Source organism: Camelus bactrianus, chromosome 17 (assembly GCF_048773025.1).
Source record: "Camelus bactrianus isolate YW-2024 breed Bactrian camel chromosome 17, ASM4877302v1, whole genome shotgun sequence".
Lineage (NCBI taxonomy): Eukaryota > Metazoa > Chordata > Mammalia > Artiodactyla > Camelidae > Camelus > Camelus bactrianus.
Window position 1 is genome coordinate 16,454,279 of NC_133555.1, and position 71,576 is coordinate 16,525,854.

At 45.4% G+C, this 71,576-nt stretch overlaps 1 protein-coding gene across 1 annotated transcript; it reads left to right on the forward strand.

Annotated features, from left to right (window-relative positions):
- Positions 1–12,478: 12,478 nt before the first annotated feature.
- On the forward strand, positions 12,479–49,916 carry EIF4E3 (eukaryotic translation initiation factor 4E family member 3). Its single transcript, XM_074344468.1, has 7 exons — positions 12,479–12,692; positions 26,522–26,594; positions 35,252–35,346; positions 36,892–36,952; positions 39,509–39,575; positions 43,372–43,527; positions 47,901–49,916. Exons 1-7 carry the CDS (start codon positions 12,508–12,510, stop codon positions 47,945–47,947), a joined length of 684 nt encoding a protein of 227 aa, XP_074200569.1. The 5' UTR covers positions 12,479–12,507; the 3' UTR covers positions 47,948–49,916.
- Positions 49,917–71,576: the final 21,660 nt, after the last annotated feature.

The window sequence follows — 71,576 nt, forward strand, 5'->3', positions numbered from 1 at the left end:
CAAAGCGCCCCTCTTGGCCCTGCTGGCGTGGGTGGAGGTGGGGTCACAGTCTTTCCCGTGGTGTTTGGCTGCTGTAGAGTAGTTATTGTCTAAAAAGTTTTGTCTTGCTAGGCTGCTCCTTGTCTTGTCCTTTTGGTGGGAGAAAGGCTTTCATTGGGGTTTTTCTTGTCTGTGCCCATTGGCATTTTCAGGTTGCCAGCTTTTCTAGCACCAAATGTGGGATACATGTGGCAAAAAGAAAAGCCAGGGAGCTTACCACCATGTCATTCCTTGGTTCCCAAGGTCACTAGCTGGTGTGCCACCTTATTGCCACCTTATGTTTATTTCATATATAGCGTTCAGGGTTTGTCATGTACTTGTGAGAAAAATTGAGAAAAGCATGTCTACTCGATCTTTCAGGAAGTACATTTCTTTTCCATTGTCTCTGAAAAGATGTATCACTGGATATAGAATTCTAGGTTGACCCTTTTTTTTTTCTTTCAGTGCTTTATAGAGATTGCTCCATTGTCTTCTTGCTTGTATTATTTCCTGTGAAAAATCTTTTCTAATTCTTATTTTTCTCTGTTCATAACATATCTTTTTCCTGGTATTGAGCCATTTGATCATGCTGTGCCTTGGTGTGATTTTCTTTATGTTTTTTGTGTTTGGAGTTCATTGAGATTCTTGGATCTACAGTTGTATCTCTTAAAAATCCCTCTCCAAAAGCAGATGGTTCAACTAAACTTATGGCAAACGCTAAATGGCTGTTAATTTGTAGTTGCACTCTGATGTTTCCTAGCCCCTTATTTATTTACTAGGTGTACATATGCTTTGTACACTTTTCCCATGGTGTTCTGATTTTAGCATTTTGGAGCATGATTCGAATACTTCCTTGAGTCAAAAGCCTTCCTCACTTTTCAAATGACAGAGCTGTCTTCAGAGAGGTGAAACTTGTCCTTGAGAGGATAATTTGCTGATGTTAGGAGCACAGACTTGGAACCAGGCTGACTTGGGTTTGAACTTTGTACCTCTTGCTATGTGACCGTAAGAAGGTTATTTAACCATTTTGAGCCTCCAGTGTATAAAATGGGGATGATAATTCTGTCTGATATGTGGGATAGAAAAGATAAGTGAATGTGGCACATAGGTAAGCATTCATGAAATGGTAGCTATTAGCGCTGTTGCTGTTTTTTTTTTTTTAAATAGTCTTTATTTTTTAGTGCAGTTTTAGGTTCACAGCAAAATTGAGCAGAAGGTATAGAGATTTCACTTCTCCCCACTACCCTATATATGCACTGCCTCCGCTACTATCAAAATCCCACACCAGAGTGGTGTGTTTGTTACAGTCAGTGAACCTACGTTAACACATCATTATCGCCCAAAGTCCATGGTTTACATTAGGGTTCACTCTTGATGTTGTACATTCTATGGGTTTTGACATGTGTATAATAATATATATCCACCATTGCAGTCTCATATGGAATAGTTTCACTGCTCTAGAAATCCTCTTTTCTTGGTCTGTTCATCCCTCCCTCCCTGCTAACTTCTGGTAAACACTGATCCTTTAACTGTCTCCATAGTTTTGTCTTTTCCGGAGAATCATACAGTTGGAATCGTATGATATGCAGTCTTTTCACATTGATTTCTTTCACTTATAATATGCACTTAAGCTTCCTCATGTCTTTTCATGGGTTGATAATTCATTTCTTTTTATCCATGAATGATATTCCAGTTAGTGGATGTACCACAGTTTGTTTATCCATTCACCTACTGAAGGACATCTTGGGTGCTTCCAAGTTTTGGCAATTATGAATAAAGTTCCTATAAACATTTATGTGCAGATTTTTGTGTGAACGTGTTTTCACCTACTTCGGCTAAATAGCAAGTAGTATGTTTGCTGGATTATATGGTAAGAGTATGTTTAGTTTTGTAAGAAATTGCCACTGTCTTCCAACATGGCTTTACCATTCCCATCAGGAGTGAGAGTTCCCATCACTCCACATCTTCATCAGCGTTTGGTGTTGTCAGTATTTTAGATATTGGCCATTCTAATCAGTGTGCAGTGATATCTTGTTGTTTTAATTTGCAGTTCCCTAATGACGTGACGTTGAGCATCTTTTCGGAGGTTAATTTGCCATTTGTACATTTTCTTTGACGGGATGTCTGTTCAGGTCCTTGCCCATTTTTAAATCAGGTCTTTCATTTTCTTATTGTTGCATTTTAAGAATTCTTTGTATATTTTGGAATTGTTGCATTTTGAATTATCATTGTCTTAAGTCTTTGGACAAGGGCTTTGTTGAGACTTCAGCATTCTAGGCTGCAAAACATGGAAAATCTTTTTTCTCATGTTTTTGGAGGGAGGTAGAGAAATTATCATCACCTGAAAAAAATTAAAAGATGTTTTCATGGGATTACTTTGATCCAAAAAGAATTTCAGGCCACCTCTTAGATAACACTGTGAATTCATGGGCCTTCCATGCTTTAAGTCTCTCCCCACAGAATTAGCCTCTAGCATGTGTTTCTTAATATTTGCCTTACTTAGTAGTGGGAGAAGTCTTCTCATCCCAGCATTGCCTTTCTTCTGTGTCTGTCTTGGATGTGTGTGAATTAACAAGGGCCTGTGCTGTAATCAGCAGTGGTGACAGTACACCTGCTCACGAGTCCCCTCACCTTCTAGGGGACTGTTCTGGCCTAGATCGTTCTGTAAAAAACAGTTACTAATGCTACCGAAGAAAAATACGTCCCATTATAAGTGAAGGTGGTATTACATTATCTGATTTCCATTCTTCGCCCCTTCACTGTGCGTCAGTAGGTTTACATCACGGGATTCATTTTCATCTTATGCCTTTTATTTACGCACCAGTTCTTTTGCAAGTAATTTTAATCCCCCCTTTTAGAAGAGTGAAGCTCCGTGTCTGTGTATTTCTGTAGAAAATAAAGGAAGTGATTGTTTTTAATGCAGGTTTGAAAGAAATAGAACAGATTTCAGCTACAATAATTTCTCCCCATTTAGAGGAGATGAGCACCTAGTTGGATGAAGAACGTCATTCCTAGTATAATTTGAATACATCCTGTTTCCATGACAACTTCTTCTTACCGGCTCGCCTGGTAAAAGAAGTGTTTGAGTTCTTTCTTTGATAAAAGATTTGACCAAATGCTGGGGTTCCAGTTTTTTTTTAAATTCTAGTCATTTCATTCCAGTTTGGGGCTATTTCTCTTTTTAACGTGGGCTGCTGCTTTTGAGAGAAAGAAGCCCAGGGACCATTTGGGAGGCAACTTTACCTTCAGAATAAAAGGAGAGGATTCACAGGCCAAATGCTAATGAGCATGGGAAAGGAAGATATTTTTGCAGGTCGTAATCATTTTCTCATATCTTCCAGTTAAATTAAATCAACAGAGATGATGCAACAACTTATTAAGATGCTATTTGATTTGACAGAGGATGATTCAGTTATTCATTTCCATCTGGGCATTATAATCATTAGGCTTGTTTCCTCACTGCTAATTTATGTCTTGCCTTTATGGGTGGTTTGTGTCCTCTTACTGCCGAATTTTGATTCTTGCGAGGAGTATGGTTTTATTAATGGTTTTCCCTCAGAATGAAAGATAGGAAATTATTTGCATCATTAACTGTGCTTTTGCAAAATATGAAAAAGATAGTACTCTATTATTGACAAGATCATGTTTCATACAGTATAAAACATTTTAGTCTATAAGACCAAAAAACATGACCCTTGGGCATTTTAGGAATGATAGAGAAACAGCTCAAAGTTAGGATAATTCAGAGTTTAATTCTGAGGGATCTGGAAGGTTTTGAAAGGGCAAAAATGATTCTTAATTATCTCCAAGATCATTGTCAATGGTAGTAAATATTTATTACACAAAACACACATGCAGGGTGACCCGTGGGGTACCAACTTCATCATAACTTCCGTTAGAGACCACATTTTGTATCAGACTTTGTACTGTATTCTTCACTTCCCCGAGAAAGACACCGTCTTACCATAAAAACTAAGAAATATTTAAAGAACTCTCATAGCCTGCAATTTAACATTATGTACATAATATGTAACAAATGAAAATCAATAGGAAAGAAGTAAAAAAAAATGATAGTGTCTTTCTGTATTGGGAATATGCCATTTCTACTGATGGTAAGAGATTTGTTAACTGCGAGGTTTTGTGGCCTAAAATGCTGTTTGAAAGCATCTTCATGATTCCTAATGTAACACTTTGTGTGGTAGTTATAGTTCTAGAACTTATATGCAGTTGCAGTTTTTTTAAGAAAACAAATAATGTGGTTTCATTTCAATAATGGCTTTATTTTCCTTTTCTAATTGCCCATCAACTGATAGTAGCGTCTCAGATTTTAGACTACTCAGCTCTTAAGTAAATGACTTATAAAGTATTTCGGTAAACACTTTAATGAATATTTTGATCATATAGGGATTCCTTACCCCAGTATTTGCGGAGTATCCACTACATGGGCAGTCTGTTCTGTGACGGCGCACTTGAGCTTCCCGCCCTCAAGGAACTTCGGCTCATCTAGAAAATAAGGCACCAGTCGTCACTTTGTAACGTGAGTCATCACCTCCTAATGTTCTGTAGCGTAAGTTGATCTTTTCAATGTCAGGATTTCTCAGGTCATAATACGATGTGATTATTGGAGCTTAAGCATAAAGCTTTAGAGAGCCCAGTGCCCGTCCTCAGAGTACTGGCTTGCAGAATACTCCTCGTAGTGCTATCTGGCCTGTAACTGAAAGCTCAGACAAAACCTTCCCCGTAAAGCAGTTAGCCTCTTCGAAGAAGGGACGAGCGTGCTGCTGACTTAGTCCACTAGACCCGCAGTCCTCAGCGTCCTCCATGGCGGGTGCAGAAAATCACGTGCAGCAGGCGTGCTCTGTGGCCGAGCTCCTGGCATGACCAGCTGTCCCAGTTTGCCCAGGACCAAGGAGGGGTTTTCCAGGACTTTCGGCGTCCAGTCTCCGACAGTCTCAGGCAAACCAGGATGGTTGGTTGCTCTACACACTCTTCTCTCAGTCTCCAGAGTGCAAAGGAGAACACCCATGTTCAAACAGCAGAGAAGCTGCGGGGCTCTCCCCACCAGGAACGGCCAGAAGGAGGCAGCACCCAGCTCGGTATGGCTTGTGCAGAGCCTCAGCTTGCGCAGCACTGCGAAGCAGGTCCTGGGGGGCACTCATGTTCCAGGTGAGAAGGAAGGAGCTGCAAAGAGGTTGACTGATTGGCCCCAGATGACACAGCTGTTAAGTGTGGACTCAGAGACACACTCTGGGATCTTCGTCAGATCCCATTGTCTCTCCCCTGTCCCTCTTTTCTTCTCCCTTAAAAACTTCCGAAGACCAAGCAGAGACTTGCTGGTCTTCCTCTGCAGGTCCGGTTTCTGATCTGAGCCATCCTCACCTCTCTGACTGATTAATCAGGCTTGCGGGGCAGGGGGATTAATAACTAGTCTCTGATAAGAAGCCAGTGATTTGTAGTGTTTTAACTGCAAGGGGGCACACAGTGGGCATGAATCTTGGTAACAAACTAAATGCCCAACAGTAGGAGTTGCTTTTATGTATCATTGTTCCTCCAATCAGTGAAATACTGTGTGGCCAGAACAAAAGTCCTTAATCTGAATTCTTAGGCTGGCCACAGAACCAATGTTTCTCAAGTCACTGGGACTTTTTTTTTCCTAACCAAGGAAAAGCGTGGTTACTTTCCAGTGTTCCCGCTGCCAGAAGTTTCCTTAGGAAAGTAGTTTGGGCACTTGCTTAGCCACGGCTCCGGGACCCTGGATCTCCTGCCCCTTTCTGGAGTGTGTCTGGTGACTGATCTCCTGCAGTGGAACTTGCTCTGGCCCCTGAAGGATGGTTAGAGGGTTTGGATGAGCAAGGAAGAGAGGAAAGATCTCAGGCAAAAGTGCCGGGATATGAGTGCAAACAGTGTGTTTACCAAGTGGGGAGGAGATGGATCATCGATTCAGTAAGGTTGAATCTCCCATATGCTGGATGCTGCACTGGGAACTGGAGAAGGGGAATGGGGTGGGGGGGTCATCAGCCTGCCCCGGGAGCTCATGTAAGGCAGAGCTGAGGGTTCACCAAGGGGAAGAGGGCATGTCCAAGTATGTGTATTTCCAAACACATTTCCTACATATTTCTGTATTTCCAAGTGGATGTAAATGTAGATACATATGCATAATTATAGCCAAATCTTTTGAGAGCTATACTTGCACATGCATTTGGAAAGGTGGATTGGACTGGGAGGATCTCAAATGCTAGACTGGAGGTCTCAGACCTCAGCCCATGAGAGACAGACAGCCATTGCACCATTTGCTTGGGCTTTTGAGCAAAGAACTAACAGGGAAGAGTGCTTTTCAGGAAGGCTGATATGTCATCCACACAAAGGATGCACTGACAGGGGGAAAGTCTAGAAACTGGGAGGTGAATTCACAGACTGTTCCCTTCAATCAGTAGCTGTTGTATACCCACTTCATTTACTTAACAGATCTTGGTGGTGTAACATCCCTGTGGCTGGCCCTGGGCTGGTCCCAGGGGGACAGCGGTGAAGAAGAGGGGCCTGGCCCTCTGGGACTGGATATTCTGTGTGGGCGGCAGTAGATCAGTGAGGCCATGACGCGTGCTGGGAAGGAAGTAATCAGGGACGGAGAGGACCTGCCCTGAAGCGGGAGGGCAAGAATGATACTGCCCAGGAGGCCTGAGTGGGAGAAGGGGCCATCCATGAGGAGCAGAGGGACTGGAGGTTTAGGAGAGGAACCAGCATGGACAGATGCCTCGAGGCTGCAGAGAAGCTCTGAGGAAGTGAGAGTGCACAGACATGTGGTCGGAAAAGCAGGAAGGGTCCAGGAGCTGCTGAGCCCTGGCGGCCACCAGGAAGAGTCTGAGCTGTCTCCTGAGAGCTGTAGGAAGCCAGGGGAGCGCTTTAGGCATGCCCAAATGGGTGTTTGGGGACAGTTGCTCAGACTGCTGTCCCGGAGGGCTTTGGAGGGGCAGGTGCTAGAAGCGGGGAGCCTGGTGTGCTTGGCTGGACCTCAGGAGGTGAGGACTGGGAGTGGGTGCCACCACTGGGAACAAAGAAGGAGGACCCGTCCAAGGGGCAGGAAGAACAGAACAAGGACTGGCTGGGGCTGACAGGTGGATAGGGAAGTGGAGGGTGGGGCCACCGAAACTCGATGCCACAATTTCCAGGCCCAGTGACTGGGAGGACCTCAGTCTCCTGATTGCAAAGCTTGGACAAGTACTCTTTCCCTCACCGCTCTCCCCTCCATTTGCAACCCTGACCCAAACCTTCAGGGGTCTCTTAGATCCTAGATCAGTAACACCGCTTGAGCTTTTTCGATGTGCAGCTCACAAGGTGCCTTAGACGTGTTTTGTCATGTGTGCCTCAGAGCATCCCCAGAGGGAGCTCTTGTTACTATCTCTGTACTCCACATGAAGCATCTGGAGCTCAGCAAGGTGAATAAAACTTCTCCAGGTCACACAGCTTCCCTAGGGCAGGGTCTTGGTTAAGGCAGGATTCAATCTTTCTAAAGCAATCTCTCTTCCACCATACTTCAGCCTCCCCTGACACCATCCCCTCCCAACAGGGTCCCAGAGGCCTTTCCAGTCGCCCCCACCCCTCCTAGCCTCTCCTTCAGACTAACCACTTGCCTTTGTTGGAAGCATCCGTTAGGGCCTTAGCCCCTGGCCTGTGGCTCCTGGTGCCCTGTATCTGGGGAGACTGAGGTCTGCCATCTAGTGGCCACTGCCTTCCTTTTTCTTCAGAGCTTTTAAAAGAAAGGAAAAGGGGAGTCTCCACCTACAAGACAGGCCTGCATATTTACAGCATCACATTCTGTAAACAGGAAACTTCTCAGCCTTAGAGAAGGAGCCCAGTAACATAAACACAACATATTGCCAATGAGTTCCTCCACCCATTCAACAAACACTTAAATGTGTGTATATATGTACACACACATGCACATATATAATAATATATTCATTCCACTGGAAAGTATGCTTCCTGAGATAAGGATTTCTTTTGTCTGTATTGCTTGTTAATGAATCTCAAGAGTCTAGAACAGTGGCATTTGCATAGTCGACATGCGACAGGTGTTTATTGAAAGTCGAATAAATGAATACTTCGCACTTACTACATCTTTACTATACCAGGCACTTGACATGCGCGTTTCCTCATTTAATTCTAGTGACAATTTTGGACCTAGGGGCTGTCAGGACGCCCATTTCTCCGACGTGGAGACAGAGGCACAGAGAGATAAGGACCCGGGTTTGAGGAGAGCTGGCTTTTGACTCAGGTTTTCTGACTTTAGAGACCCTGTGTTTAGTCCTGTGCGGAGTGCTTCTTGTGTACATCTGTGTGCCAGGCCTCACTACAGTGTTGTCACCATTCGCACCCCCTGGAGATCACTGGCTATTCCACTACCATGCAGTGACTCTATTGAATGAAGTTTCCCTTCCCACAGTGCCGTGACAGAGGCAGTTTATTGAGGGAATTCAGGAAAGGCTGGTTGACCAACAGTGACCAACAGTGAGTTCCTGTCACTAGCTAGCTCTCTGGCTGTATCACCTTGTACAGCATCCCCAGACCTCAGGTCCCACATTGGTCAAAGGAAGAGGCTGAGTTAGGATCCCTGCCTTCCCTTCCAGCTCCAACATTTTTCCTGTTCCTGTGACTCCCAGGGAGCCGGATGTGAGTGGAAGAGAGAGGACCACTTGTTACTAGGCAACCAGTACCCACCTCACCCATGTTGCCATGGTGATGATGAAAGTTGGGCTGATGGGATTACCAGCTCCTGCTAATTGCATATGAGAGCTTAAGGTCTCTGTCTCTTTCTTGCTTGCTCTCTCCATCTTACTTTCTTATTCTTCTAGAAACTGTGGAGACATCTCTTCTCCTCCATCTGCAGTGTCCTTGAGAGAGCCACAGTGCAATGGAAAACAACTGGAAATGGAGCCTGGTTGTGCCTCTGAGTAGCTGTGTGACCTTGGGCAGGTTACCTGGCTTCTCTGGGCCTCCATTTGCCCATTTAGAAAATGAAGGTGTTGAAATAGTGATCCCTGTCTAAGGCGCTTCCCGGCTCTCAAATCCTTTGATGCCTAGGGAGCATGTCAGGGGAGCAGACCACACTGTTACTAGGCAACCAGCAGGCACCCTGCCCAAGTTGCCTTGGTGACTGGATGCTGGAAGGGAAGGGAATAGCTGCTGCAGCTAATTGCTTAATTATTTATGAGTGCCTCAAGTCTTTTTTGTTGTTTTCGTTGCTAGGGGCTGTGGGGTCACCTTCTTTTCCTCTCTCCTGCCACCCCAAGTCGTCTGAGTTGCGTGTTATACAGTGGGAGAGCACGTTGGCCTGGATCTCAAGCTGCCCACGTTCTAGTCCTGCCTCTGTCATTTCCTAGATCTGTGGCCTCGGGTAAGTCACCTCACCTCTCTGGGCCTCAGTTTCCTCATTTGTAAAATGATGGGTGTGCTTAGTTAGATAATCTCCAAGTTCCCTTTCTACCCTGAAATTCTAATTCTTGCTGTCCATTTGCAAACTGGGAAAGATGAGGGGAATTTTCCTAATTTGTTATCTTCTAAAGATGATTCTGAAGAGCAATAATAATTAAATCTCTTACACATTTCAAATAGGAAGGGAATGAAAGTAATGACCATTGTTCGCATCTTGCTTCTTAACTTAGTCATGTTGCCTGATCTCTTTTATTAATCTTAAGGTCATTTAAATTTTATATTTTTGTATATCGCCTCCTTCCAAAATAGATTTTTCACAATATAAGATGCATATATGCAATTGGATCATTAAAATAAAAATAGGAATATATCAATATAAAATAGTGATGCTTTTTCATTGGCGAATATTGATGTTGTAACTGAACATCAAATTAATTTTGAGCATCCTGGAAGCCAAAGCAAAAAGAGAGAGAGGTACGTAACTGTTATTCCATAAAGAAAAATTGTCAGACTGTTCCTAGTTCTAAATTCTGAAAGTAATTTATCATGAGGGGCACACTCTCTTTTAGAAACTGCAGATAAAACTTTTAAAATAACCCATTCTTGCTGAGAGTATTGTTACAAGACATAAGGGAGAAGCTAATCTTGACAGTTTGAGTAGTTCTAATCAGGAGAAAGCAAAAACTCCCTTTCTACCAATGCCTTAGAATTTTATAAAGATTAAAGATGTCCCTAAGTAAATATAAAATTTAAGAATCAGCCATTTTTTTAATAAATCAGTTATGTGTAAATGTCTGTAACCATTTTGCACAGTAAGTTAGCAATGTGTATCAAAATTTTAGACACAGGCAAAAATTCTACTTCTCTAAACTTGTTGTGAAATAAACTTGTGCAATGAGGAATGATATTAAGTATAAAAATGCTTATGGTAGCATTATTTACCAAAGAAAATGACTGCAAACCAAGTAAATCTTGAGGGTTAGTGAATTAAATTATATTACTTCTTTAGAATGGATTACTTTGCAGTCCTAAAAATGAAGTAGATTTTTATGTTTTGATATGAAAAAAAATCTTGAAATATGTAATGTTAATTAAGATAAGGAGGTGCAGCAATGATATAAAATGCTTCTATTTCTTTATAAAGATATTGGTAGGTGTACAATTTATATATCTAGATATATGCTTTTATATGCATGCTTACATTTTTCCGGAAGTAAACTGTTAACAGTGGTTTCCTCTGGGCAAGAAGACTGATAGCAGCCTTGGAAGGGAGGGAGACTTACTATTCATTTTCTTATTTTTAACTTTGGGGACCTGTTCGTTTTTCTGTTAGAGAGGCAGTCAAGACCAGCAATTGGAAGCATAGACTCTGAAGTCTGAATACCTGTGTTCAATTCCTGGCTTTATCACTTACTAGCTATATGACCTTGGGGTTAATTTAACTTCTTCATTTTTTATTCATTAAATGTGCTAATGATCTTCCTCACTAGATTTTGTGAGGATTAAATGAGTTAATAACTATAAAGTGCTCAGAGTACCCTAAACAATGCTATATATGCATTTTCTTGAAAAAAAGAGAAAGAAACAGAGAAATTAAACAAAAATGCATCTAACCAAAAGAGCCCCATGTATCAGAGATGGAAGGACTTTTAAATATGTTACTACTTCCAGCATCAAATGTTGTATAAAAATTATGTTTGAAACAGGGGTACCAAGGCAGCGGTCTTGTTTTCATTGTTGGTTGTCATTTTATCTGAACTTGAATACGTTTTAGGGAAGGCATCTACCCTAGGATTCATAATAGGTGTTTACCATGCCTGTGAAGCCCCTGAACCCATCTGGTCTTGCAGCTTCTGTTCTAGTCCATCCTGGAGAATGCTTAAGCTAAGAGCAGAGTGTGTGCTAGGTCTGGTAGAAAATCTTTGAGGGGATGGAACTGTACATCTACAGCTGGTAAAGGCCAGAGACGGACTATCCAGACATTCAAGCTTAAAGAGGGTGTCCATGCCCAGTTATGACACATGGGCTCACATACCCTCCTGCCTCTCCTTTCTTTTGAAAGAGGGAATGATGGACACCTGGCAAGGGGCTGTGCTGGGAGGATCCCTCTTTGGGCTCAAGAATCTTATGGCCATAGGGACTTCCTCTGTATTCAGAGGTGTAGAAGTGGAGGGCTGTGTTCAAGACTGCCAGGTTTCCTCCTCCTCCCTTGTGGGTACTTTGGGGCAAGTGTGGGGAACTTGGGATGACTTTGGGAACCATCATTTAAAGCTGGTCACAATCTGGGCACATCACATGATGGTCCCTTCAAATCAGCTGAGTTAGGAAACGTGCAAAGCTGACCCGTAACCACTTCATGCCCCAGTCCAGTCAATGGTCCTGGTTTGTCTGTGTGACCCATTCTTTCTGCCTTCTTGGGCATTCCAGTCTCTATTCATTTGACCAGCGGTTCCCCTGGCATCTATCTGACACAGCCAACTGTGCTTCCATCTGCCCTTCCATCCCTCCATCCCTCCTCCAGCCATCTGCCAGCTTTCCCACCCTTCCTTCAGACTGCCGGTATGTCTGTCCACCTCCCCTTCCCTCCCACCTTGTGGGTCTGAGACTCCATCCACTGGACCCTCCCTCCCTCCCTCTGCCTGTAGCCCACCCATCCATGTGGCCCACCTTCCTTCTGGCGGCAGAACCTACAGGTTGACCCTTCCTCTGTTCCCCCCCACCCCCGTAGCCTGGAATCCTCCCCGCCGCTGCTCTGTCCTCCCTCCCTCCCTCCCGCGCGCCCGTCGCTCCCAGGTCGCGGGGTCGGTGCCTGTGCGGAACCGAGCCCCGACTCGCGCGGGCCGTGCTTTTGTTCGGCGGCCGGGCCCGGGCCGGGCCCCAGCGGCCTCGCGGCGCAGCTCCCCGGCGGGCGGGCGGGCGTAGGGCCGGGCCGGGGCGGGGCGGGGCGCGCGCGGGGCGGGGCGGGGCGGCCGCGGCGGGGCGGGCGGGGGCCGGGGTGACTCAGCCGCCGCTCGCCCCGAGGTCCGCCCGTCCGCCGGCCGCGCAGGCGGGGCGGAGAAAATGGCGATGCCCCCGGCCGCCGCGCCCCCCGCCGGGGCCCGGGAGCCGCCGGGGCCCCGCGCCGCCGCCGCCGCCGCCACCGCCGCCACCGCCGCGCCGCCGCTCGGCCTGCAGCAGCTGTCGGGACTGCGGCCCGAGCCGGGCGGGGTCCCGCTGCACTCGCCCTGGACCTTCTGGCTCGACAGGTGAGGGGGCGCGGGGCCCGCCGCGTCCGGCCGCCGCCGCCGCCGTGCGCCCGCCGGGCCTGCGCCGCCGCTTTGTCTCGGCGCCCGCCTCCCCCCGCACTGCGCCGGGTGCGCTCCGGCGGCCCAGGCCCCCGCGCCCGCCCCGGCCCCCGGCCCCGCCGCGCGGGCTCGCGTAGAGCCGGCTCGCAAGCGCAGGTTCGGGCCGGCCCGAGCGGCTGTCGGGAGGCCTCGCCTCCGGGCCGAGAGAAAAGCACGCAGTCCCAAAAGTTTCGGCAGCACTTTCCCTCTGCATTCCCTTCCCAAGAAGAGATGCCGGCAGGCGGGCGTCCTTGTTGGGCGGTGGGAGATGCTGGGCCTGGAGGGGTGGTAGGTCCTCGCTGTAAAGTGGGGAGCGTGATGCTGTCCTGGTTGCCCCCACGGGAACTCAGGACACGACCTTCGCCGTGACAGCGCCCGCGAAAGTTGACCGGCCCCTGGGAAGTGTGCGGCGGCGGTATTACCGTGGCACAGCGGGCGCCTCCACCCTGTGCCCACCGGTGCTGCCTGGGACGCCCCTGTGAATTCTTTCTTGTCCTCTGGGCAGGTATTTCTTGAGCACTTACTGTGGACACACGCCTGCTAGGCACTGAGGATTCAGTGGTGAGCAGTGCCCTTCACCTTGTTAGTAAAGTGTAGACAATGACAGCTTTCTCAGGGGACAGCTCGGGTACCTTCTCAGAAATGCCTCCGGGACTACCGCATCCGAATTGGCACCTCTCCCCCCCCATCTCTTCTGCTCTCCCTGTTTCTCTTCATAATGCTTAATGCTGCTGAATTGTATTATGTAGGAAATCTGGTTATGTTCAGCGTCTTAAGCCCTCAACACTTTCCCTTCCTTTTGGGGCAGGAACTCTGTGCCTGGCACGTAGTAGGAGCACAAGACATTTTTGACAAATGAATAAATGGATGAATTGCAAAGCACCCTCTTGGTATCTGTCATGAAGCTGGTATCCAAGGAAGAGCCTTCAAGGTTGTCCCAAGAGTTTATGGAAGTTTTGATGACACTGGATCTACTATGATTTAAGTGTTAGGAAGGCATAGATGTGACAGTTTTCTGTGAAATTTACTTAATAGACCCACATCTGGTTTTTAAAAACCTTGCATAAAATACCTGCAAGGTTTTTAAAAAGTGGTGTTCATCTTTTCTTAGGAAGGCCAGCCCATTCCTTTCTTCCCCTTGGAATTAGCACCCATTGATAAGAACTGAAAGTTGGAGTCATTGTCTTTTCTGGGGACACAGAGAAGTTAGGGGTGGGGGAAATATAGTGAGTCTCATTTTTCAAAACATTTTCACTTTCATTATGAGATGCTAAGAGGGCATTTTACTGTCATAACGAGTGGTTTTGGCAAACTTTTAGCAGAATGAAATCAGGTGTCTTTGTTTTCAAAGGTATGTTATAATTGCTGTTACCTGGTATCTTTTCAAGCTGTTAAAACTGGACCTCTGGTCTCCATTGGATACTGCTGACTGCTGGAAACAGTATCAAGAGAGTTTCTCTTTGAACAGGTCAAACAGTCTACTTGCAGGCACAACATTTTAAGAATGGCATAAGATGTTGATACTACATAGCAACACAACCTTTAAAGACTGGCATCTTTTTTTGAAGTACAGTTGATGTACAATACTATGTAAGTTAAAGGTGTACAATATAGTGATTCATAAATTTTAAAGGTTTTACTCTATTTATAGTTATTGTAAAATATTAGCTATATTTCCTTTGTTGTACAATATATCTTTCTAGTTTAACACAACTTTTAAAGAATATCTGATATCTTTTAAGATAAGACTACAGTAACTTCAGTGAAGACAAAGTATAGCTTTTCTACCACATATTTGCACATTTTTGTTCCCTGGAAGTCAGTAATTAAATGAAATGTTATTGCCATAGTGTCCAAATCTTCAATAAAAATGGCTATACAAATTTAGAATTAATAATTAGTTCCAACACTGCACATATGAATTTATTTTGCCTGATCAGTCAGCCATAGCTTTTACTGAACTTTCTCCACTTCTCTGGAGATATAGGGTGCCCCTTTCCCCCCTGCATTATGAACACATTGTGTTCTGGAGTTTCACTTGTAACTTTTCCCCCCAAGAGAAACAGGATTCTAGAGAGAGTGGTAAAGTTCTAAGGAGAGCCCTCGAAGGCAGCCTTCACCCCAGCATAACTGATGTCTGCCACTGATGAATGACATCAGTTTTGAGAACCACACCATCCAAAGGTCTGCTACTTAAAAGTCTTCTTTGGCACACACCTCCTGGCCTGTGCTTCCTTTCAGTCTATTGTGTGATGATGGACAAGTGATCTTGTGCCTCTAAGCCTCACTTGCATTGTTTGCAAAATGAGGATAATCCTAGGCTATATATCTCCTAGGGCTGTTCTGAGGATTACGTGAAAGCAGAGAATGTAAAACACAAACAATGGTGCCTAGCATAGAATACTGTTTAGTAAATGCCAACTACCAACATTATTTGCTGTTCCCAAATTACCACCCATCCCCCATCAGCAGTCCCTAGAGCAGCTTGTCTGAATCAGTGTTAGGAAGCCAGCATCCTAATTCACTCCTCCATGGATAAATTAGAAAGACCTTCTTTCTTTGCACTTTCAATAGTCCAGTAAGACCTTAATTTGATTTTTTTTTTTTTTTAGACTGGGAAATGGGTGTAGTTCAGAGGTAGAGCGTATGCTTAGCATGCACGAGGTCCTGGGTTCATTCCCCGGTAGCTCCATTAAAAAATAAATAAATTAGGAAGGAAGTAAGTAAATGAATAAATAAATAAGACTGTGTGGCCAAGGATCTAGGCATCTGGGGACTAATTTTGGTTGGGGGTTTTGGATGAAGAGTTTTCCTTCCCTTTTCTGGATGTTTAAAGCTCTGTCCTGTCGTGATTCTTGGAGGCCACTCTTGACTGTGTGCCTCTATGTGCTTGATTTTCATCTCATGGTAATCCCCTTCCTCGGAGTGTTACCCACAGAACTCAGTGCTGAGGCCTCTCCTCGTTGCCGTGCGCACCCGTGATCTCATCTAGTCACAAGGCTTTCGGCTCCAGCTGTATGCTAGTGATTCCCAGGCTTGGCACTTGGGCATCCAGCTCCTCCTCTCTGTGTCCCTGTTTGTGTCTAATACACACGCCAGACCACTTCCTCGACTGCCCTCCCGGTCTCGCCTCCCTTGTCCGCGGCATCTCACATGAGAGCAGTTAACAGCAGCTCTGTCCTTCCATTTGCTCAGCACCCCCAAACCTTGGAGTCATCTGTGCCTCTCCTTCTCCTCTTCCTCCTTACCTCCCCCCTCTTCTTCCCCATCCTCCTCCCTCCCCCTCTACATCCATTGTCAACAAACGCTGTTGATTCTACCCTCAAAACATATCCAGAATCCAATTTATTCTCACCATCTGCATCCCAGGCCCTGGGCCACAACACCTCTGTCACCTGGAGGAAGGCAAAGCATTCTGACCACTCGCCCTGCTTCTTCTCTCGCCCCTACAGTTCATTCCCATCACAGCAGCCCAAGTGGTCCCTTTACGTACCTCAGTCAAAGCTGTCGCTTCTCTGCTGCCCACGTCACTCAGGGCAGAACCCAGAGGGCTTATAATAGCCAGTGAGGCTCTGCGGCATTTCCTGCCCCCGCCTAGTGCACCTTTCTTGTTCTGCCTCGCCCTCCCTCTCCCTCCTGCACGGGCCCTTCTCGCTCACTGCCCCCCAGACCCTTTCTCCATTGTCCCCAGCCTGAGCCTTTGCCACCGAGGGTCCTTCCAGCCTGGGATGCTCTTCCCTGACCACCGATACGAGGTAACAAGCGCATCTGGATGCACTCCCCGTGCCCCCTGCCCCTGCTTTGTTTTCTCTGTAGGACTAGCACCATTTGTCTGCTCTAGAACGTACACATCGCAGGGTTCTTTTCCCCATGGCTCTGTCCTCAGCTCCCAGATCAGAGCCTGGCACAAGCCGGCCCACACTAAACATTTGGGGGGCTGTTGAATTCTACCCACAGTGACTTTCCCTTGTCCTGGCGGCTCATTTGTGAATCCGCCCCAGCCCTGACCTCTCTCCTGCTCTGGACACACACTACCTACCATGTTACCGTTAACAACACCACCATCTTAGGAGTTTTTCAGTGCTGGAATTTCCAGTTGTTCCTTGAATCCTCTTCTCTCTCAAGTCCTCTTCCCCGTCCAGTCCTGCACTGCACGTTGTGGGTTTGCCCTAGGAAGGCCTGCTCCAAGTCTAGCCGTCCCCTCCTCTCCGTGTCCCTCCCTCTGCAGGCGCTGGTCCTCTGTCGCCGCAGTCACACACTAGCCTCTCTGCTCCCAAGCTTGTGCCTTCTCCAAGCGTTCTCCGCTTGGGCTGGCAGGGTTCACCTTCTAAGCTACACCCGATCCTGTCATTCCAAAACTCCCCTGCCCCCTCCTCGACCCCAGCAGTGAGTTTTGACTCCGTGTGTCCCACCACCTGAGGGTGTGGTGGGTTGTGTGCCCCAGACACCTGGCCTTGTGGGTCTCCACCTCCGCTTGTACCAGAGCACCTCTGATTGGTTTTGTCATTTATTTTCAGAAATGGGCCACATTAATTTGAAAAAAAGTTTTCCTTGGCTTAAAAAAGAAAAAATGAAAACCATAGACTTATATAGATTATGGTACAAACTTCTGTATTGCTCTTTTTAAGTGAGAAACCCGCCTCTTTTAAGACCCATCACCTCTGTCTCCCCAGCTCCGTTGTACCAGTCAGTCTGTCCATTCTCTCTGGTAACAGCGGACTGCTGGCCGTTTTCCTGGATAAACCGTGGGCTTTCCAGCCCCTGAGATTTGTCTCGTGATGTTTCTTCTGCTTGAGATGCCCTTCCCCGCTTTGTCTACCTAAAAAGCTGCCATGCATCCTTCAAGGCCTTCTTGGCATGCCAACTCTGTGATTGTCCTGAAATGGCCCTTGGCCCAGGCAGGATTAAGCCGGCCCCCTTTGTCTTCCTATGGCATTTTTTATAGCCTGTGTTTGTATTAAGGACCATTTATTTCTCCTCTGTGCCTCCCTTTTGACCGCAAGACTCCAACTGTCTCATATCTGACCCCCAGAAGTGCATTTTACAGTGTGTATAGTAGGTACTCAGTACTTGTGTCCTGGTGGTTTTAATCATAGAGGTGGGCCCTCACTGGATCTCCCAGCAACCCTTCCCCATCAGGTCCACCCAGCCAACGTTAAAACTCAGCCTCCTTCCTGATCCTGCCCCAGACAACGCTGTCAGACCTCTGGGTAGAATGTGCGTTTGTAACAAATGCCTTAGGTGCCAAAACTTGAGAGTTACTGCTCTGTTTATTGATCCAATGAATCAAGCATGTTAGTTGCCAGTCACTGTTGTAGGTGCTGAGATCGCAAAGGTGATGGCTTGGGGCTGGACCTCCCAGGAGGGGTGTGTCACACACTGCTTCAGCAGCGTCAGTGATGAGTCCAAGAAGTACTGAGTTCTAGGGGGACCCGCCTTTCAGGGTGGAATGCATTCAAATACGTTCCAGAGATGGCTCGATAATCAGAAATCTGATGGGGTGGGGGGACGAGGCTTGACAGAGAAGTTCCCCAAATCATCCTTATTCATCCCAGAGTGGCCTCCTGGGACTCGGTGAGGACGGAAGGCCACAGGTGACAGGGAGAGAGTGGCTGGCACCTCGACTTTTCCTATCCCTTTTCCCCATTCTTGCCTTTCTGCACCCACAGGCTCTCTTACTGGCCTGGATTTTAGTTTCTGTAAGAGGCGAAGTGTTGCTGGGTAGATCAGGCAGATAAAGGCCCTGACCTAGGGGCTCACAGCCTGTCCAGCTGTGGGTCAGTAGTTGCTTCCTGCAGAGAGGCCTGAGGGCCCTCGACATCCTCACTCAGGAAAGTTACTAGTCCTCTCCTGGTAGTCGCTGCTCAAAACTCCGTTTTCCCGCTGTCGGTATTACAGATGCCCTTCCCTTATTTCCAAACCCAAGACAGCTGGCAAGGCTTCAGTGAGCCGGCAGTTCAGTTCAGGTGGCAGCTCAGAACCTGGGCTTCCTTCGTCCCATTGTTGTCTCTAACTCAGTGATGCTCCTCTGCCACCCCACCTCCACGCACGGAAGGGCTCTTTGTGTATCAGGAGGAAGAGTCCCAGTTGCCAGTGCCAAGGACCTAATAGGCTGGGAGTGACAATAGATGGGAGCAGAGAAAAACCAAAGTCAAATAAACATGCGAAAAGAAAGCATTTAGATTATGTAGATAGCTTCAGTAGATGCATTATTAAGCATTAATAATAGGCCCTGGCCCATTTTTGCAGGTGACTCTCTCAAACAGGAAGCCGGCCTAACCGCAAACCACAGATGTGTCTAAAAGTGATGAAAATGAAATCGTCTTTAGCGGCGTGCGTGCTGTGCAAGGGACACCCTTTGTCAGGTGCCTGGGCTTGGGCGGGTTTCCTCTCTGACAGCTGAGCCTCATGTTAGCCAGTTCAGCAAGAAGACTGGCTTTTAGGAGATGGGCCCCTGGCTTTAAAGTTTTGCCCATTTAGGTTACTCTCCTAGCTGAAATGAAACGACCTTTCATATAAGGTGACGTATTGTCATCAGACTCTTTTCCACCAGACTTTTATCGTGTGCATGTGCACTGGGCGTGTGCATCCATGACTTGGCTATCCTGTACCAGATACAAAATTTTAAATGTCTTTTCCCACTTGAACCTGTTAATACTCACCACTGTCTAGTTCGGCGTGCTAGGCAGTAGGCCGGGAGCCGTACACACTTGTCCGCAGAGTCCTCACATTACTGAAGTAGGGTATACCAGGAACATGTGCAGACGAGAAACTTGAGGAGACATGACTTACCCGAGGACACACAGCTAACACAGAACAGAGACAGGAGTGAAGTAAGGACCATGAAACCCCAAGCACCGGCGTCTCTCACCCCACTGAACACTTTCCCTGTGAATGTGAACAATGAATGGGACACAGTTCTCCCACATCTCATTTCCTAAAACACAGGAGCCGGATAGGACTGGAGAGGTCATCTGGGCTCACCACCTCATTTCTCAAATGAGGAAAGCGGGAGCCAGTGTCATGGAGATAATTAAGCCACAGACTCCCTGCTTCAGAACTGGCAGAGGAAAAGAAGGGAGCCCCACGTAAAACCCGTATTTAAGTGCCTTCATAGAACTGTCATTCACATATAATTGATCATCTCTTTCGGGGAAGAAAGGATGCATCTGTGAGAATAGTGATTGTACATTTTTCTGATGATGCTGTCTGTAGTTCATTAGCTTGTATCCCCCAAGTTGTTAACATTCCTTATGGTGATTTGCTTTAGATGATGTAAGTCAGCAAGCCTCAGACTTTCACGTACAGACAAATCACCAGAGATGCAGCAGGTGTCAAGTGGGGCCTGGGGCGGCTGCATCTCCAGGAAGCTCCCAGGTGACGCTGCCAGTTGACAGACTACAGTTTAAGTGGCGTGGATGCAGGCAGGGTTTGGGGAAAACTTTCCAGCTTCTTTGCTCTGTAAGGAGCATCTCCAGGTATCCAGGCTGCTGGTACGTGGTTCTGTGGCCTGCTAAGAGCTAGCCAGGTAATGGTTAAGATAACTTCCTTCTGTTCTTATACAAAGGGATCCATCCCCGTGAATCTTATTCCTGCGCTTACCCTGCAGCCACCCTCTCTTTAAGGGTGGGATTTAAAGCAGAAGGCACATTTGGACTGCTGGAAAGTCCGGGTGAAGGACTGCAAGATACAGGAGAGTTGAGAATGTGTTTGTCAGAGTTGTGTTCCCAACACCAGGCAGAGTGTGGATGGGTCATGCCAGAAGTGACTGGTTTAGGCTAGTGACAAGGGGCAAGGTTGCCAGGTGACCCTTGACTCAAGAATCACCTCTGCCACTAGCCAACTCAGACTTAGTTTGTTCATCTGTAGGGTGGGGTTGCTACCATTATTCACTGCATGGTGATTAAGTCATGATGCATGTAGTACATGATATGTAGTCTTTTCAACTATTGGGGGCACAATAAGTGTTTCTTAAATAAGAGAGAGGGTAAAATGCTTTGAAGCATCTCAGACTTAAATTGAGCTAAAAGAGTTCTGTCTTGTGGAGTTTCTCAGGGACCTGTGTTAATGAGTCCATAACAATGAATTGTAAATAGCACATTAAATTTCTGCATGTTAAGTGGTGGTTATGTGCCAGGAAGCCATTTAAGTAAAACAGTTGGTCCAACTTATTAGACTTCCTGCCTTCTCCTAACTCCCCAAATGAAAAGGGATTTTAACCAATTTTACAATGTAAGACACATTTCCTGTTATTCCGTTGTTAAGCTGAAGACACACAGGAGTAATATGAAGCTGGATTTGGGAGTTTGGGGCTTAAGTACCATTAAGAGTTCCCCTGACATCTTATGCTAATCATCTGCTTGGCGGACCTGGAAGGATCCCTTCCCACTTCTGCATTAGCCATCACAGCTTCTGGATTCAAGTGTGAGTGGAAGCAGCTCACGGAAGCTATGGCCTTAAGCCCAGAGAGATCGGCACTGGAGGGGCTTTCTCTTCTGAGGATGGATGTAGGAGTTTCTCAGCTGCGTGTAACTCTCACAGACTGCTTGGGATTTTTACTCTCTGTCCCACAGATTAGAAACATGCCTGGTGTCTCTTAGTTCTAATTGCCTTCTCCTCTGCTCCTGTTCTGCTGTTGCTGCCGCCACCGACAGCAACAGTTGCTCATTAGATGCCACGTGCTGTGTGAATGCTTCATGTGTATTAGCTCATGAAGTCTAGGTAGCAAAGTGATAGGGGCAGAGACCCCGTTCTCAGGAAGGGAGAGTGAGGGTTGGAAGAGTCAAGCACGTGGCTGGTGTCACACAGCTGGTAGGGGTGCAGCTAAAATTTGAACTCAGATCTGTCGATTTCAAAGACCATCCTCTCGACCCCTCTGCTTTCCTGTCTTTCCACTACAGCCCACCTGTGGCTTTTGTCTGGTAAATGCTGCGCCTCTCATATCCAGCCTCGGAAAATGATGACCTGTAGAAGTGTTCTCCCAGAATTGCGTTCTGTGTGTCACATTTTGGGGTGTCATTATCGCCAGGTATTCTGGTGGCATCTCACCCTGCTCTGCATCTCTGGCTTCCCCCTCCCCGCAGTGTGACTAGGGGATGGAGCCGGAGGAGAGAATGACAGGCAGGAGCAGTGGGTGGGCCCACGGAGGGACAAGATAATCTAAGCAGGGCTGAGACAGGGACTTGCTGTAAGATGTGCTCTCTTTGGCCACCTGTGTGACAACGACTGCTTGGTTGTTCCTGCGAGGTGTCCTCATCCAAGAGGAAGATCGTGGGCATCGGAGCCAGACAGACCAGGAGAATAACCCAGATCTGCTGCTTAAAAACAGGCTCCCTGAGCCTCAGTTTCCTAATCTGTAAATGTGGAGAGTGACGTCAACCTGGCCGGATTGCGGTGAGGCTTAGAGACCTGTGTGCAAGCCCCTCTTGTAGAATACATTCTCTGTAAAAGGAAGCTGTTATCACATGAACACCGTTAAATCAGAGGTGAAACTCCTAGCGGAACAACTCAGACTCCTCAAGCTGCTCCATCCCAGGGGCTTTTATTGTTTCATTGCTGTGTTCGCAGCTTCAGCTTTATAGGGTGGGAGGGTGGCATCTAATTCAGAGAATGTGAGACCAGGTCCTGATTTCTCGGTCTAGGATTTTGCAGGACTTTGGCTGTACATCCCCCTCTCAGCTTTCTCTCCTACCTCCTCCCGGGCTTCCTTCGTCCCGTTGTCGTCTCTAACTCAGTGATGCTCCTCTGCCACCCCACCTCCATGCACGGAAGGGTTCTTTGTGTATCAGGAGGAAGAGTCCCAGTTGCCACTGCCAAGGACCTTATAGGCTGGGAGTGACAATAGATGGAAGCAGGGAAAAGCCAAAATTAAAAAAAAAAAAGAGAGAGATTGGAACAAAAGAGGATCTAAACCTTGTTTCTTTGCCTTCAAGAGTCTGGGGGATTCAGAGAGGCGGGGTGCCAGCTCTAGAACACACACCCATGAGGACAGAATGGTCCCTCGTGTATCCCCATCAACTCACTGAGATGTGCAGTGAATCTCTGTTGATTAAATAACTACTAAATCTTCCAGTTACATGTCTATAGCATGGTTTTCTCAGTGTTGACCCGACATTTTGGACCTGCTAATTCTTGGTGATGGGAGCTTTCCTGTCCACCAAGGTGGGGGGGGGAGTCCACAGCAGCCCTGGCTTCTGCCCACTCGATTCCAGCAGCACCCCCTCAGTTGTGATAACCAAAAATGTCCCCCGATATTGCCAGATGGCCATGTCACTGCCAGATGGGCACCCTTGGTCTGCAGAGTGAGGGCTGGGTTAGGGTTCTGCTGGGAGGTTTGGGTTTGTCACATGAATGAAGTGAAGATTTTTTTCTTGTAAGATGTGAGGATAGACTGTATATAGTTTTGTTTTTTTTTTAAGTTTCTTCCATTGAAATCTATTATAAACACGTCCCTTCCAGTTGTTCCCACCCTGTTAGAGTAACAGGGAAGAGAGTGCGTGGCCTGCCTGCTTCCCCAGGAGCTGCTGCTTAAAGAAACAGTGACCGTAGATGGGACAGCTCCCAGGGCAACTTTGAATCAGCAAGTGCAGTACAGACTGACCTGTCTACAGGGCAGAGCACTTATAAATCTTGGCTTGTTTGCCATTTTCAAATTGATTCTGTGGAAATGGCCCAGTTTTGCTTGTGAGTGATGGCTGGGGTTCAGGCACGAGCTTGAGGCTTATTGGTGTTTTCTAGCAACTGTCCCTGCCAGCTTTGGCTCGCAGGGGAGTGGCTTTCCTTGCGCTGACCAGGCCAACCGGTCGCCACCATCAGAAGCTTTGTCCATGTTATTTTGTTACCCTGAGAACTGGGTGTTCCTAAAACGGTCTAGCAGCTTGGAAGAGTCCCTGAAGATGAGATGACCTAGCCTCCTTCAGTAAGCAGTCAGGAAAACCAGTTTCCATAGAACTTGACGTATTTCCTTTCAAACCCCAATACGTCAGCATCGTGAGATGTTAATCAGAACAGAACCTTTGTTGAGTGTGATCCTGTTGTCTTTAGTGAGGACGGTCTCTGCCCTGCTCTGTTGGAAAGACCCTTCTATGAAAGTCATAGGGACTCAATCTTGTGTTAACAAATAGGACTTAGCAAAACCCCGTTAAAAAATGTAAGTGTGACTACAGCTTGACTGGACAGTTTAGCAGCGAGGGATGAGGAGCAGGAAATCTCAGGGCACCTGTATCCAGACCGGGCTTGTGTGGCCTGGGGCACATTACCAGACCTCTGTAAGCACTAGCTTGCTCACCTGTAAAATGTGCGGAGTGGTAGTGACAGCTGCATACATGGGCTCACAGGGCTTCGGTGCTGTAACAAAGGGGACGTGCTTAGCACACGAGCAAGAGGTAGTCCACACGCATTAGCTGCTGGCGCTATTGCCCTATTCGGAGAAGCCCTACCACGGTGCTTCATTCTCCAGCCCTTTCTTGGACTCTGGAAATTGGATTTCTTCAAAAAACTTGAACAGTGGAACTGAACAGACCTATATGACTTTGTATAATTGTCTCCCACACTGGAATATGAGTAAAAGACACACGTGGAGGCGGAGGTGCTTAAGAAGAGACATGTAAAGCAAAGGTTCACCCGTCATTTTTTTCTCTAGGTTGAATAGTGTCGTCATGTTGTATTTGCTTAAATGGACATCACTCTGTGTGAGGTGAACACCCAAATTATACTCATTCTAAACCATGGTAAATTGAAAGGTAACTTTAAAAATTGGTAAAAAATTTGAAATACACAGTTTTAAAAATGAAAAAAAAATGCAGAGGACATTCCCTTCCTTTGGACCCTCACACCAACCCCGACACACACCAACCCCGAAGCTCACCCTGTTAGGGAAGGAGCCCTGAATGTCCTCTGCCATGTGCTTTGGGCAGCTGGGGAGATAATGTGCTGAGCATGTTTGGTGGAGAGCATGGCTAAACTTTTTAAAGGAAGAAAAATCAGTATTGGAATAAATGCCAGTGGATTTTCATGTAAAAGCAATAGGTTATTCATGTGAAAAACTATTCAAAAGTTTTTCTTTTTAAAAAATTTTTTCACCCATCCTTTTGTAATTTTAGCCCCAAACAGCATAAAACCTGTATTAAATACGAAATTAGTATTCATGTGGGTCATTACTAAAGTGCCCCAAGCCCGGGCAGTGCGGACAGACCAGCGGAGGCAGCGTGGCCCTGGCCCTGGCCCCGGCCCCGGCCCCGGCCCCGGCGTCGCGAGTGCTGCCGGGGCCCCTCACCCTTCACCACACTCCTCAGTGTGGTTATTTTAGGCTTCGGGTCTGGCATTGAAGTCCAATCATGGTGGTTATTGTGGATTTGCTTTTATCAAAAACACTGTCCGGGGCATTTATAAACAATTAGAAAAGGGTTGTAAAGCTGATGGTTCTGGGAGGATTTACTTATCAGACGTCCCCCGCTCAGCTGGGCCCCTCCTTTGCCCGCACACCAGTCCGTGATTGTGCTTCCTTAGTGACCTTGGGCTCGGGAGCTGCGTGCAGAAGTGCATTTTAGTTGAGGGGGCTCGGCTGCCCGGGAGCACTGACTGGGCCGTAGTTCCAGGACTGCGGTCTGTGGGGCGCTGCCCCCGTGCCTCAGGCTCGCCCGCACCTGGGCCCGGCCCTTGCCCTGCGTGCACCCCTCTCTGCGCTGTCCGTACCGTCTCTGTCCAGGGAGTTCAGCGTCTTCAGGTGCCCTGGGACTGTGTCTCTGAGGGTCTGTGAATGGTAAAGAGCATTCCATTCATGGGTTCCAAATCCTGGTGGGTCACCTGTGAGCCAGTGCACGCTTTTCACGGCGAGCCTCATATTTCTGACCAACAACCAGATGTGGGGTTGTCAAGCATTATTTGAGAAGTGAATTTTCATCCTGGGCCTGGCGTATCTGGACCTTCCTAAGCTCAAACTGCTCATTCCACACAGAGAGATACACGGTGGCGGGGATGGAGAGTCGGCACTTCTGCAGATCGATGAGACCATGTCACGGTACCCCCAAACCCAGGAAGTGGTGCTGGGTGAAGCCAGTCCTGGTGGGTGGCTTTTCTGGCGAATAAGCCTGTAGTATGTTGCCATCTAGTGGAACATATGGCAAACTAAAGATTAATGTATTCTGGCCGCAGAGCTCAGTCCAGCTGATTTAATCAGCTGGAGGAAAGAACTGAAAGTTTTCTAAAGGCAAGCGTTTTGGAAACACGTGCAAATTCAGGTGAAAGGAGGAGTGACTTTTAGTAACCATATTTTCTTAAAGTTGGCGAAAGGTCACTCTGTTTCTCAAGAGTTCGTGAATATTTACCACCGAGGAACTAACGTGTTTTTCAAACATACAGCCAGGTCAGGACCCTGCATTGTCATTATCATCTGTACCACAGGCGCAGTTTCCTGTCCAATGTCCTAGGCAAAAGGCGTGGTGATTACATGGTTATTTTAGTGGTTTTTTTTTAATGTGATTTTAAGGTTTCCAATACCTTTCTTATATTTTCATTTTTCCTATTAAATTTCCACAGAATTCGTATGCTTATTTTCAGGAGATGTAAACACATGACTTCACCAAGTAGGAACTTCACATTTTCAGTTCTAACTAGCATCCCCAGAGATGTCCACTTCCGTGGTTTCAGACCGGATTTGTATGAAGACCTGCAGAGCTACATTGTGGAATGTTTCATGAACACTGACTCCTTGTTTTGCTTGTTTCTTTGCTCTTTTGCTGGTGTTTGCTCAGATCCCTCCCTGGTGCCACGGCAGCTGAGTGTGCATCCAATCTGAAGAAAATCTACACAGTCCAGACAGTACAGGTAAGAAGACAGAGGCTGTGTGTTGGACCTTTAATCGTCCAACCTGAGAACCGCCGCTGTGCTGGCGGCCCCCACCCAGCACTCTGGCCCGGGCATTGGCTCTCTACTCCACTTTGACAGAGCCGCCCTCGGCCATGTCTACCCCAGAGGCCAGCTGAGCACACCCCCAAGTGGCCTGCACTTTTCTTGGTGACCTATTGAATGTTACCTACCACCGGAATGTTTCCCAGGTCCTCACAAGTAGCAGGCTGTGGTTTTGCTGCTGTCAGTCAGTGTCCCGGTTCAGACACCAGCTCAGCCTCTCCCTCTCTGAGCTCCGTTTCCTACCTGTGAGAGGCACCGGCACCCACCTGCAGGGCTATTGAAGATCACAGGTCACTTAGGGAGGGCAGGATGAGCATGAAAGCGGAAGGGCTCAGACCAGTTTCCTACTCCATGTCCGCATTCCATCATCATAAGTTGGGGGGTATCAGCCCTTTAATTTCTGTAACATTGGTGTAATGGTAGCATCTACCTCCACGGGTGCTTGTGACGACTGAGCAAGGTAATGCTTATACCAGGCTTAGCACGATACCTGATACATCGTAGGTTCTCAGAAAAGGTGAGCTCTTAGTTCTCTTAGTTCTTTCTCTGTCCAACTTCTAGGATGAACATTTCTTTAAAAAAAAAAAAACTAGTTGATTTAGTTGATACACTACTGTTTTCTTCAAAAGCAAATTCTATCAAGTGTCTCCCTGTTTTAATACACAGTTGTAGACAAAATAAGGCTGTTAAGGCTGCTTCCTACTTACCTTGACTGTATGTCCTGAATTTTGAAGAAGGGCCAGATTGAAACCGTTCACGTGTTCTGCCCCTAAATCTTTTAATGTCTTAGAAATTCCAGTAGATTGGTGTCCACATTGTCTCTCTTAGGCAGCCTCTCACTTGCACAGAAGTAACACAGAGATCCTTTTTTCAAACACTTCCCCCAGTATCTGGTTCAGAAAATTTAGTATTCACAGTTACACAGCCCAGGAACCCGACTGGAAGGTCCCATGTGTGGCCACGGAGGGCTCCGAGCCGGCTGTGAAAACACAGTCCCGACCACAGGCCGTTTCGGATCTCATTGAGAAAAAGACATTAGCATGTAGAAAGCAAAATAACAGTGCTGCTGTAAATAACCACTCAGTGCCAAGCACAAGCCGTGTCACAAGGCAACACGTGGGCTTCGGTCCAGAGGGACAAATGCTCTCAGAGTCCAGGAGAGGCCTCCCCTCACTTCTCCTCCCCCAACCAGGGCCTTTACGGACCTTGTTACCTCTTCCCAGCGGCCACCGTGTAAACCTCAGAGCACTTGCTTCTAAAGCCTGTCCTCATACAGGAGGTCTTGGATCCCACTGATTTTTAAAGGTACTCATTAGAAGTTTTCCTCTCTTTTATGACATTGGGTCATCAGAGCTGTGCCTGGGATTCCAGGAAGACGTTGGTAAAGTCAGACCGAGGGAGTGGTTTGTGTCCCTGACCCTGCATGATGACAACAGAGCAACACTTGGTATCTGACAGCAAGTGATACAGGGTCTTTAGGGTACCCAGGCTGGCACATTCTTAAAAACTTCATTGGGATAACATTTATTCAGTAATTGCAGATTTCTCAAGTGTATAGTTTGATACATTTTGACAAAGATACACAAACATGTAACCATCTTTTGGATCAAGATTAGAAAAAATTTCCATCACGCCAGGAAAGTTCCTTTGTGCCCCTTACCTTCCCTTTCTCTTCCAGAGGCAACCACTCTTCACATTTCTGTCACCATATATTGGCTTTGTCTTTTATGGAACCTCTTATAAATGGACTCACACAGTGCTGTATTGTGTTTGGTTCCTTTCACTCCATGAATACTGAAGGATTGAATGAGTGAATGAGGAATGAATAAATGAACTACTTTCCTGAGTCACAGCAGGCTGCTCACACAAGGACGCCCTAAACTGCAGCCACACGTTCTCAGTGGGAGCAAAACCTGATTTTTGGGGGTGAGGGGGGCAAGAAAAACCTGACTGTGTTTGCGTGTAAAGCACAGATACACGTACAGTACATACACAGATACAGAGCCTTGCCGTGGTATTAAAGTCTCACAAGAAAGTGATTAGGGAAAGGCCTGCTGCCGCGTAGCGGGTGATAATGAAACACTGCTCCAAGGGGTCAGGAAGTTCTGTCCTATGTCTGGTGTCCCTGTCCCTCTCTGTTTCCTCGTCTGTAATACTCAGATAATAGAAATTTCCACTCCCTAAGGCTGAGTGAGGGTTCAGTGAGGGTGCATAGTTCTCAGAAGTGCTGGGTGCTTGGTGAGCCCTCAGCTGTTGGCAGCTGTTACTTAAGTGTTGGATCCCGCCCTCCCACTTCGTCAGTTTACCGGGGATGGCGTGGGCTGGGACGGAGGGCAGTCACACTGCCGGGGTGTGGATCTCACACCTGCCGCTCAGTAGCCTGGGCAAGTTGCTTAACTTCTCTGTACCTGTTTACTCATCTCTAAGGTAGGAATAATCACAATACCAATTGTATCCTGAGGTTGTGAAAATGAAACGGCACAGGGACGTAAAAAGCACACAGTACGTGCCCAAGGATCATAATAAATCCATCGGCCATCTTTGCCTGCTTCTGTTAGAACATCATTTTGTTCTCTCCTCAGCCGTGGTTTAAATCCGAAAACTCTGTGCCGCTACTTCCAGATTATTTATTTCAAGCAGTTATTCCCTGGAATATACCGCTGCTAACACGTCTACTTGTGAAAGCATGTGTAACTTGTCAGTAACTTGGGGGAGTCCAGCCTGAGCGTCCTTAATACCTGTGAATCGTCCTCAGTATGTAAGAACTAGCCTGGGTGCTGATTTTGAAGTCATTTGAGGACATGCTTTTGCCCCACTGTCTTTTTATTCTGTGGTTATATGTTGATTCTTGAACTCTCACTCTGTCAGCACTAAAAACCTACATCCCTCATCGTGTCTTTTTCCCTCGCATGTTGACGTGAAGTGTGAGTATCCTGCATTATTAGTGATTGCTTTCTGTGAGGACATAGTGTGTCTTGTGCTTTGAGGCTCTCAGCACATCAGAGATGTCGATGGGGTGGGGGAGGAATTGTTATCCTCGCATTACCTGGAGAGATGAGGCTGGGAGTAAGTGGCCCAAAACACCCAGTGCAAACAGCCAGTCATGCCGTGTCTCTGGGCCCGGAGCTCCCTCCTCTTCTAGGTCAGTCCTCTGGCTCTCTACTCCGCCCTGACTGAGGAGTGGAGGGGCCCGGTGACCCCTGCTGAGGACACTCTCATCACAGCCAACAATAATGCTCTCTGCTTGGAGTTTGATTTCCTTCCTACTTTCTTGCCTTTCTTGGAAAATTCCATTTTTCATCTAGATATGTTTTCCAGACGTTTATTGATTCATTTTACTCTTTTGTAAACATTTGCACATTTTCCACATTTCTCCTGTGTTTTTATGTCCTGAATGGATGCAGTGCAGAACAGAGCATAGAACACAGCTTCCGAACAAGCCTGAGTTTACCTGTGGGAGAAAGAAGAGCTACCGGCCATATGCGACTTGCAGGGAGGCCTCCCTTGTTCCCATGAGACCAAAATTCCACCCCTGAAAACTTGCTCCTTTATGACATTCTAACCCCCCTCGGTTACCACCTTCAGGATTTGGCCGCACTGTGTCCCACTTATTCTGTGTCCTACCCAGTATGTCCCGTAAATTGACCAGCTTTTTACTTAAATTTACAAAAATCAGTAACTTCATAGTTCTTCTGTAAGTGGATATCCAGCATCATTTTTCCCAAATGGAAGGTCTTCGTGTGTGTGTGTGTGTGTGTGTGTGTGTGTATGTATACACACACATACATACATATATACACAGTCTCTTAAAATGAATAGAATGTTCCTTCTGTGCCTGTGTATGGCCAGTGATAATCAAGGCGTTACCCCTTATCAGAAAGTCGTGGAGTTGTTGTGAGTGTCATTAAGGTCAGACAGCAGGTTGCTTTCCGAATCGCTGGGAGAGGAGGGCTGTCCCTTTCGGGAGGAGAGGTTTGGTAGGTCAGTATTGATAGTGGAGAGTGATGGCAAGGTTGACTGAGAGTCCTCACTGCCCTGGAGGGGCACAGCCCACAGCAGGGGCCATCCTGCAACAGAACGGCCTGGAGCAGACCACTAGGGTGCAGGGAACTGGTGGAGGGAAGAAAGAGAGAAACCCCATACTGGAAAGAGAGAAGGAAGGCTGTGCCGCCAGGTTTGCTCCGTAGTTCTGTCTAGCGCAGACTTAATATCAGAGTAACAGGATTCTTTAATTACTACCACGTCATTTATTCATAAGTGTGTATGATAGGGTCAGCATTTATAGTCACAAGCCAGTTGTGCAGGTGGGGGTTGACGGATGGGGGAGAGTTAATCTTGCAAAGTGAAAGTAATTTAGTCACTCCAGATGGAAAACTTGGTCTCGCAAAGGGGATCAGAATATGCCACCCCCAAAATGCCACTTTATCATAAGAATTATTTTGAACTAAAGGCAGTTGTGCTGTACACCAGAAATTGACACAACATTGTAAACTGATTATACCTCAATTTTTAAAAATAAAAAAAAATAAATAAAGGCAATTGAGAAACAGCAGACCCTGGAGAAGCTCTCTGCCCTCCATCTATCTGCCTGAAATCAGGGCATAAATTTTCCCTTTTAAAGGTGACATAAGTTTACATACATGAAAGTATCCCCCCCCCTTTGTTTTTTACCACTGAAGTCTGCATAACCTATTAAACAACCATTATGTACCATATATTTCTTGGTCACTTTCCAAGGGCCCCAAACCCCCTTTCCTTTGTCTGGTCACTCTCCACAATTCACCAACCTTTACTAAAATGGTGTATAAGCTTCTGAGTCCAACTATGTCTTTGGGTTTTCATCAAAGTGGCCCTGTGCCCTTGAAAATAGTAACATCAACCAAGAAACGTATACCTGTGGGCTGTACCCAGGGAGCTGAGTATACACTGTTCTGCTCTGTTTCCCCAGACTTTTCTCTTCTCTCAGTGGGTGAATCCCACTTAGCTCCCCATCTCGGTCTCTATTTTTCATTCATAGACTTCCTGCGTGGTGGGGAATTGCCCTAACATCCTAGCCTTCTGTCTTGTCTACACCCAATCCTCCAACCTTTGGTTCTCACTTTAAGTCAAGCCCTTCTGGATTTCAAAGAAAACCCCATTTCTCTCTCAAGTACCCAGCTCTCGAAGTCAGAGGTTTTTGCCTTCATCCTGATGTGTCTGCTGTGAATCAAAAACATCCATTAATTTCTTTAGTTGCCTTCTTTCTTCTGGGCTCTGTCTGCCCTTCCCATAAATACAGTTATTTCAGTTGGTAAGGAGCAATTCCCAGCCAATTACAAATACCTGATGAAGAAAAATGTTTGTTTAAAATTTCAAAGATACTTTCAGTGATTCATGTGCTAGGATCCTGGGAAGAAATCCTGGATTGAGGTTGTTGGGGGGGAGGTGAGGGGTGGTTGAAGGTATATTTGCTGGATGTTTTTCTTCGTTTTACACCGCGTTGTCTGTCACCACATGGCATTTTTTTTTTCTTCTCAAGTACTTTCAAGAATATTCTCTCTTTTCCTTCTTCAAAACATTCAGTAGAAAATTGAGGAGGAAATTTGCCAGTTTTCCTGGTCATGATTGATGATCTGTTTGGCAAAAGACTGAGGGGGAGCATAATCGCTTCAGTCAGAACAGGTAGACTGGGGATTTATCCAGTGGTCACCGTTGTCTGGTGAATTTAACCACACCGAGGACTCATCCCCGTGGCCCGCCCCTCACTAGTGCCCACATCTGTGAACTGAATGAACGCTGCCCGACGTATCTCCCTCTCTTCGGGTTATCATTAAGGCTTATGAAAAAAACACTTCATCATTATTAATACACATTGTGCTTACTTTTACTGCAGTCTCCTGTTTGCAGACCATTTAGAATTAATTTTAAGTCTAAGGGCTTTTGAAATCTATTTGCAAGGTTCTATTTATAGTAAAATTGAGATTCATCAACTAAAATAAAAGTGTGTTACAGAGTCCATGAGCAGGAACTAGCATTCTTCCAGTGAAACAGCCCTTTCCCTTCCCCAGGGGAGGAAGAAGTTCTAAGGGGCTGTGTGATAGCTCCCTCCTTGAGCTGTTTCACCATCATTCATGCTTGACAAGCATCCCGCACGTTGTATGAGGTTTACAACAAGGAAACGGATCGACTTAGTGCCACCGACTTTTACAGGGCTCTCTCTTTTCAATGAGCTCACCACATATTCCACTCTCGTTTTATATTCATTCACAAACCTGCAAGCATGGGCTTTAATAAAGTCCATTAAATCAGAGTGCAGGCTGTCACCAGCTCTTCTTGGGCTGTCATCTCCTCCTACCAGACTTTCCAGGACTCACAAAATCAACTGTCTGTTTTTGTTTTCAAGAGAAGCTTCTAAAACTATACACCGTAGTATGATCCTTAATGTGTTTTTCTTACCTACCTTTGAAACGGGAGAAGATTTTTGCTGGTTTTTTTCCCAAGATGCTTCAAACACTGGGTGAAAAATTAGGAATCAGGAACTTTGGCAGGGGTGTGAGGGCAGGTCCTCTGTTCTGGGATGCCTCTCAGGAGACTTGACATTTGCGAACGCCAGAGTCCTCTTGGTGGAAGCAGGGATTTTTATTTTAGCATAATTTTGTCTATGGATTCTGCCCAGGTGATGGCCACATCTTCGCAGAAGTCCCAGGCTAGAGCCAATTTACTGACAGAGTCAGTGTGATTAAGGGCGCTTGCTGGTGGGACCTCTTCAACAGGTGTCCCTCATTCTGTGGCCTCACGGCCTGTTCCATGGCTTCTAGGATTGAAGAAAGCTATGCCTAGAACATGTAGTAGTATCTTCAGAGGAAACAGCTTAGTGGTTAAGAACACAAGGGTTTGGAATCCACCTGCCTAGCTTCAAATTCCAGCTCTACGTGTCCACACTCACACCACAGACTAAAACTGAAATAGTGGAATAATCTTATTTGCACTGAGAGCAGACCACTTGTAAGGTAGGTATCTCTCCAAAGACAGATGTCTGTTTCAGGATCTACTCTTACTGCAAATCCATTTTTAGCTACTCCCTACATGAGCACCATTTTAGTATAAGGGACCCAAGATATTCTTAAAAAATCTGTTGTCAGGTGGTTTTTGCCTTCAGTTTTATCTTCTCATTCATTGTTCCTGCCCTTGCAATTCATTTGGCTTTCATTTTACACAACGTGGGCTCAGACAACTCTGTAAGGGTTATCGTTTAACACGTAACATTTCGTCCCACCTATGCTTCTTTGTTCACGGTGCCCTAGGATTCCCTTTTCTAATTGTTTCATTTCTTGCTCTGGTCTCAGATCCACTAGGAGATCCAGACGATCACCCTTGACTTACCTCACCATGCAGAACATTTCTCATTTGTGTAGTAATTCTCTGCATAGAGTTAGTGATTCTAGGGCCCATTCTGTATAAACTGGGGAGAGTTTTCTTCTTCGGAAACGTAATCCTTGTCCTAATCCTGATGGTCATACCAAACAGGGATGTTTGGGCAGATTGATTACTCTGTGCCTCAGTTTCCTTATCTGTAAAACAGGGGTAGTAATTGTACCTCCCGGTGATACTGTCATTAGGATGAATTACATAAACCTGTAAAGTTCTCCTGCTACTGTTACTCCTGCTGTTACATTTGTTTTTGTTGTTGTTGTTGTTTATTTTTATGTAATGTTTCTGTCTACCAGCCACTCTGTGTCTTAGTTCCAGCTACTATAACAGGATACCGTAGAGCAGGGGTCTTAAACAACAAACATTGATTTCTCATAGTTCTGGAGGCTGGAAGTCCCGAGACCAGGGTGCTGGCACGGGCAGGTCCTGATAAAGGCCCTCTTCCTGGATTTACAGACAGGCAGGCAGCTTCTCGTTGTAGCCCCACAGGGTGGAGAGAGAGGCTGACTCCATCCCTTCCTTATTGGGATACAGATCCCACCTTGGGTTCCATTCTTAAGGCCTAATTATCTCCCAAAGACCCCACCTCCCAATACCATCCCACTGGGGGCTCAGGTTTCATATGTGAGTTTGGGGAGGACACAAACGTGGGGTCCATGATGCCCTGTATCTTGGGCAACTGAGCTCTTCCCTTCTCCTTCTGGAAGAGGGGGAGGAGGACAGAACACACAAGGTGGTTGAACTCTCTCTGCCTTCTCTCTACCCCACCCTCTGATCCAAAGTGTAGCAGACTCCTTGGCTTAGGTAGAAGACAGAGTCTGTGTGGTAAGGAAATCTGGTTCAGTACATGTATTCAGCTCTGCAGGCTTCAGTAGGTGCCGTCTACCTGCCAGAAAGATCATTAGCAGGATCCTTACCCAGTTTTACGTGGAGACACACTGCATAGGAATGTTCGCTTGATAACCATAGCTTCCTGAAGCATACAGCTTGGCCCGACTCCAGAAAGGAACATTCTTTTATGTTACACGTTCTAGCAGAAAATTAGACTACTGAGAAAAATCTAATGAGAATCTCATTTTGTTTTCGTTAATGCATTAATTTTATAATCTAGTGGCTGAATAAGTCAGTACTGGTATATTAAACAAAGTGTTTTTCTTTTAAAGATATTCTGGAGTGTGTACAATAATATCCCTCCTGTGACTAGCCTGCCTTTGAGATGTAGTTACCATTTAATGAGAGGAGAGAGGCGACCACTTTGGTAAGTGTCTCCCGTGTAATGTGAGGTGAAGGTGGGAGGGAAATGGTTGTGAATTTAATAAAAGACTTACTTCATGCCAAAAGGGAATGCCAGAGTGGTTTTTTCCCAGTGTTGTTGGAAAGTCATTTTAGTTTAGCTATGACTTAATTTTGAAGTAAGCCCCTGAGACAATGAGCCGCTGTCCCAGCACCCCGGCACTGAATGCCCCATTGCAGTCTCCCCATAAACGGCTCATCGTTAGCTCACGGACAGTGCGATGCAGGTCTTTGTATGGGGTGTGGCATCATTTGGACTTGTTCTTTCGTTTGTTCAGTCATGACCTGGACAGCGGGGTGAAAAAGCTAATAGGCTGGATAAAGGAACAGATCTGGTTCCCACACCTATTGTCCGGTTGAACACAGATCCTGTCTCCTCAGACGTTATCTCACGTGGACCACACGGAAAGTGTAGGATACTGATCATGGCCCAGGGTCGAGGGGAAGGTGTCTTTTTCTTTAATAGTTTGGTGTAGTGTTGAGGGTGGTGGACCATAAGCCAGTTTGCCTAGGCTGGAGTCTCAGTTAGTAGTAAATCCTTGTATCATGCCCCTCGACTATTCTAAGCTGTTTACTTACTAATAGCTCTTTAGTAGCAAATGACAGAAACCGAAGCTGAGCCAAGAAATGGAAGTTTTTGGCTCCTGTAGCTGAGCAGGCTACTGGGAGGGCTGATTTCTGGCAGATCTAGATGCTCCGTTGTTATTAGGAAGCTGACCCTGTCCATCAGATTTGCTTTGCTTTCCTCTCCATTGGTTTAGTTTTCAGGCAGCTCTGCCACTTCATAAGCTCCAGTCTTAACACCCTCCAAGTCTATCCATGTCGGCATTCACCAGCCCCAGTGAAATGCCAGGGCGGCCTCTCATTGGTCCCCTGTGGGCCAGCTTTCCATCCCTGGCCAATCGCAAAGACTTGAAGGAGGCAGTGTTCTCAAAAGGCAAACCTGGGTCATAAGCCCATCTTTAAAGCTCGGATAAGGAATCAACCATATCGAAGAGGGTCTGACATGAGAGTAGGGGACAAGTAGCTCCTTAAAGGGAAATCAGGGTGCTTTTGCCAGAAGAGGGGGCAGTTCCTAAACAGGGGAACAGCGGGTGTCCTATTAGGATAGGACACAAGGTTGACATGAGAATCAGATGAGACGGTGTCATGAACATGACATCAGAATGTAAAGGCCTTCACACACATGAAGCACTTGAGTTCGTCTGTCCATCCCCAGATAGTCTAGGGCACCTCTCATCACCACCTCCTTGAGGACGAGAACTTGGTGTCCCATCTCCTTCCCTGCCCTTGTGGCCACAAATGCCACTTTCTTCCCTTCCTATCTCCACCCCCTTCCTTTTTCTTTCATCTGCGTCTGCTTCCATTAAAGCAAATGGAGGAGAGTTTATTGAAGAATGCTCCATGGTGGTTTTTTTGTTTGTTTTTAACGTCACCTCATCGTTAAACTGGATGTATGTGGAACTACTTAACCCATGAGAGTAACTCTGAACGTTGGTCTTTGATCCAGGGAAGAGGAGAGCAATGCAAAGGGTGGCGTGTGGAAGATGAAAGTCCCCAAGGACAGCACGGTAGGTTTGTTCTGACCCTTTCCTGGAAGCTAAGTTTGGGGTTGCAGCTGGCTGCATGTGATGAACCGCTTGTGCGTTTTAGACAGCCTGCCCGCTAGACTCAGAGCAGGACCAGGGGTACGAAGTTCTGTTCTGCCCATGGTGGTTTTCTGCCTTCCACGGTCACCTTGAAAATATGTTGTGATTCTCTATAGAAATGGTTGTAATCGTGTGACTGCATCATGTAGTCGGGACGGCTGCGTGCTCGTAAAGTTTGCAGAAAAGCTGATTGTGGCCGTCATTTCCGCCCCAGGCGTAATTAGCACGTGGAAGCTGGTTTACATAGTGAGAGGCAGGAGCCTTCCCAGCAAAGGCTCCTCCTCTCCCCACCGCGGGAACGGGCACTTCTGAGGACGACCCTGGCACACAGGGTGGGCATGCGTGGGAGGCCTTGCATCTCGCAGTTCTTTGGGGTTTCACCACAGGGCTGTGCCCAGTCTCCCTCTGGGGCTGATGAGAACCGGGTTGGTGGGACGGCCTGCGTGGTGCCCATGGGCTGTGGTCCAACCCCAGAAACCTGGGTTTCCCAGGAGTGGACTCTGATTCACTGTACTGGCTGAAAAGGAACCTTCACATCTATTCTTAAGCCTTGGGAAACCCAAAGCATCTTTGAAAATGGATGAAAGGGCAGATGCTACTCACCTTTTTCGTGGTTTCTTTCATGTGGATAAGCTCAAAGCATTGAAACGTCTCCACAGACCCATAGGCATGACCTGGCCCCTTTTCTCTAGAAGCACAAATCTGAAGCTATGACCCCGTTTGTTTGTTAAAGATGCAAACTCTCATTAAGATGCGTAGCTACAGGGTTTCCTATTATTTGACATATGTAATTGAAGAAATGTCAGGGGAGCAATTCACGAACGGGGCAAGGTTGGTGAACTCTTCCTGCCCACCCCAGAAAGAGAGAAAGTGGTTTTTAATTTCAGTAAGAACACGTTTTCCTTGTTGTGTTCTCTATTTACTCACACTAGACCTTGAATTCAAGTAGAAACAATCATGATGTCAACATTGGGTGAAGGGTATCTGAAAGACACTTTTGTCCTCACCCTCCTCGTCAGCTCTCTTGACCACATTGAGTCACAAATGGTAACGCTTTCGTGTCTGTAGCAGTGTCCTCATCCCAGGCAGCTCAGTCCAGTGTTAATTGTCACCCGGTCTCAATTCACACGGGAGAGGGAACGTTCCATCCCCGCCCACCCCCCCGCAGCATCATCTTCACCACTCACAGCACAAGAGACAACAGTTGTGACAGACAGAAAACGGAAGGGGCAGTATCTAGATGGGAGACAAGTGGACCAGAATGGAGGCTCTAGGAGAGAGAAAAGACAACCCTCCTTGAGAGTAAAGGTCACAATGGCTCACTGCTGTTGTCTTGGTTAAACATTCAGCTAGGCTGCTTTCAGCTCATTAGAACATGATAGTACACACTCATAATCTGGTTAATGTATACTGGGCACCTGGTCCAGAGCTGGCCCACAGCTATTCATGCAATGGAATGGATCCGAACTCGCGAGTCCTGTTGTTGCAGTCACAATGCTGAGCCCTTCCAGCGCATTTGTGGACTAATTTCATGGTCACAGCAACCCTGGGAGGTCAGTCCTATTATTAGTCCCTATTCACCAAAGGAGACTGATGCTCAGAGACTGATATCCCACCTGGCTCACGGAGACCCAGCTGGCTGTCAGGATTCAAACCCAGTGCTGGCAAAGCTCAGAGCCTGTGGACCACAATAAGGAAGAGAAATGGGACCCAGAAGTTTTTGAGGAGGAGTAGCTGGAAGAACTTGTGGGCCTCCAGTTACCTGTGCATGGATGCTGGCTGCTGATTGGATGACCTCAGTAGATGAGACGCCAGAGTTTCTCCCTGGGAGGAGATGGAGCAGAACATGCGCTGATCTTCAGGGAAATAGAGACACACACACACACATATACACACACACACACAAGTTCAGTCATTTAGCAGAAACAGGATGCCTTCAAGTGAATGGAAACTTGCAAGTCTCTGGTGTTAGATAAACCAGAAATGTCCTTAAATGTTCTTCACTTGGGTAACCTTGGAAGTACCTTATAAACTGCACAAAAAAACAGGGAAGAGTTTTAAAGAGAAGGATTTTACTAATCACCTTCACTTACAACCAGGTGATGCATTCTGAATCAGCCAGAGGTAAAGATACTGGAAAGCTGAAAGTCATTTGAATGTATTTTCCCCCCTTTCTTCTGACCTTTAGAGGTGTCCCAATGAACTTTGTGACTTTGGACACCGAGTTGTGCGGACACGGGGTTTGTGACTTGGGATCCCTTTTGTCTATCTGTGTAAAGTTAAAACACAGTAGGTGCCACCATGTGAGTGTTTACACCTGTGATTTAAAGAGGTCTGCGGGCTCCAGATAAGGGCACGGAAGGGCATGTGATGTTAAAGAAACTGTGACTTGTGTAGCTCCTAAAGTTAATTGTTTAAAAATAAATGTTTTTTTCTTTGTTTTTTGTTTGTTTGTTTGTTATTCTTTTCCCACACCAGTCCACAGTTTGGAAGGAGTTGTTGTTAGCGACTATCGGGGAGCAGTTCACAGACTGTGCGGCCGCAGGTAATGAAGCCCACAGCCCTGGTCCCCCCCACTGCCGCGCGCTTGGCTGGTGCTTGATGCTTTTGTGGTTTGACTTTTTATGTATTTTGAAGTTGTTCATTTTGTACCTGTGAAGTTCCTTAGATTTTCTCATGGGATCGTGGCATTTAGAGTTTTATGTATATGTGCATATGTATACTTACATGTGTGTACGTTATACACACGTGTATGTGCTTCTGTATTTTTACCACTTATAGCTCATCTTAATAGTATCCATGACTATCTGTCTAAAATAAATGGGCAGGAAAAGAATTTTTTTTAATTGAAATATAATTGACATACATTATATTCATTCCAAAGATAAATGGGCTCTTAACACAATTTGGGGTAGATTTCTTTTATCCGTTTCAGTTCTTCCAGAAGGGGCAAGTGCCTTTGTGGTCGAGTGAAGTTTGTCGTTAGGTAGCACCATCCCTTTTGTCCCTCTCATCCTTGCCCCTTCTTCCTGTCCCTTCTAGTCAGACCGTGATAAAGGGGAGGTGAGGGGGAATCACCATTATCACCTGTGATCCCACAACGAGGCTAAAAGGTAAAGCCTTCAGGACTTTGCTTTGAAGACCATTTTCAAATACTGCGTGAATTTCTGAGAGCCCTGTGAGTGCGTTTTTATTTTGCTTGGTTTTGTTTTTTTAGTTAAAGTATAGTTGATGCACAAAACCACGTAAGTTACATGTACACAGCACAGCGATTCAGTTTTCAAAGGCGGTGCCACATCCATAGTCATCACACAGTATTCACTGTATCCCCCGAGCATATTTTACACCTAATCGTTTGTACCTTGTAATATCCCCTACCCCAGTTTTATTTTGCTTTGTTTTTCTGTTATGAAGCCACTCAAAGAGGAAAACTGAATTTCTAGTTTAAAGTTCTGTTTCCTGTTGGGATAGTTCCTTCTGGATGCTTCTGAGGTAACATTGAGAATAACATTTTTTCTGTTCAGCTTTCTGTTACAGTTTTTTTTTTTTTTAACTAATTGGTATTGATTGATTTGCTCTCGCACTTCTTAGATGGCGCTACCTTGGCGAACCCCTGTAGGCCTAGCCAGTGCCACGGCAGGTTTCAGAATTATCTCACTAACAGTTCTAGTAGTTCTATTTTTGTTTTTCTTAATTCCTTTTTTTTTTTTAATTTTTTTTGGGGGGGGGGCTTTATTTATTTATTTATTTTTCTAGTGGAGGTGCTGGGAATTGAACCGAGGCCCTTGTGCATGCTAGGCCTGCACTCTACCATTAAGCTATACCCTCCCACCTGTTTTTCTTAATTCTGACACCTCTTTTTATTCACTTAAGACAAAACCCGGGTTACGATGAAACTGTCTTAAAAGTATAGATTCCTTCCGTTTTCATAGGGAGTAGTTAGCAACTTTACAATATGTAGTCAAAAATACGTCTTCGGTATAATTATAAACACAGGAATCCCTGGGGGAGGAAGTTTTCTGTATGAATTATTCCTGCTTCCAGAACCAGAACCTGGGAAAATAGCCTAAGTCGTAATAAACAGCCAGGGTTGAGTAAAGAAGACCTATTGTTCTGGGGTTGACTTCGGAATGAGAGCGCCATTAACTATTAACCGTTAGCTCTTCCATTAACCTAGCTCTCGCACCTGCACCATTTCAGCCAACCTCTCTGGTCCTCACTTCCCCCATCTTTAAACAGCGGCTCCTCCGAGCTCTCACCTCGTCTGCTGCCAGTACCCTAAACCGATCAGGCTTTTGCTGGTTCTTTCCCCTTATGAATGTTACGTGTTTGTGGTTGGATCTTCCTTTAAACACGAGCTGCAGCCTTTTTACCATGCTGTTTCTGCATGTGCTGTGCTAGGAGGCTACACCTTGAGTACCAAAATCCAAGCCAAACTGAAATATTGACAGTTTAGCATCTTCAGCACCCATCAGTTACGGTGCCCTCTGACCAAGAACGTAGACATGGGCAAAACCAAGAGACTGGAAAATGCCCATCTTTCCCTAAAAGGCCACGCTAGTGTCTTGACGACTCTTCTTGAAAGTGGTAAACCCCAAAGCTTCCCTCTTTACTTGATTTTATGTTCACATGAAATTTAACATTGAGCCCTAGAAAGTATGTTTTGAAGGTCAATTAAAAAATCAGAAAGCTGTACATAAGACAGATTTCTTGATGGAAAAATAAGTTTCTCTGGATGGCCATGATCAGATACTATTTATATTTGGGGGAAATTTTTGTTTAAATGTGACATGTATACAGCAAAGGACGCAAATGGGCCAATGTATATAGCTTGATAAATATTCCCAAAGTGAACAGAGCCCTATAATTGGCATCCAGATGAAGGAACAGAACATTACCAGCCCCCGAGAATCCCGCCTCACCCTCCCTTCCCTCAAAGGTGGCCACCGACCTAAGTTCTGATGCCGGAGACTGAATTCTGCCTGCTTTCAAATGTTTCTACACATGGAGTTATTTAGTGATCAAGTCATACACATTTAACCAGAATTGAATTTATTTAAAAAGGAAAGGAGGAAGAGAAGGAAAGAAGGAATGAAGGCGGGAAGGGGAGGATGGAAGAAAGAAAGGAATTATTTTACTGACGGTGAACTCCTTTAGTAAGTTGGACATGTCCTCATTTAAATTGTATCTAAATGCTGGACCCGCTTACCCTCCAGCAGGCAATTGGAAGAACTGATGGCGTAAATATTGAGATGTACAGATTGACAGTAAATAAGGGAAATTCGGCAAAACATAGTAACTAAAGTAGAATTTCCAAACTTCAGTAACACTCACTTTTCACCTTTTGCTCATTGATGCTGAGTGTGTGGGTGCAGAGAGGTGACCCTGTTTCAGTCTTATGCCACGAACATGGAAGCCAGGAACTGGAACTCTTTACTCCTCTCATTTTGCCGCACATTAATATACACAAAGTGGCTCCTTAGGACAGTGCAAAATCTTACTTACCCAGCCACCATTCTCGAATATCTGCAGAGGAGCTGCACATCTAGAATTTAGTTTAGTTTTTTGGGTTTTTTTTTTTTTTGAAGACCTACATTAATCAACAGATAAATGCTTTCCACCCATTCGCTGAAGCACTGCAATAGCAGAGCCACACTTAGAACATACTTACTCTTTGTACACAGTGCTGACAGGTGGTCATTGGTTCTCTAGCCCACAGTTTGAACCGGAAGGGGGATGGCTAGGGAGAGGCACTAGAGGAGCAGGAAGGATTAATAGGAAAGGAGCAGACAGGCAAACCACAAAAAGCAGGATGAGCAACTCGGAGCACGCAGCCAGGGCCCAAGTCAGTTTTGGGGCACGAACCACTAACCACCCCAAGATCTCTGAATGACTGTCAGGAAGTCAGGCGAAATACTTGCTATGTTCTTAACAAAGATAGTTAAGCATCGAGGAAAAGTTCACTTGAGTTCACTTGGCTTTCAGAGGGCCGAGCATTATGCAATGTGTTTTAGAAAAAGTCTCATCAACACAGAAATGAGAAATAGTCAAAAGCTTTGGGAACATCTTAAAAAGGGTAAATTACTTATCTGGAAAGTTTGTTTGGCCGGGACACTGTGTTTATCTCAGTCCCCAGACAAATGTAATGTGACCGCTGCAGCTTTTGCCCGCTTCTTTGCTTTTGCTTACTTGCGATTCCCCTTAGAAATAGAATTTATGACGAGTTCTCTGGGCCAAGTTCTTTTGACCATCTTCTCCATAACTGACTGATAAAGTGATAAGTGCTTAGAAACCTACTCCGGCGGCTTTGAAATGGTCACTCATTTCTTTTTTCCCCTCAGATGACGAAGTAATAGGAGTTAGCGTCAGTGTTCGGGACCGAGAGGACGTCGTCCAAGTCTGGAATGTAAATGCCGCGTTAGTGGGTGAAGCCACCGTTTTAGAAAAGATCTATGAACTCCTGCCCCACATATCTTTTAAAGCAGTATTTTATAAACGTAAGTGCTTCATTTCCAGTTACTACTTATTCTATCATACTTTTAAAGACAGAAACTGTGTTGCAAATGAGGTGAAGGGAGAATCACTTGAAATTCTCTCATCCAGTAAATAATTCAGTAAAGCACTTTGAAGTTTCTAAAAAAAAAGAAAAAAAGTTTTAGTCTCAGAAATTAAAATGATATTTTTATTGTCACCTTAAACACCCGGATCAGAAAGGGAGACTGCATATTGTTTTTGTTATTGCGAAAATTTAAACCCGATCTCAAATTTGTCATTCTCAGAAAAGATTACCTTCCATTTGAAGCAACAATAACAAAAATGTTATTATATGAGCTGGCAGGTAGATTTTCAATCATCCCTTCATAAACAGGAGTTTATAACGTATAACATCTGTATTTGTGGAGGAACTCGGTCTGAGCACAGGCACGATTGAATGTTCTACTGAAACGCTAATACGTCCTCATTACGGATGACTGTGGCACAGAAGAGAACTCACGCATAGTGGTGAAGTGTTAACAGTATGAATAGGTGTGTGGACCCATTGTTTCCATCATGATTCATGTTCATTGCTTTTGTGTGCTCTTGTGAAAAAGTCATCTTTTTCATAATGAAAGCAGCTTAGTGCCATAAAATGAACGTTTGGTAGATCAAACTGCAGGTTACAGTTTTCACAATGAGTTCCAGGAAAGGACTGACAGCCCTACACATAGGTGATAGATTTCCTATTTCCCAAACCATCCCAAGAGTCAATAACCAAATTTTTTTTAACTGCGGTATTTCATTGAATCTAAGATGCCCTTGACGATAAGTATTATTTTAGGATTTCTAAGAAAGAAAGATAAAAACGCTCCTAATTAAACTGTGACACATTCTTGAGTCCAGGGGTCTCCAGACGTGCAGTGGGGAGTCAGGAGCGCATCTTAGAATTGCTGAAATAACACCCCATTATAGCTTCACTTTCCAAACCCCTTGCCAAAGAGGAGAAGGAAAAAAAAAATCAAACTTTGTTATGCGATCGTCTTAGTATGATATGAAAACTAAGGCCTCCCTCTAAGGAGTCATAAAGCCCCAGGCCCAGTGATTGAGATTTTAAGCAGTGGGACTGATCTGCTACTACAGATATGCAGGAGGTGCTTAGCTTCTGAATTTTAAATGAAAGTTTAAATAAAAGAGACAGGAAGGTGGCACTGCGGAGGAGGTCGCTTACTGGTCATGCAGTGCGAAAATTGCACGTCTGTAGATGCAATTTTGATTCCTTTGGGAACCCTCATTGTATTTTCAGCCCAGGTATTAATTGAAAGGTCGCTGAGGGTCTTTTACTTTTTTCTGCTGTACGAGACTAACTCCAGCAGAAGCTCTCCGACAGGAAGTGTGTTTCACCGCCGTTTACAAACGGGGCTCACACGTCGTTGATCGCCTTTGCCCCAGCTCCACATTTGACTCCAAAGAGGACAAAAGCAATTTGGAATCTCTTTAAGTCAGGCACTCGCTCTGGATTTTGGTCCCATTTCAACAGTGTGACCTCGAGCAAGTGATAGTTTCTCATAGTTTCACTTTCTTGTCTAAATATTGAGGAGGTTGGTCTTAAATGATCTCCAAGGTCCCTTCTGCTTCAAAATTCTCTGATTAAAATTTCTGGGTAACACGTTGGTTACCAGCAGCCTCAGCATAATAGGAGAGTGGCAGCCACAGAGATAATTAGGCCACAGAGCAGTGGGGCTAGTTTCTAGGGCGGTGTGGCAATAATCAGGTAAGAGCAAGCAGGGATGAGTCATTGCCTTGTTGTGATGCGGGATAGGGGAGGGGGGGAGAAAAGCACCAAAGTGAGACAGGGGAAGGTTGCAGCTCACAGAATGGATACCCTGAAGTGTGATGCCATTGTGACCTCTGTGAGCAAGGCAGAACTAGCCAGGGGTCTCAGTGGAAATCCTTGTTTGAATGGCATACATGAGCACTTAAATAAAGATCATTCAAATAAAAATTGGAATTGGAAAAAACAAGCAATTCTCTTTATTTTCCTTAAAGCAGGCAGTCCTTTACTCAGTAGGGTTATACACCATATGCTACAGAATTGATTTGGGAAAATGAGGTTTGGGCAGAAATTGTATTCACAGCCTGAATACAATTTCTGGGAGAGCTAGGTTAGAGATCACCAACCTCACGCTATTCCTCTGTCTCGTTAGTAAGATCCTGGTGTAAGTATTCACAGGTGTACAGGAGCCGCGGGGCCCGGCAGATTTTCCCTTGTAGAAGGAGCCCTGGCGAATTTGAGCAGGGCCTCCAGCCGGGGAGGGGGGCTGTGGGGGGGTTATGAGCATCCGGCTGTTAAGTTCTCTGTGAGTTGGATACAGATTGGTTTTTTGACTGAGAAACTTAAATGAACAGGGACCCCCCCTCCCCCACAAATTCTGTTAGGTTCTTCAGAGCAGCTGAATGACAAATGTCTTTGATGTGAGAATTGTTTCGAGCAGAGGTTGGCAAACTACACTGTCAAGACAAATCTGCCCCCTTCCCACCTGTTTTTGTAGGGGCTGCAGCTAAGAATGCTTTCACATTTTTAAACAGTTAGAAAAAAAATCACAAGAAAAACTACATTTTGTAATACACGTACGTTGTATGAAATCCAAATTTCAGTGTATACATATATATAAGGTGTGTTGGCCCCCAGCGATGCCCATTTGGGTGCACTTCCTCTGGGCGGCTTTAATGTTGCAAGGGCAAAGTTAAGAGTTGGGAGGAGACCCTGTGGCCCACAAAGCCTAAGATATTTATTCTATGCCCTTTCCCAGAAAAAAAGTTTGCTGACTCCTGGCTTTGAACGTTTCTGTATTCCCCTTCAACCGGGGCTGACCAAGACCAACAGGACTTTCTCTTGTTTCTCCCAATTCTGAATGTTCTGTGGTATCTCTATAACCCAGCAGAATCGTGCTGTCTCAACAGTGACCACCCCAAACTGTCTCCTCACCCTTAGAAGTGATAAAACTCTGTGGCCAGTTCCCATCTCCTGATTAAGAGTCGCGAGCCCAGCGTCACCAAGAGGTCTGTGGCTCCCCGCTTGACCCAGCCGCACCGTGTTTTTTATTGCAGAGCTGGCCACGATGTTCTTTGATGTTGGCTCTAAAAATCTTTCTTTAAAAGATTTTTTTTAAATATACATATAATAAGTGAAATATTGGTTAAAGCTCCACATGTGAGAAATGTTCGATTCAGTCAATTCGGATGACTGGCCACCCTTAGGCCTTTGGTCAACTCAAGGAAACCTCGAGAGCCATAAACTGTGCTTCTCCCAGGGTTTTATCTAGGTGGAGAGCAAGTTTGGGTGAGCATCCAGGATGACCCTGAATGGAAAATGGTTTTGTTCCCCCACCCAACCCCGTACCACGCCCATACTAGTCTGAGGAATTTAGTTCATCTTAAAAATACAGACTTGGGAGGGGCTTCGGCGGTGAAATGGTCCAGCCCATGTGTGCTTTCCTAGGACGTCCTTCACTGCCAGTGAGGGGTGGGGAGGACAGAGCACGGGGATCCTGAGTGGCCCTCGGCTTTATCAGACCCAAGTCACAATGACTTTCCCACTTGGAAGAAGAGGATCTGCCCTTGCTCAGTGATGAGGGTTCACCAAGTCCTGGAAGTGGATTTTCAAACTTGGCCTTTTGCCTTGGAGGAAATAGTATGCATTTCACAGGTCTCCCAGTTCCCACTTCCACTTTATAAAAATTTAAGTCTTTCGAAAATATTTTTGGTAGCATCATTTTTTATTCTAGGGTTCCTAGTTGTAATGAGTCATTTTGCAAGCCAGGCAGTAGGGCTGGAAAAAAGAAAGAAAAAAAAAATCATGATTGGGAAAAATAAAAGACCCATCCGTTTCATGAAATGTCACTTCCCACAGAGGGTGTTTACAGGTCGGGGGACATAAGAGAACTGCTACCACCCTTGTGTTGTTCTTCCTTTTGTTTTCCTTTTGTTTCTTTGATTTTTATAAAGCTAGGCCTGTGAATGGTCCTGTCTCCGTCTGCGAGGCCCCTCCCCCCATGCACCCCGTGGGGCACGTTTTCCCTGCGGCAGCATTTGCTCGCAGCCCGGCTCCCCCCCACCCACCCCCCAACAGCCTGTCCGGATTACTCATCCTCTCCGGCACAGCAAGCAGAAACAGGCAGCGTGCCCATTGCTTGTTTATTCCTTGTTTTAATTTTCATTATTACGTTTCTCAGGAAATGCACGCCTTAGCTAACAGTTACTGGCACAAAAAGGTATTTGAGTTCTTGCCAACGTTTGGGGAAACTGAATGAGATGCCTTAGAGGAGGGTTGCCCCATCCTTTGCTTAAAGTTTTCTTTCCTTTTTTTCTTTTTTGTTTTTTTTCTGTCCTTTAGCCCATGAAGAGCACCATGCTTTTGAAGGTGGACGTGGAAAACACTAATTGCACTCTGTAAAGAATTCTTTGTCCTTTGCTGATTGGTTTTGGAAACGGTCTTAACAGGAGGGAGAGTGAAGAGAAGACTTGCCGAAGCCCGATGCTGGTCAATTTAGAGTGGGTTTCTGTCCTTGCAGTTTGAGCAATTAGGACTCAAAGTGGCAGGTGGGGTTGGGGGGGTCGTGTGGGTTTCTGCCGTCACATTACTTGGTGGTTTTTTTTGTTTTTTTTGTTTTTTTGGCTTTCTGAATTCTCTGTTCTTTTCGCTCCCTTTTTTTTTTTTTTTTGCCCTTTTAAATTCCTCATTCAGTCTAATTATTGTTTTCTATACTCCTCTTTCATTGAGGCACAAGAAATGGGTTTCCCTTTAAGTAGCTCTGCTGTACCTAGTTAACGAGTATATGCATAATCTTGACAATACTGCTTTTGAAAACCACACTGTACTCGGAGGAATACTAGCTTGGTGAAACCTGTCTTTTGATTATTTGTTGTGACACATTTCTACACACTCTGCAACGGGCATTGTTTTTTCTGTCCCAGGGAAAAGAAAAACCACACTTAATCTGATTTTGTACTGACAGCACACACATCTTTTTTTTTTCTCTCCTTTTTAAGAAGTGTTTTTTTTTTTTAAGAGATGAAAGGAAAATAATAGTTGGGTTGCCAAACATGAAAACTATAATCACAGTTGAGTATGAGGATATAAATCAAACCCTAGATCTTTGGACCCTCCGTGGAAATATTTTCTAACCAGAATTTCAATTTGGCCTTTGCAAAAAGAAGACTTAGAGTAGTAGCAAGGTGTTTGTCTCAATAGGAAACCTTATAATTTCCTATTTAAAGTGGAAGTGATATTTTAATTGTTTGAATTAAGCTGCTTCTGAATTTTGGATGTGCGTACCACTCGGGGCTTTCCAAATCAATGCAGACATGTTTTGTTAAATGACCCCCTTTTCCTGCTCACATTGTATGTCGTTTCCAATTCTCGATCATCCTCCAGCCTGGCCAGCTTTCCCCCCTGCCTTTTCCGTGTAGGAACCCAAGTTAAATCTCATTTCAAGATGAATGTGAACGTTCACAAAGTTGAACTCTGAATGCATTCTGTACATACTAATTTTTGGAATTGTTGAGCTATGTTGTATTATGTTACCAAATAAATACTGGTTTTAGTAGAAGGAAATGACCACCCTCTGGAACGCTCCGAATGTTCCAGTTTCCCTCTCTCCATTCTGCCCACGCCTCTTACCGCTTTTACCTGAAAAAGGCAGGGCCAGTTGAAGACACTGCCTCCCGCTGGCTTTTTTCTGGTGTCAGGGGAGCTTGGGCATGCTTACACACTTCACAAAAGGGCGGTGCGCTCAGAACTTCATCGTACCCAGGATTTTTAATTCCTCTTGCAGTACGGACCAGCAGAGAGAGGTGGGGCTCCTTTCAGCCTCTAACCTGTGTTTGTATATAAAATTCTCCATTCAAATATTTTAAAGGACTTCAAACAATATCTGTTTATAAAAGTTGTGCCCTTCACTTGTGTTACTAACCACATCAACCATAATAACAGTGATCATAGTTTTTTATTTTTTTTTTGAAAATGCTTTGTTTCTAAACTTGAGTTTCTTCAGTGATTTCATAATGAGATATAAGGCTATCAGATCCATTTTTCAAAAGCCTAGAACGTGTCTCTTTAAACATTGTACTAACACCCAGCTTGTTTTTAAATTATTCATCAAGGATTTTTAAAAAAGTATTCTGGACATGAATTTAAATTCTTTTTTTATAATATAAGTATTTTTCTGATAGATTAGAAAAAAGGATATAATTGACTTATCTTCATTATGATTGTCATATATATTTCCATAAGTAAATGGATTTTGAAGTATTTTTATTTTTGAACTTTATTTAAAGGATTGTGATGACGTGTTCAACTTTTGCATGTATGTAGCCTGTGAAGTAAAAAATAAAATGAAAGAAATAGGAATGTTAGGCTCCCAGTAATGTTTTCTAGTTTCTGTTGTTTATGATCATGAAACATGGCTTAATACACAAAGTAAGATTTTTGTCCCAGAGACCTTGTGCAACTCTTTATGACCCTGTGGAAAATACCAACTGTGAGAAGGATTTAAGTTGCCTCAGTTAAGGACCTATCACCCAAATGACTCTAAGAGAGGATTTTGTCAGATTTTGGTTTGGAAATTGTTTTAATTGAATATTTAGTTCATAAGACAGTGTATGAACTAAGCTGATTTAATCAGTTTAAAAGCCTCTCATTACCTTTTTGGATTAAAGAAGCTAATACTCTTTCGAGATACAAGGAAATATTTTGTGGAGCATGTGACTTCTGTGTTAGGGCAGCGTCCCCGCCTCGGCCACTGCTGGGGAGAGCGGGCCCTTGCAGTGGAATGCACGTGTCTTTCAGCCCAGTCCTTGCAGGTGTAGCCAGACTCTGCAGAGAGCCATCCGGAAGCCAGAGCGCTCCATTTCTGGGCTTTGTCATTCCTCAAGGTCTGTGATGCAGAGCCAGGGCTCTGACTGAACTCAGTACGCTTTTTCTCCTCCCATTCGTCTCCAGGCTGCCAGATCTCACATGCTTGCTTACATCAGGGAAGTTATACCCCTTAAATAAGGACAGATAATACCCACTTAAAGTAACTTGTCTGTATTTCAGTTTTCTAAGTGCCTTCTGAAGTGCTCACTTATTCCATTTTAATATTTCCTCCTCTGCCCCCATCACTTCTCCACATTCTGCAGTGAGGGCATACTTTACAGAGAACATGTCCATTGAATAGACTGTGTGTATTCAATTCATGATACAGCGGTCTGAGAAAAAACACGAAAACACAATTCTAGTAAACTTGAAGTGACTTTAACTGAACTCTAACTTCCTCTACTCTCTTGAATTTAGCTCATGTCTGCGTCATACACACAGTCACAAGACTTTGTTCTTAAGAGAAACTTTGCGTGTAATTGGGTCCACTAGACACAATGTATACTCCACCAACAGAGAGACTGTCTTTAGTGAAAGGACATGGGACTAGGCAGCATGACAGAGGCAGGCATTGAAGCCTGCAGGCTGCAGCCCAGCCCAGGCTCCCTTAAACAGGGAACACTCAGTCTGTCACTCTAACCCCAGAATAGGTCACCCCAGTCAAGCATGAAATGTCTGATCCGATCTGGCCCCTGGTCTACCTCTACATACTTGGGTGTCCTTGTTATAAACAGTTCCCATTTTCTCCCTCTCATCCTCAGTGACTGAAGCAGTGTCACAGTTTAGCGTTTGAAAATCACCTTATTACAAGAAGTGGGTCTTTGCTATAAGGTACCCAACTCTTAGAGGACCCCAACTTCTGTACTTACACAGAACTGACGGCACGTGGAGCCATCACATGGTGGCGCTGCCTTCCAGCCAAAGGTTCTGACTCAGCAGTGTAATTCATCCAGTTATGTTTGTGTAATTACTTTAAGATTCTCCTGCATATTGCTCTTGCGGTTTTATAAAAATTTGATGAGATACCACCAGTAGGAGTTTAGTTCTCCTACCTAATAAAAATGTGTCAAAGAGAGAACACTCTGGATGTGCTTTAAAAAGTCTCAAGTCTTAGGCGCTCATTGAGCCTCCAAGCGCTTTATGAAAAGAAGGAATGAAATAAACTAACATATAGGAAATACCAGAAATATTTCATCAAATTAGGCAAATACTGTGCCCAAAGGGAGATGTAAAATTAGAGTGTGATTCTTTTCTTTTTTTTTTTTAGCTTTCTAAATATGAAACTCCCTTTTAAAAATGTTAAGTCTCCTGTTCACCTTTCATGTATCGATGTTGCTGTCACATTTCACTCATTACAAATGAAAGTAGAGGACTGCCTGTAAGTAGTTTATTTCTTCACTTGATCTTAGCCAAAAGGCCAAGAAGTGATGGTAGTTTTATTTCTTAAAAGTATGTGCAGACTAATAGGAAGTTATTTAAGAGTTTGGTGACTCAGGATGGTAAATGCGTAGCAGCAGAGAGGAGTCAAGACAGCGAAGAGGACAGACGGGAACGGGAGTGCAGTGAAAAACCCCTTTGAACCCATTCTCCTGGGTTAGAGCGGGGTCTCCCTCTACATCTCCCGTGAGGGGAAAAAGCCCCAAATAGTCCTTTACACATCTGATTAGAGTGTTCTGTCTCTGCCATCTACTTGTACATATGCGTCAGAATCTAAGAACACATCTTATCTAGGTGAACCCATTCAGGCTCAAAGCACTCTTGCTTTATAGATCTGGCTGACATGACGGCTTTTAAAAGAAAACTCACAGGCTCGTGAGAGTTTTAGAGTGGAAGGGACCTTCGAGATCATCCACCAGTGCAGGAGAATCACCGGGGTGCTTGCTTAATATGCAGATTTCTCCATCCCAAACCTAGAGTTTCCAATTTGGTAGGTGTGGGAGGGCTAGAGACCTGCCTTCTTTACTCCCTGCAAGTGCCCCAGTGGCTTTGATGTGGTTTTTCCTCAGACCCCCCACTTTGAGAACCCCTGATTATCTCCAATCCCCAGGTAGGACAAGCGAGGAGCCCCTCCCACCACCTCCCCCCAAGCTCTCTCAGGTGACCGGATTTGAATGTGTAATACCCACAACCTTCTGAAGGCTGGAGAAAGCCATTATTTCTAAGACTTGAGAAGATGATGCTCGTAAGTAAGAACTTGATGGCCAGGACCACAAGCAGTAATAGCTTGCCCATCTCCAGAAGTGCATAATATAAAATCTTTAATACAGAGTGGTGGCTTTTCTCTTTTCTAAATACCATTTCAGCCTGTTAAGAGAAAAGAAATTAATGTTCAGAAAAAGTAGTTACCCCATATGTGCAGTAACTACTTTTCTATAATGTCTTACGGCATCTGGGGTTCAGCCTCATTGAACAAGATTAAATGAACGTTATAGACCTATAAAATTGGATGTAAAATAACGCAAAACTGTTCAAATGACTATCTGAGTAGCCTGGGAATGAATTTCCACTAAAATTAATTGTCACTCCTAGACGTAGCTCAGCAAAGCTGTTACTAAACTGGAAGGATTCCTTAATACATAGAAGTATCAAAAAATCAAGTAAGTATTCCCTAAACCAGATGACTGATAAGCAAAAGTCATTGTGCAGTCGATACTATTTTGTTCATCATTGCTACTAAAATTTAGAGTCCCATCATATATGTGTGTGTTGAATGTACCTTATTAGAATATCCAATAAAATTGCCTTTTGGATATTCTATGCTCTTGTGTCCTTCCGAAATCATAAGGTTGAAGAAATCTCTGTTGAAACGTTCTGGATTTGGTTGCTGCCTGAAAAAACGTGATCAGCTCATTTAATGAAGTGTGTGATTTCTGTATGACAATATCAGCTTCTAATGTTGAAGCCAGAGAATTTTTCTTAAACTTTTACTTTGGAACAATTGTTTTGAGATTTATTAAACTGACAACTTTGCATTAGAGGGACAGCATGAAGTAAATATGGGCATATCTGACTTTTGTATAGAATTTTTTTTTTTTTTTTACATACGAAGTAGTGACTTTTAATGAAGGTTTCAGGAGGTGACAGTTTTAATTTTAGCACTTTACATTAATGATGAATGGGGAATATTAAAGGACTTGGAGCATCTTAGTAAAGTTATAGGTTTTCTACTTTCAAATAGAGCTATTAATTTTGTAAGCAGATATGAAATCCCCCCCACCCAAATTTCTTAGACCTTAATCAGGTAATATGGCTTATAGCCATTGTATGGGTTTTAAAAAACTTTAACTGTCTTGTCAGTAATCGGCTAATAATGTCACCATCCCTTTGTATGTCTCCTCACTGACATTTCAGTTTCATTGAGCTGGTGCCACAAAAGGCTTTCAGAGCTTAAACCAGTAAGCACACTGTAGCTTGGGACATCCAGCACCATTTGTCCCCAATTTAAAATCTTAGTTGCATTTAGACTTCTTCATTCTTTCGAACTAACCTACCTGTGTAAGTTGCAGCAGGTTTATTTGCCTTACGTTTTGGATCGGCCTGTGCCCCCTCCTCCCCATCGTATACCATCTGTGCCCTGTGCATTTGGGGCCCTTTCACATATGGCTACAAGCTGGGGTAATGGCCTTCCTTTTGATCTGGCTTCATCTAGTGATTTGCTCAGCATTTTTAAGGTCGGACTGAAAACTTTTCGGTTCTAGTTATTTTTTATTTTATATTGTGTGTTGTGTTTGATGTTCAGATACACGTGAAAGTTGCTTCTCTAAGTCAGTAATTTTCATTCCAGCCTTTTGCAGCAATAAGGTAAGACTAGACTGTCCTTTTCTTACTTGAAAATATGATTTATGTGTTTGGTGCACATGTTTAGACTTTTCATGCAAAAGTTCTTGCTGTTTTCTAGTTTGGGACTAGATTGCTATGAATTTGTGTTCCTTCCTTTTTTTTTTTTTTAAGTTATAACATCGGGAGGCGGTTGTTTAAGGGTTTATTCATTTGTAGGACTTTATGTTGAGACCTTCCCTAATCTGTTGCCACTGATTCTCACTCTGTAATTGGGTCCTGTAGTACAGAAATGTCGGTCTACTCCCTCAGTTTTAGAATTTCATACAATTTTATTAACCGCATTGCTTCATCTTAAGGAGGGTCCAGGGATATGTGTGGTGATTATCAAACCGTGTTTATTCTGGCACCTCTTGAACTTTCTGTCCACCTGTTGGAACGCGCGTGAAGCTCCTTGCCCCGTGTCTGACACCTAGTAGGTTGTCCGTGGTCCACTGGCAGGAAGGAGCTATTTCTGTTTCTTCTGTTCCTCTGTTGAACATATTTGGTGATATGTCAAACCATCCTGGTGTCTTAGAAAACGCATTTTCCTTATTTTCACTCATTCTCTTTACCCCTCACTAAGAATGATTTCATTTCAGAATAAGCCATTCACGCTTGTTTCTCTTTTGTCCTCCAATTTGCCCCTAAGATTCAGTTGCCCCTTATTTATCCAAGCCAAGGAGATTGACTTTTCCTTTCTAGCTAATATATCCCTTTACAAACAAACAAGATACCAACAAACTCTTACTTCTTCCCTTCGTCTGCAGACTTTCCCATCTCTCCCTCTTCAAGCAATTCAAGATTATGTATATGATACCTAATTAATTTTAACTCAGTGAATTTAATGAAATCTTTACTGGATGGGGCATAACACTCTGGAGGCTGTAAGATTTCCTAATGTCTCCTCGTATTTGAGTCTGATTACTGCTTCCACGTATTCTGTGTGTACTTTATCATCTGGTGGTTATCAATGCACTTTTGGAATGTGTTCTTGGTTGTTTTATAGCATTAGGTGCTGCCTAAATGTAGTTTTTTTCGAGGCCAACATCAGTGATCGTTTTCGCATAATAACTGCTGTTAAAGAACTTTTAACTGCTTTTACTAATGAATGTATTAAAAGAAAAATCTCTGGAGTCCTCCAGGAAGATAACTCTTTTGTTATAAAAAGAAAACAGTAGCATTTATAAGGCTCCTCAAGTTAAAATGTGTATCATTGAAATATGTATCTATTTCCCATCATCTGGCTACGCTATGGTGCTGACTAGCTTATTTCTTGCCAGAGAAAATACGTTTAAATCATAAGCACATTTAACTAGCAAGCATAAATCATAAGCCCTTCTAGTTGTAAGCATGCTGAACGCTGGTACCATTTGTACAGATGGTATGGTTAAATGTGTGTTCTCCTCCCAGCCTCAGAGATGTGGACAAGCTCTTACTCCCCAATTTCCTCTTGCACTCAGGAAACTTAAATCATTTGTTTTTTTGCACATGTAGAATTCGAGAAAGCACAGACCAAGGGGAAGTTTTCAGGTCTTAGGGAAGTTTGGGGTTTTGTGACTCACTCTTACTGGAGGCAACAATAATTGGTGTTTCATGAAGATAGTCAAGTTCTGAAGGACAAGACTTTGATTTTTAGAATGTGCCTTTTTAAAAAAACGACAACAACATAATGGAATCATAAATAAAGTTTTAACAGAAGTCCCGTGGCTTTCAAAGAGTGTTCCCCAGGTGGCTGGTTCTACAGAAATCGTTTTAGATACTGCAAAGCTCCTATTGTAAAATATATTTTTAAAAGTGTAGTGAAACAATAACACATCCATACTGATGTGCACTGTGTGGCAAAATGTTAACATTTTGGAAGCCAGTAATCATAGTTTATGTACTCATTGATTTTGTTTTATGAAACATCACTTTTAAGACTTTTTTTTAATTGTGAAATAAAACAAAGATATAGAAAACCACCCAAAACAAATTATTATAAGAACATTCTTATAACAGCACCCAGGTCGAGGACGAGGACTGTGCCAACTACCTCGGGAGCCCCATTCATGGGTCTCCTACCAATCTCAGCCCCCATGCTCCCCATTAACAGAACCATTACCCTGATTTACAGTAAGCTCTTCCTTGCATTTCTTTCTGGTTTTATCACTCAAGTGATAAACATCACTGTTATCTTTTTATGGACAAGCTCCTCTACTTAGAGAAGTTGAGTTCGGAAAAGCCTTTTGAATAAGCGGTGCACAATGACACTCTGTAAACAGTTGCTGGCCCCACAAATCAGCAGTTGGACAGAGTTTGATGTGCTTCTGCTGAGCTACGCTGCTCTGGTCGTAGCCGTAATATCATTAGTAATAGTAGCGACTGTATGTGGAGTTCCATGCCCTCCAAGCTCATGGATTAATTCATTTACTTCTCTCCAAAACCCTAGGACGTAGCTCCTCTTACTGTTGGCTCCATTTTCTGTATGTGGATACTGAGGTTCAGAGAGGTGATGGTAATGTGTTAATTACTGGCAGTTAATCTCAGAGCTGAGTTATATCCCTGGCAATGGCTCCAGCCTGTTCTCCCCATGCTAGGAATTTGAGGATTTCAATGTACAAGAATTTTGAGATTCCCTGTAAGAGTTTGTTTCTAGAGGAAAGGGTCTACAGCTTTAAGAAAAAGATGGAAAAATTGCTGGCCTCATTCAACCTTTTCACTTTACAAATGACGAAATGACCCCTAGGGCATAAAGAATGTGCTTAAAGTCACACCAAGAGTCAGTGGCAAAGTTGTAGGCAGATCCCCAAATCCGCCAGCTGTTAAAACCAGTGATCTTCCCTTCATTCCTTACCTTAGGTGGAAAAAAAATACTCATTTTCTAATCTGCTTCTTTGCATCCTTTCCACACGAGCAGATCTGACTTGAAACCAGTGGATAAACTAGGACACACCACTCCCTTGCTTATTTGCTCAAGGTTTTAACTGGGAATTAAAAAAATTTTCCACCTCCCTTATTGAGTGCCCAATCTGTAGATGCACGTGCCTCACACTCTTCTCCGAAGAGTGTACAAGAATAACACATTCGACTGGTGTGGATGGCAGGTGAAAAAGAATTCCTGGTGTCATGTAGGCCCTTCAACATATTCACGGCCAATTCTGGATTATCGCAGCACAGATGGTTCATGCAAAATTCCCCTTCTACATCTTCCTGGTGACCTTTAACTATTTGTGTTTGCAAATGCTGCTACCAGAGATTGCAAAGGAGAAGAACAGAGAAGGTGGAATGTGATTTCTTGACCAGAGGATTAGGTGCCCTGGTGAGAGGTTTGGAGGTTTTGGTGGGAGACTGAGATTCTCTCTGGGTTGAACTCCTGACGGATGCCTGGCTTAGCCTGGGGGGTGAGCCGTCAGAAGGGAAGTGAACTGCCATAATGCAGAGAGCTTAGTTTGGAATTTTCGTTATTGGGTTGAAATCCTGTTAGTTTGTGCCTTGAGCAAGTCCCTCGTCTTCTCTGAGCCCCAGTCTCCTCGTCTTTAGAAGGGAAGAAGGCGGAGCTTCTTTAAGGCAAATGGCATATTTAGGCACCTGGCTCAGTGCTTGGCGCATGTAGAGAGTGAGTAAATGGTCCTCTCAGTGTTGGCTGTGTCCATGAAGTACGCCTGGTAAAGAGAAAAATCAATCCAGTGAAACTTTCGCACTTTCCCCTGGAGGGGCTTGTTCGAGGTCCTGGAAGTTGTTGGTGGCGACGCTGGTCACACCCCCTCGTCTCCTGACTGTGTGTTTACTCATCTTTCTACCCCATCACACACCATACTGGGCAAAAGACATCGGCCTGCTTCCCTGGAGCTCTGTGCATCTGACTTCTGAGTCCATTTGCCGTGAACCAGTTTAAAAGCTGAATGAACCTGCCATTTAATTATTTTCTAAGGATGTGATTGTCATCATTACTCAGGAACATAAGAAAGAAGTTCTGCTGATGGAAATGTTTTCCAGGCTGAGCAAACTCATGTCGAAGCCTGAGTCCCGTACTGTCCACTGTGGATTGTAGCAGATGTGATGCTGGATGAAGACCAGGAGGCTCCCAAAAATTCCCTGAATTACAGGCATATTCTTTTAATCCTGGACACCTGAAGGGAAGGTTGATAGGCGTTAATACAGTTGAGATAAGGATTATATGGGCTATCGACTCACATTCAGCAAGTAAGCATTGAACAACTGTGAGGTGCTAGGTACTAGGGGTACAGAAATAAGACATCCCTGCTTCATGGAGCTTACAGTTCCGGGGATTGGTAAATATCATGAAAACTTCTGAACTACTAGACTGTAAAAAAAAGACAGGAAGTAGATCTTAAACATCTTTAAGTTCCATACGCCTACACATACTGCAAACCCAATGCATGCTTGAGTGTTATCGTAAGCAGAGGTGGGTGTTTTTTTTTTTTTTAAGTCAAAATAACCTTAGATTTCTAAAGCTGAGTGTTTTCACTAATCTCAGGATTGTTTTAAAATTCTCTAATAATAGTTTTGACAATGAATTCAGTAACCACAAAGGCTGCTTATAATTTGTTGGTGCTTTTCAAACATCTTTCAAAGCCAAGCGAGCCCTTGACTTTTGCTCAGTAATTCACTGTGTCTTTGTTTCTCTACCTGAGGGGTAACCATCATAAAACGGCCTGTGCACCAACATGTTAAATGTGGGGATTCTTACGCTGTGGAATGTCTAAAGATTGCTTACTCTGTCATTTTTGAAAGCCCTGCAATTCCTTATACAGCATATATAGCATTTGAACAAGAAATATGACACTAGGTCTAGGATTAAATAATATCTGGGGGCTGCTACCTTATGCATTTTCAGCAGTTTGGGAACTCCACTAAGTGCAGGTTAACAAGACCAGAGCGTCATAAATGAGCATCTGTCCTGTGACCCAGCTGGAGACCTCTCCGATTATTCACTCCAGAAGCACGTGCTGACACCGAGTTCAGCCCTCTCGCCTCTCCCACTCTCAGTGGTCTTAAGATTGGCAGGAGGTCAAATCCTCCCACCCCCGTGCTTTGTGGCATGGCTAAATGTTGTTCCCTGGGTCCTGCTTTGTCGCCCTGATAACTCTATTTTCAAAATTAAAGTAAACAAAAGGAGACCCTGGACAGGGAGCAATCCAACCCCGAACGCTTGTGTGGAAAACGTTTGTTGTTTTGTTTTGTTTTGTTTTGAAGTGTTTTAAAATGAGAACAGGCAGCTCTACAGAGAGGAACTCGCTGGATTCGGCACCACTGCTGATTCTGCCGCTGACCTGAGCTTTTGCAAGCCCAAGTTCATCCTCCCACTTCAAAGGCCTGGTTCTGAGCGGATCACACATTTTCCTTGATGACAAATTAATCAAACTTGATTTCTTGGATGAGATGGATACAAAAGAACTACAACTCCCTGAGGCCCGAAAGTCAATACGGCCCTTCTGGCTCTGATTAGAGTAACAAAAGGATATCTGAGAGCCATCTTCCTCCCTGCTCGGCTGTGGGACTGAGCTGAAAGCCAGCCCAGCTTGTAAAGGAGAAACACATTAAAACACATTTCAGCTGCGACCGAGTGCATGGCGAGCCCTCCTGACAGAGAAAATTACTTCTTAGTAGGTGCCCACCTTTACTCAAGAGCAAAGTTTCCACTTAGAAGGACCGAGAGGAAGTAGTATATTACGAATCTGAAATGTTTATAGATCTCCCCTTTTATGTTTCTGCTGTGAAGATGATGTTAAAAGAAAGAAAAGAAATCGGTCTGTGATATCTGGCAATCGTTAGAGATAGCCCTGGGTTTGGATGAGGAAATTGACTTCTACCTGGTTTAAAGGAAAGTCCCTGAGTCTGGGGGATTTATGTACCTGTTAAGGCAGGCCTACAACCAGGTGAAGTAATGGGTTTCAAAATGCAATTGCTGTGGGTCTGCTCCGGCGACCCACTCCTGGGAATGAGCGAAGGAAGCCTTCTGCTAAATCGGGGAACGCAGGATTTCAATGCAAAACCCTCTTAGCATCTTTGTCATCCGCCTGTTCTGTGGGGCATCCGAGGACACCGCTCGCATCCTTCTTGTGACGGCTCTCCCTTCTGTATTTAGAAGAATTGCTGTTGCACGAAACATGGTCCCCTGACTGTCCCGGGCGAGCTTTACGCTTTTCCCAAAACGCCTTCACGAGATGAAGGGTTCATACCTTGAGACTGCCAATTTTGGAAAGAAGTTCCAGAAGGCTCTCCACCATCCCCTTTAATAAAGTAGGCAAAACGCACACATCTATCTGCACGCTGGGAGCCATCCGTGACTGATGGCTGGTCAACCCGAGTGGAGCGAAGTGGGGTCACACGGGCCCAAATTGTGACACTCGGTTTGAAGCGTCCCAACCAAGTATCTTTCTGATCCTGACAGGGAGTTTCAAAACGCGCGTAGCCTTCCAGGCCCCCCTCGTACCGTAAAGCTGTACTGGGGAGGCCGGCCCTGAGCAGACTATCGCGAGAGTTCTGCCGCCCCGAGAACTGGCGCGGGCGTCCTGCGCGGACACATGGGCTCCCGCCGCGGCCTCCGAGCCTTCGCGACCCCAGCCCGGCCGGCTCACCCCTTTCCTGTGCTCTCCGGGTAAGCCAAGGCCCCCTTCCCCGGGAAGCCTGTTCTGAACTTCCCAGCCTGCGTGGCGCCCTCCTTCCTTGGAATCTAGGAGACACTTGAATTTCTTTGAACTCCCTGCGGCCCTAGGCTCATTCTCCTGTGTGTCTGTGTGTGTGTCTGTGTGTGTGTGTGTCTGTGTGTGTCTGTGTGTGTGTCTGTGTGTGTGTGTTCGTTCATTTGTAAGGGTGGCACTAACTTGGGGTTCCCTGGCCTTGTCACACTGTCTCACACAGAGACTCTGCTGTGGGTTGAGCGGAGGAGCGACATTGCCACCAGCCCATCAGAGAGATCCTGTCTTAAGAAACCCATGCACCACTCCGGGGGTGGGGGCGGGGAGGGGATTTTTTTGCGGCTGGAAAGAGCACTGAAGTTGGTTGGTTGGTTGGTTTACTGAAGTATAGTTGATTTACAATGTTGTGTTAGTTTCTGGTGTACAGCATAATGATTCAGTTATACATCTATATATTTATATTCTTTTTCGTTATAAGTTATTACAAGATGTGGAATATAGTTCCCTGTGCTATGCAGGAGGACCTTGTTGGTTATCTACTTTGTGTTCAGCAGTTAGAATGTGCAAATCCCAAACTCTTAATTTATCCCTCCCCCCCACCTTTTCCCCCTGGTAACCACAAGTTTGTTTCTATATGATATTGCTTATATGTGGAATCTAAATCAATGGCAGAAATGAACTTACTTACAAAACGGAAAGTGCACTGTGTTTTGAGTGAGAAGACTGGTTCCTACCTCCCTGCACCCCCACCAGCTTGTTTTGTGACCTTAAATGAGCTGCCTGACTCCTCTGAGTTTCCTTTGGCTCCTCTGGGTAACAGAAAGAATGAATGCCCCCATCATTTGGGTGGAAGGAGTAAATGAGAAAATGGTGCATGAAGACCCATGACAAATTGTTAAGCACCATTCTTGGGTAGATCTTGATGTTAATGCCTCATGGTACTGTAGTGTTTTGGGCAAGGTAGGCCTGGTTTTTGCCTTTTTTAGATACTTGGCTGGTTGCTTCAAAATCACATTTTAAAGTCATGTTCAGAAACCTTTTAATTTTATGAAAAAACATTTTTTAGGATTAAAGTTAATACACGCTCATTTTATCAAATGAGAACAATCATAATAATAGCAGGCTGTCCCCTCCCCCTCGAAATCATTTTTTTATTCCTAAATGATTAGTGGGAAATAACAGTGTTTGTGGATATCTGAAGATAAGCAAGAAAATTGGGCTGTGTAGGGCTAGGGTTGGGGTGAGGGGTGAGTGGCAGAGGAGATGTGAGGGAAGTAAGGAACTCTGAATAGGAAAAAGGAGGGACCAAAGAAATGCCGTGAGCCTTGTGGAGAAGCACCTGCCTTACCCCAGGTGGTACTAAAAAGTAATTTATTAATAACACCTGTCTCCTCCCCGTGTTTAAGAAAGTCTTTAAAGGAAACATAGCCATTACGCTTCATTTGTGTGGGCCCCACACCTGTAGGACTCTCTTAAGTCCGCTCCTGGCGGTGGTGCTTGAAGGCAGGAAAAACCCACAAGAGCCCCCTCGGACTTTTCAAGAGTTTAGAAAATGCTCCCCCTTAGTAATGAAGTCATCACTCACCTTGATCGACAAGTATGCATTCTCTTCCCATCAAGGGGCAGAAATGGTTGGCCCTGAAGAAACTTCAGTGGAGGTTTGTGGGTTTATATCTAATTCTTTTTCTTGTCCGTGTTGTATCATCTTGTCTTCAGGAGGGGCTTATGCTTCATGTGTTAATGTGGCTGAATCATAGTCACCGTGACAAGAGTTGTGCACTGTTCGTTGTATCTACTGGATGTTTGGCTAGAGTTGGAGAAGGTGTCAAATTCCAAGAGTATAAAAATGCAAGTTAGGTTGGTCTTCTCCTTTTTTTGTTCTTTTGAATGGTTTATGATGTCTCTTTGCCCACGGGGAGCCCCCAGATAGGGAAGCCCTAGAATGTCATTCAAATGCGACGGCAAAGGTCAAAATCATGTAAGGACTTCACCAGGACTGAATATGAGTGTGCGCCTTGGTGTTGTCTGAGCCGAGATGATTCCTGCCTGTGAAAAGGCCTCAGAGAGTCCTGGTTACAACATACCCTTGTTCTAACACATCTCTGTAGCCATTCCACATATCCATTTGTATATTTTATTTTTCACAAAACAAAATTTTAAATCTCACACTACAGACAGAAACACCTGATTAATTCCTAGATTGAACTGTTGGAGGACAAAATGTATTTACCTGGGACAGAACACAGGTTTTGAATGCAGTTTGTGTTTGAAGTTGATTATAGTGACTGACTTCGTATCTCCAGTTCTTAGAGATACTTTCTTCATTGTATGAATTTCGTAATAGGTGAAGAGTGTCTATTTTTAAAAGCTGTAGAAATTCTAAGGTTAATTTTTAGCAGGATACGTAAATAAAGCACCCAGTCATTCAAAGTCACTACCCATGTGTAACCCGCCAGTGTCAAGCTTTATGAGCTAACCAGTGTGGTTTCCTTGAGATCCCTGCCGGCCTCCTCCCGGTTCACTGGCTGGAGTCATTAAGAGACAACCAAGACCAGCTGTGCCTTGGAGACTCGTAAGGGTTTGCTCTAGAGAGTTCACGGTGGTGGACAGGTAGCTCGGGTAAGTCCTCTCTCTCAGCCAGCTAGGTGATGAGGTGTTGTCTCCTGAGTCCAGTAGGACTCAAGCCAGGCTGGAAACTGTCTCCCAGGGCTGCCATTTGCCATTTCCAAGATCTGGTACAAGTTAGGTCCTCTGGGGGTTGTCAGTTACATGGTCCACTTCTCTGAGTACAAGCGCAGTGATGCACCTTTCTCAGCTGCACCTGCCAGAGACGAATATTTTCTTAGAAGGAAGATAAACTGCCATTTACATTTGGATACAACTGGGCTTCCTAAACCTGTGCTGGTGCTCTTGATGATTCAAGAGCAGCCTCCAAAGCAGTCACTGACCTGAGTCAGGGTCGCCTCTAGTGACACTCCCTTATGTCATAGTTGAGGGTACTGAAGTTTAGAGAGGAAGGGTCCCTTGCCCAAGGTCACAGAGCTAGTGACCTCAGAGCAGGATGTGTACCTCACTCCCCCTCACTCCACATCAGTTCCCTTTTCCCTGTACAACTATAATTTTGCAGTTGTTTAAATAACACTTCCCTGTTCTGCCTTTGTGTTTTGAATTCTTTTTATTTCATGCTTGAAATTTTCAGAGGGGGAAAAACTTCTTTTAGTATAAGAATTAAGCAAAACACCACATGAATTTCAGTAGCTTAAAAACCTTAGCAGTACAATGAGAGAGGGTCACCATAAGCACCATTGCATGAAGGCTACTTCACTGCAAGTGACAGAAAAGCCACCTGAGACTGTCTTAAGGGAAAAAAAATTATGAATGACATAATTGAAAAGTTGTGGAGCAATGGCTTCAGGCAGACTTTGATCCAGGAGAACGCATGCTTTAATTCTTATTTTTCTGTTGTCTTCATTCTCCAGTTCTAAACCTACATCCTCCCAGTTTTACGTCCAAAAAGACAGACTGGGCTCCTTTCTTTCCCTCTCGGGAGTTCCAGTAAATCTCAAGCTTGTGTACCATTGACTCTAACTCGTTCTCCTCATTCCTGAGTCAGTTACTGTGGACAGGACATAGCCATGCGGTAGCAGGCCAGGCTGAAGTCCCACACCCATCCCTAAAGCAGGAGTGAAATCATGGCAGTGGTTCCCCAGACGGGGCGGGAGGTGGGTATGAACACTGGATGACGGAACTGCCAGGGCTTCACCGCAGCAACGGGTATGTTGTCAGGCTCAGTAAATTTTAGCCAACAGCACAAGCTAAGAAGCCAGGGGGCTGGGGCTGGGGCTGGGGCTGGGTGAAGTGGTGGCTCCCAGTTGCCATGTGGATAAAATCCTGAGTCCTTGATTAGCCCACAGGGAGCTCAGTCTCCAGCCCTTCCTGGATCCACTCCCATTGTCTCTCCCCACCCCTGCAGTGCCTCGCAGGGGGTGAGTGACCTCCCCACGTGCCCTGGAGGCACTCTCCCCGCCCCCTCCTCTGTGTTCGCCTTAGAGCACCACCCCCCCCTACCCCCCGCCACCGCAGCCCCTCTCCCCAGAGCTCACAGCTGCTCTGTGGAGATTGCCTGCCTATCCCACTCACTAGACTCGATGAGGACAGGGAGCATGATGGGCACTCAGGAGGCCACCATGCCTGGCTCATCACAGGTGTTGGTGTATAGAACAACCAGGGGAGAACACTGGGCCGGCAGGTGAAAGAGATGGTAAATGAGGGGGCTTCACTCTGACCTGTAGCTTCAGTCTTCCCTCCAGATCTAGACCATGTGCCTTGCACGGCACCCTACAGATGCCCAGGGACAGTGCTGGGCGCGGAGTGGGCACTTCCACCCCCACGGCACCCCCACGTTGGAACAAAGCCCGGGGCCCGGCCAGTAGCCTGGGAGCAGACGCTTAACACTCCGTGTCCAGGTTTACAGGCTGTGCTCCTTTGTAATCAGGTCTTATTTGGAAAGGGTGATCTGCTGCTTGATTCCAGAAGCAGATTTTAATCCACAAAAGAACTTTCCTGAAAGTAAAGATTTACTTTCTGGGTTAAAGCTTTAGGGCTGCTCCAAGTAAAAAATGGCCCTGACTCTATGTTAGGGGAAATTTGCTTTGGAAGGAGAATAAAAAATGTCGGACGAACACAAATTCGGAAATCGCACAAGGGGCGTGGGCCCCGCCCTCTGCCGGCCGCCCCCTCCCCCTTTCCAAGTGGAAGAGGCTACTGTTCTCATCTTCCCATGGGGGTGGCGGCTTGCAGGGAGGGTCTTGCCAATGATGAGGCATTGAACGTGTTTCTTTCTGGTCAGGTTGGGTTTTGACTGCTCACAGGCGGGAAAGGCAACCCTCCTGTGCCTGCTGGAGGTGAGCTGAGGGATTAGACCCCCGCCACAGATACGTGTTTGCAACGTAGCTGCAGAAGACGCTTGTCTGAGAAATGATTGTAGGCAACCGTGCTCATCAGTTCGGCTTGCAAGCTGTCCTCCCTCTCTTTCTGCCGCCAAATTTCCTCTCGTGGAGCTGGTCTCTCTCTTACTGGAGTATTTCCCATGTGTTTGCTAAAGGGAAATCACCAGCAAGACATCTGCAAAGTCTCCAGGCTTTGAAGTACCCACAGGAAACTCGGCACAGACAAATCCAGAGTTACTCTGAGTCTCCCGGGTGGGTGGACACATTGTTGGTTTGGTTTGGCTTGAGAGCAGCTGGAGGGGGTAGCCCGAATCCAAGGCGCTGGCACTGCCGGAAATTAAAATGTCTTCATTCTTCTACCTGAGACAGGAGCTTTAAAGACAAAATTCTTTTTTATCATTCGAAGGAATGAAAAATAAAAGCACACAGAGAAAAGTGTTTCGTTTCCCCTCGTCCAAGTGAAAATTCAGACCTGTGTGTGCTTTTCAAGTATAAGTGTGTGTTTCTGAATTCATAACCATTGAAATATATGCGGCATGTAAGAGTGAACAAAGGGCTTTGGTGGACGTGAGCTCCAGGCAACTTTCTAACAAATCAAGGTGGCTAGCATCTTACCATTATTTTGCAGATGAGTTGAGAGAGAGATGCAAGGACTTGCTTAGTGTCACTTAGCCAGTGAGTGGCAGCCTGCGGCCCCTCTGATTCCAGACAGGGGCGCTGTCCAGCTCAGAGACCCTTCCTCCCATTCCTGAGGTAAAGTGGTCTAATCCTGAGCTCTTTGCCCCTCCACCTGGCTCTCCACTGTGGAGGAATCTCTTTCCTTGGGGTAGAGGCCAGTCTTCACAGCTCCCCAAATAAAATAGAAACAAGAAGATAAGTGATAATCATAATAGGATTCATAACATTTATCAAGCTCTGTGCCCGAATCTGTTATAAATTACATGGATGAACTTGGTTAAACCTCACCAAGGTTTAACCTTGGTTAAATCTTCCTTATCCAGTGAGGTGAGGTGACTCACCTGCCTCAGGTCACTTAGTGAGAGGTGGTGAGGCAGGATTCAAACCCAGGCAGTCAGGACGGCAGGCTCCTCCTAACGCCTCTCTCCATGTAACCTTTACTGAGCACGCAGTAATGCCAGACATCTCTGCACTATCTCCTGGACTCGTCACCATCCCCATTTTATAGATGATAAAACAGAGGTTCAGTGCCCAAGTCCTAAGACTTACGAAGAATTGGAGTCAAGATCTGAACCAGGCTGTCCATCTCCAAAGTCCGATCTCGGAGCCTCTGCTCCATTTCATGCCAAAAGAAGCCGTTTGCACTGCAGTGCATAAAACGACGAAGAGCCCATTGGGGGACAGACTCCACACGCTGTGCTCCTCAGGACAGAAAGAGGGGGCCAGCGGCTGTGTAGAGCCCTGCCCTGAGCACCGAGCGGTCCTCCCTACACAGCATCTCGCTGCGGTGCGTCGTTGACGCACTAGAACAAACGGGGCAGCTGAGGCCCAGGGAAGTTGTCACTTGCACGAGGACGCTTCCAGGTGTCTTACTGAGGGGTGGCACCAGGACCGGGATATAAACTTCATGCTGAGGGCCCTGGCCTGGGCAGTGATGTCTTTGACGATGCTGGACTTGAGAGCACTGTCTAGGAGAATGGGGTTTGGGAGCCCCGTTTCCATTCCTGTGCCATCCCCTGGTATACCCTGGGCCCTTCGACCTCCCTATGTGCCCCCCTCCTCCACAGTGGAGAGAAACCGCCACCCTGCTTCCTCTCAGGAATTTTGCAAAGATTAATTGGATAATTTCAGAATAGTTCCTTGAGCTGCTTGAAGGAAAGTTGCCATCTAGAAGAAGAAAGTAAAATAACAATAATAATTATTCTCTTTAAACGTATTTATGAAAATCTCCATGGGGGCAATTAAGAGGAGACCAGCTTGTACTTGTAGGAAGTTCACAAGCTGTTGAGATGCCCACGTCCCTGAGATGCCGCTGGCTTGCTGGTGGAGGGACAGGGTCCTGGTACCTGATCTGAAGTCCGGGCACAAGGGGGTGGGAGCTTCCGAGCCAGAACCAGACAGTCTTTGGGACAAAAATAACCTGCCCGTCCATCCCAGGCCTGCAGGGGACAGCGCTTTTCCCGACCCCAGAGACTGGTGGGTACAAAGTGCTCACACAGCTTTTTCCGAAAACTACACTCCCTTCTCATCCGCAAAAGAGAACTTAGTTTTTTGGGCTTCAGCGTCTGTCCTCTAATTAATTCCTGCCCCTTTACCACAGGGACAGCTGGGGGCTTCCGAGGACTTCTTCACATCTGCTTCTAGAACCTGTGTTTGTGTTTAGCAGTTGGCCGGGCAGATAATGAGGTTTTGATGCCACAGAGCTGTGTACATGAGTCTATTCTACGCTCTCTGGGGCCCTTGGCTGCTAACATCTGGTCTATTCAGATGTCGCCCTCTCCCATTCGGCGGGCCTCGGTTTGGTGGGCAAGATGTTCTCTTTTACAATCGACTTGCCTTTGATCTTCGAGACTGGCTTTCCCACTTAAACACCTGGCCGTGCTTAGCCTGTGCACAGCTCCACACTCCTGCACAGTGTTTCTTTTTTTTTTTTTACACACAGATGGCCACCATGCTGGGTGCACCCGCAGCCGGGGCCGGCACATCACCCCAGCACAGAGGTTTTTTCCTGCCAGTTGCCTCAGGCAGGATAACCTCTTAGGCAAACACTGGGGTCCCTTCCCATCTCTAACAACTTCATTTGCTGCTCCACGCCACCCCCCACCCACTCCTGCCCACCAAGTGTGAGGAGAGGGTGGACCCCCTCCCAACCTAGAGCAGGGCTTTTCAAATAGCAGTGTACATACAAATTATCTGGGCATCTGATCAGAATAGTGATTCTGACCTGTAAACCAGAGCTGGACCTCAGCTTCTGCGTCCTGATGGGCTCCCAGGTGACGTCAGTGCTGTTGACCCATGAACCACATGTTGAGTAGAAAAGTCTCGGGTTACTTCTGGAATAATCTCCACTCCAGCCTCCCCCCAAGTACTGTTCCTATCTCTTCTCCTTTCTCTTAACAAAACTTAACTGCCTTACCTTCTACTCCCATAGAAGCACCCTCCTGCCCCATTCCGCCTGCCATGACTATTTCATACTCAAGTGATAATAGCTGATAGGAAAGCAGGATGTGGAATCAGGAGACTGTATGTTAGAGAGCAGGGTAGAGGATCTATGCTGCGAAGACTTACATGAGAATCACATTTCTAGTAAGTGAGCCATTGTCGTTTTTAATATATCCTGACAATATTCTATCTTGATAAGAATTTTTAAGGAAATAATTTTATTGACAATATAAACTTAGTTTTATGCATTTTCTTCCTCCACCCTCAAGGGCACAGAGGACCACAGAGGTACAACCCAGTACTCACTCAGAGCACCCAAACCTAAGAGGGGCATCATGTCAGCTCCATTCCATGGCTGAGACCGGTCTGTTCCATTCAGGCTGGAGAAAAGCAATTTCCATGTAATGGGTCTGATAACATAATTAAAACCTTGTCCTTAAAACCGGATTCAGGCTTGCCTTTTAACAGATCCTCAAGGATGACACTGTAAATGAGTGTGGATGTTTGAAATCTAGCTGGAGCCATCGCCCTCTCTGGGAGGGAAGCTCTTTTGTGCCGTCATTACCTGGGCTTTTAGCATTCTTCCATTGATACATCATGGCTGACAGACATGGAATTGGGAGTTCAAGTCACCTAGACTCATATCCTGGTTCCATGGTTTCCAGGATGTCATTTAACCTTGTTTAGCCTAGCTTTCCGCATCTTTATAGTAGGTATCACCATCGTGACCAGTTGCGTGTGGCTTAATATGTGATAGGCTCTGTAGACGCCGCCTCTGTCCCTCGGACAGCCCTGTAAAGCTGTGTAACACTGGCACGGATACCCATCAGTGGGAGCAAGCCTTGACTGCTGGGCATGTCCTAGAGGCCCTGCTGTGCCCGCATTTCTGCGTGTGGTTTGCCTGGTGGCCCACAATGGATAGGGAGGTTCCCTGGGTCAGCCAGGACAGTGGGGAAGTGTGGGCTCTGGGGACTCAAGGCACTGCTCCTGACCATCTGGTATGGAAGGATTTCGGTATCTAACTGGTCCGTCCTCACCTGGCCAATGAGAGTACTGAGACTTGGATTAAGGACATTGCCCAAGACTATGCAGTCTGTGAGTGGTGGCTCAGGGGCGTCTAACTCTGGTGCCTGAGGCCTGACCCTCTGAGCACCCCCTTCTCAATATGGCATGGGACCGTGCATGTGGACGTGCCTGCTCCCGCCTCGGGCATGTGCTTGGTGGGTTCTCAGTAAACCTTCGTCTTCTTTGCCCTTTGTCAACACTTGTTTCCCGCCCAGCTCTCCACTGAATCCAGGGCTGTCCTTGTATTGGGGGCTGCAGTGGGTGGATGCAGCTTCAACCTTTGACCTCTCCGTTCCTCGGCAGGGCCTGGTGGGTGCTGTGATTCACGGTTTCCAGGTCTCCCAGCTGCACCGCTGTGCATGGGAGTTTTCCAGCTACAGGTTGGGGAAGTATTCCAGGGCAGGATGTTTACCTCCCCTGGAGGAATGGGCACAGAACCAAGCCAGCCCTTGCTTGGCAACCCCTGGCTGTTCTTTCCAGCCCGAGGCGCCCTGCCAACCCGACTCAGGAGAGGAAAACGTAACAAGTGCTCATGTGCTTCCATCTTATACAGAACATAATAAAAGTTTTCAGGATGATTTATTGTCCTAAACAAGAAAATACAATGGACGCCATCCATTATTCAACGTGCTAATGATAACCTTTACTCTCTTGTCGAGGATGATCTAAGGTGGTGTTCAGTTGAAGTACAAAGAATACCCAGAGAACACACACACACACACACACACACACGCACACACGCTCAATCCCACAACATTCCGTGCTATGACAGTTGGAAAATTAATTGTGGAACAAGGGGATTTAAAACCAAGGGGAAAGAGAGATTTCCACATTTGCAACTTTCCAAGCATCGTAAAACCCGGGGTTTCTTTAATTTTAGGTGATTGACTTGGAAATGTCCCCCACACAAAGTAAGTATTGAGAACTCACTGAATGCTTTCTTGTAATTTTTTTTTTTTTTTTGCTTTCTTGTAATTTGTAGGAAATATATTTTTTCCAGCTGACATTATTCAAGCCACACGGAGAAGAGGGCCCACAATTGGATCATTTCTCAAGATCCTTGTTCATGGCCCAGTTAACACCTATACGCCAGGGGTAGGGGAGAGGTGGCCTCGCATACCACTGTTCCCTTTTCAGGGGAGAAAGTGTCTGAGTGCTTCTTCCCTGAGAGTTACAGCTCACTGGAGAATGTGAAAGTTTGTTTTGGTTCCAAGCGAGTTAGATAGAGTGGCAGAATCTTCCATTTTTGATGAATGAGGACCTTTTCCCAAGTAAAAGAGTAAATGGCAATCAGAGTTAATTCCCCAGATGTTTAGTGATGCTACGTATGTTTAAATGGATATCGATAAAAATTAAATCAGTACAGATAGCTTATTTTAGATTAGTACCGTAACTCAGGTGTTGATAACATCAGAGATAAGTGCCTTTCTAAAGTTCCTTTTCATTTCAAGCTTTTTAGCTAGCATGTGGACCAAAGGAATCCTCTAAGAGAGAGGAGAGCCTGGAGAGAGAGTTTAGAGCTAAACATAAGACGCCTGTTCCTGTCTTCCAGGGGACTA

Coding starts and splice junctions, on each gene's coding strand:
- EIF4E3 (XM_074344468.1), top strand. CDS start 12,508: ATGGCGATGCCCCCGGCCGCCGCGCCCCCCGCCGGGGCCCGGGAGCCG. Junction 39,576..43,371: donor CACAGACTGTGCGGCCGCAG/GTAATGAAGCCC, acceptor TTTTCCCCTCAG/ATGACGAAGTAATAGGAGTT. Junction 43,528..47,900: donor TAAAGCAGTATTTTATAAAC/GTAAGTGCTTCA, acceptor TCTGTCCTTTAG/CCCATGAAGAGCACCATGCT.